This window comes from Agelaius phoeniceus, unplaced genomic scaffold, assembly GCF_051311805.1.
Source record: "Agelaius phoeniceus isolate bAgePho1 unplaced genomic scaffold, bAgePho1.hap1 Scaffold_115, whole genome shotgun sequence".
NCBI classification, from domain to species: Eukaryota; Metazoa; Chordata; class Aves; order Passeriformes; family Icteridae; genus Agelaius; species Agelaius phoeniceus.
In genome coordinates, this window is record NW_027509878.1 from 1,545,150 (window position 1) to 1,615,406 (window position 70,257).

General features: G+C 51.0%; 2 protein-coding genes across 2 annotated transcripts; one reads left to right on the forward strand and one right to left on the reverse strand.

Moving 5' to 3' along the window:
- The first annotated feature begins 3,150 nt into the window (after positions 1 to 3,150).
- Positions 3,151 to 4,107, forward strand: LOC143693056 (olfactory receptor 14J1-like). Its single transcript, XM_077173105.1, has one exon. It carries the CDS (start codon positions 3,175 to 3,177, stop codon positions 4,105 to 4,107), a length of 933 nt encoding a protein of 310 aa, XP_077029220.1. The 5' UTR covers positions 3,151 to 3,174.
- A 13,953-nt stretch (positions 4,108 to 18,060) lies between these two features.
- Positions 18,061 to 40,720, reverse strand: LOC143693054 (hydrocephalus-inducing protein homolog). Its single transcript, XM_077173102.1, has 16 exons — positions 40,700 to 40,720; positions 38,544 to 38,663; positions 36,647 to 36,781; positions 35,012 to 35,211; positions 31,834 to 31,952; positions 30,330 to 30,534; positions 29,455 to 29,647; positions 28,285 to 28,384; positions 27,250 to 27,368; positions 25,859 to 26,082; positions 24,269 to 24,336; positions 23,091 to 23,323; positions 21,536 to 21,636; positions 20,226 to 20,289; positions 19,542 to 19,640; positions 18,061 to 18,066 (listed from the first exon to the last, which is right to left on the reverse strand). The coding sequence occupies exons 1-16, from the start codon at positions 40,718 to 40,720 to the stop codon at positions 18,061 to 18,063; spliced, it is 2,007 nt and encodes a 668-aa protein (XP_077029217.1).
- Positions 40,721 to 70,257: the final 29,537 nt, after the last annotated feature.

A 70,257-nucleotide genomic window follows, 5' to 3' on the forward strand; every position in this document is an offset into this window, starting at 1 on the left:
GATTTTTTTGTTCTGTTCCCACTGCCCTTGCCCACATCAACAGATGCTCATATGACTCATACAAGAGAGAGAGAAAAATTTTGACTCAGTTGTTTGAACAAAATGACTTATAGAAAAAGAAAGGTGAGTTTGTTATAGAAGAGTAATCCTAGGGTTGACTCTCACAATTAAGGGGTGAATATTAAATATATGTTAAGAGAAGTTTTGTAGATGTACAGTTATCCTTCCCCTCCCCCTTGCATTGCTATCACAGGATGGCCTCAGTAGTTGGGGCATTTGGGAGGGTTGGCTTGTTCCTATGGCAGCACCTGACCTCCAATCAAGGGGTGAGACAGTGATCTCCAGCACTGGACAGAGAAGAAGGAGTTGATTGACAAGACTTTGGGAGGGGCTGGAGGTGTAAAAGACAGAACATCCATTTTGTAGATGAGCACACAGTGACTGAATTCTTTGCTCCTGGCACTGTATCCTTTTCTTGATTCAGTCTTCTGCTGTATTTTGATATGGTCTTAATAAGGCATTACAATATTTTTGAAAGTGAAAATCTTTTCTCACATGGGGAATGTAGGGCAAGGTTGTCCACACGGGGTCAGCTCCAAGGTACAACTTCACTGACCTGGCCAGACCTCCTTAGGAGAGACCCTGGATCAATATCAATCACAGAATGCTGCAATCACCTTTTGTATAATAGGAAGAGCAATAAAAGACACCCTTTGAGATAGGAATACATATTACTTAGAAGCTCTTTGAAATATTTCTCTATAACAGTAAAAGGAAATCTTCCTGCTGAACTGCTCCAGACCAGAGGAAATCAAGGAAGAGCCATGGTTTGTCAGGACTTGCTTGATCCTAATGAGCCCTGTGGTGCATTTGAAGCTGAGTCTGGAACCTCAGGGCCTTAGAGGGGATTGCAAAAAAACTTTCCAGGAGTCAAAGTCAAAAGAAAACTCCAAAGTGTCTCAAGGCATGAATGGGTCCCACTGAAGTCCATCTCTAACACAGGCTCCTCATGGATTCCTTGGAGGAGGGAACTGGAGGCAGAAATTGGACAAAACACCTCTCAGAGATTCAGAGTGGAAAGGAACATCCAAAGTACCTTAAAAACCTTGAGTATCTCAAGGCATTAATGAGCCCCACTGAGTGTCAATACAAAGCTCTCAACAGACTCATTAAAGCAGATAATTGGGGCCATGATTGCACAAACTTCTCACAGAGTCTGTATCAAAAGGGAAACACCAAGTACCTTAAAATAATTGAGTACCTTGAAGCATTAATGACCCCACTGAATCTCCTTACTGACAAAGCCTCCCCAGGGACTAATTACAGCAGATAATTGGAGGCTGTGACTGCACAATCTTTCTCATAGCATCTGTATCAAAGGGAAACACCAAGTAGCTTAAAAAACTGAAACACCTTGAAGTATTAATGAGCCCACTGAGTGTTGTTACTGACAAAGCCTCTCCAGGGACTAATTACAGCAGATAATTGGAGGCCATGACTGCACAAACCTCTCAGAGACTCCAAGGCAAAAGCCAAAGCCAAAGTCCTTTGAAAAAGCTGCAGTCCCTGCAGGGAGCATGAAGGAGCCCCCAGGGCCATTGCTGAGCAAGGCTCCCCAGGGACTCCTTGCAGCAGATCCTTGAGGCCACTGGGATGTGGGCTAGGGGGGGATGCTGAGGGCAGCACAAGGGGCTGACAGTGCCCAGCCTGGCTGGGGCTGGGCCAGGAGGCCCCAGGGCCTCAGGACAAGGTGTCTCCTCCCAGCCCTTGCTGGCACAGACCCTGCTGTGCCCCAGGGCACCAAGACTTGGCTTCTCTTTGTCCCCACCTGTCATCACTGCCTGCAGTTCTCTGCTCTGCCTGGGGCCTGGGGACACTTGCTCAGTCGTGTCCCTCTCTGAGACCCATTAAAAGTCCAAGAAACTTTGAAGTTGGATTCTTCCTTGGAGTTCTGGGAGGTTTCTTCAGCTCCCTCTCGGGGACTGATGTCCAGGGCCTGAGCACAAAGCCCCAGAGGCTGATTAAAGTCCTTGTGCTGTGTCTGTGCTGCTGAGCTGGGCTGGGCTCCTGGCCCAGAGGCAGCTCCTGGTCACCAAGAAGAGCTTCAAAAGCACATTTCTCTTGATGAGCAGCTCTTGTGCCAGCCCAGCAGGGCTGGGGCACTGCCTGCAGCCAGCCCGGGCACAGCCCAGAGGCACAGAGAGCTTCAATCAGTCAGGGCTGGGAAGGGGCTGAGAAGTGCCTGGGGCACAATCACTGCCAGCCCTTGGCACAGGAACCTCTGGCTGCAGGACAATGCAGCTGCAGCTCCTGGAGCCATCTCCTGCAGCTGGAACATGCCAATGCCTGCAGAGCCTGTGAGTGCATTCTCTGCTTGTCTCTTGTGCAGAGCAGCCAGGGGTGCCCAGGGCTGTCCTGCAGAGCAGGGTCCTGCAGCCCAGGGCGCTGTGCTGGGGCAGGGACTCTGCTGCCTGCCAGGGACAGCTCTCAGCCAGCCCTGGCAGCTGCTGCCAGCACTGGGGGACAAGATCTGGGTGGCAGGAGACAGCTGGTGAGGCTTGGGAGTGTTCTCCTTGTGTGGGGAGGATGCAGCATTGTTCAGGACTGCTCCCAGCATGGCATTGAACTGCAGAACATTTCCAAGTAGGTAATACAGGGAGCACAGCAAGGGAGGACCTGAATAAAAGGGAAAATCCTGCTTTATTAATCTACTTCTCTAGGTTGCATGAAAAGGAAATTGCCCATAGATATTCATCCCTCAGTTCAGGTAGAATTTTTTTTTTTTTTCTGAGGTCTTACAAAACCAGGCAGTAAATGAAATCAGCCCTTAGGGGCAGCATCAGTGTTGCTTTTCCAACAGCTCCTCAAGGTTTTTACCATGTTGCCATCAGAGCCTGCAGAGCCAGAGCTGCCCCTGGGCAGTGCCTGAGCTGGGAGGGCTCTGCAGGGCAGAGCTGAGCCCCCAGGGCTGGGCTGGGCTCTGGCAGCACTGGCAGGGCCCAGCCCTGGGCACAGGGAAGCAGCTGCTGGCAGGGACAGCTCCAGGCAGCAGAGCCCTGGGCAGGCAGTGGGGGGAAAGTGCCCCCAGGCTATGCTGGGATATTTCAAGTCCTCTCCAAACCCAACTATTCCATGATTACTTTTCTTACAGATCCCCATGCCAAGGCACAGCAAATGTCCAACAGCAGCTCCATCGGGCACTTCCTCCTGCTGGCATTGGCAGACACGCGGCAGCTGCAGCTCCTGCACTTCTGCCTCTTGCTGGGCATCTCCCTGGCTGCCCTCCTGGGCAACGGCCTCATCATCAGCGCCGTAGCCTGCGGCCACCACCTGCACACGCCCATGTTCTTCTTCCTGCTCAACCTGGCCCTCGCTGACCTGGGCTCCATCTGCACCACTGTCCCCAAAGCCATGCACAATTCCCTCTGGGACACCAGCAACATCTCCTACACTGGATGTGCTGCACAGCTCTTTTTCTTTGTGTTCTTCCTGTCAGCAGAGCTTTCCCTCCTGACCATCATGTGCTACGACCGCTACGTGTCCATCTGCAAACCCCTGCACTACGGGACCCTCCTGGGCAGCAGAGCTTGTGCCCACATGGCAGCAGCTGCCTGGGCCAGTGCCTTTCTCTATTCACTGCTGCACACGGCCAATACATTTTCCCTGCCCCTGTGCCATGGCAATGCCCTGGGCCAGTTCTTCTGTGAAATCCCACAGATCCTCAAGCTCTCCTGCTCCAAATCCCACCTCAGGGAACGGGGACTTCTTGCTGTTAGTGTGTCTTTGGTATTTGGTTGCTTTGTGTTCATTGTTTTCTCCTATGTGCAGATCTTCAGGGCTGTGCTGAGGATCCCCTCTGAGCAGGGACGGCACAAAGCCTTTTCCACCTGCCTCCCTCACCTGGCTGTCGTCTCTCTGTTCCTCAGCACTGGCACATTTAGCTACCTGAAGCCCCCCTCCATGTCCTCCCCATCCCTGGATCTGGCCCTGTCAGTTCTGTACTCGGTGGTGCCTCCAGCCCTTAACCCCCTCATCTACAGCCTGAGGAACCAGGAGCTCAAGGCTGCAGTGTGGAGGCTGATGACTGGATGGTTTCGGAAACATTAAACTGCTGGCCAATTTCTGCAAATCACTTGCAATAAAAGCTATCTGATACTCCTCGTTGGTTTCATTTTGAGGTTCTTTGTCTTTTTTATTTTAGGTTTTTAATCTTGTCCACAAATAAATGTCATTCCTTGTGCCATTTCTCATTTTTTTTCTCACCACCTTCCCTGTGCCCACAGACTGTGTCTATGAGGGGCTGCGCTCTCGGTGGCTTTAAAGGAACTAAAGGATGTCCCAGCAGAGTTTTCTGCAGAGATGCCCTTGTGTTGCCTTCTCTGGAGCTGCAGCAGCAATGTCTGTGTGCAGAGCTGGGGCAGATCAGTGCTGGCCCAGCAGCTGTGCCCAGCAGCAGCAGCAGCAGCACTTGGTGTTGCCAGTGCTGCTGCCGTGGCCCTGCCCCGCTGCCCTGGTGGCCCTGGTGTTGCTGCAGGGCCTGAGTGCTCTCGGGGCCGGGCACAGCCCTGGGGGTGGCAGTGCCGGGGCTGCAGCAGGGACAGGCCATGGGCACTGCTGGGGCAGCGCTGAGGCCTCAGGCCAGGCCCTGGGGGCTCCAGGCTCCTTGCCCAGGCTCTCTCAAGAACACGGCCAGGCCAATGCTCAGCACAGAAACCCCCGTCAGCAGCCCCAGGCTGGCCGTGGGCAGGCTGGGGGCAAACAGCATGGCTGGGGCTCTGCAAGGGCCCTGGGGCAGACGGGAAGGAGCAGCAGAGCAGGGGCTGATCCATGCCCAGTGCGCTGCACAGCCCAGGGCAGCGTCCCAGAGCGTCCTCATGCAGCTGCCAACAACATCCCCCCTCTGCAGCCCTGGCCTCTCCCCCAGCTCACACAGGTGCCCCATCCTTGCAGGCACAGACACGGCAGCACTGCCTCAGCAGCCCCTGTTTGCATTGCACACAGCAGGGGCAGCACCCCCATGCTGTTGCTGTGGGGACATGAACCTGAGGGAGCACAAATGCCATCAGCCCCTGGGGCCAGCAAGGCCTGTGGGACACCAGGGAAACCACTCAGCTTTGTCCTGGCCTCTGCACTCAGCCAGAAAGTTTGTTCCCATCAGCTGGGTGTTTCCTGTCCCTCTGCAGATGCTGTTGTTCAGAGCCAGGGCTGCCTGGCAGCCACCCCCAAACTGCCCTGAGCATTTCCTCTGCTTCACCTTTGCTTTCTTTACTCTTCTGGTACAAATTTCTTCTTCTTGCCCAGCCCTGTTCCCTCCCCTGCAAACAGCCCATCCCTGTTTGCCCTTTCCTCTCTGGCCCCACTCCCCATTGCAGTTCCTGACTTGGCACCACGGGAACGTCCCTTGGCCTTCTTGGCCACCTGGGCACACTGCTGCCTCATGTCCAGCCTGCTGTCCATCAGTCCCTGCAGGGCCCTTTCTGCATGGCTGCTCTCCAGCCACTCTGTCCCCAGCCTGTAGTGCTGCAGGGGTTGTTGTGGCCAAAGTGCAGGACCCGGCACTTGGACTTGTTAAACCTCACCTTGTTGGATTTGGGCCCTGGATCCAGCCTGTCCAGGGCCCTGTGCAGAGCCCTCCTACCCTCCAGCAGATCAACACTCTCAGTAACTTTGTGTGACCATGATTCCTTGAGGTCCCTGAGTGTCACAATGGTCTCCATGATTCCATGAGGCCTCCCAGTGTCACCATTACTTTGTGTCTGTGTCCCAGTTACTTTGGTTCCATGGGACCCCTTGGTGTCACAAAGTCCCTTGGGCCCTTGGGCCCTGCAGTGTCACAGTGGATCCTTGCTTCCATGAGGTCTGGCAGTGCAGCAATGCTCTCCTTGGTTCCACAGTGTCACAATGGCCTCTTGGTCCCAAGGGCCACCACAGTATCAAATATGATTCCTTCATTCCAGGAATCCCTGAGGAGCAGCCCTGGCGCCTTGGTTCCATGGGGCCCTGCAGTGTCACAATGGTCCCATCATGACACCAGGTCCTGCTCTGTCACAATGCTCTGCATGGTTCCACAGGGCCCTGCAGTGTCACAGTGGCCTCTTGGTTCCAGGAGGCCTCAGAGTGCCACAATGAATTCCTTGGTGCTGCAGTGTCACAATGGAGCCCTGGTGACACAAGATCCTGCAGTGTCCCCAGGGACCCTTGGTTCCATGGGACACCACAGTGTCACAATTGTTCCCTCAGTTCCCAGAGTCCTTGCAATGTAACAAAGGCCCCTTGATTCCATTGTCCCCAAGCTCTCCCAAGGGTCTCCTTGGTTCCACTGTGCCACAATGGCCCCTTGGTTCCATAAGGCCCTGCAGGGTCACAGTGGCCTCTGTGGTTCCAGGAGGATCCAGACTGTCACCATGGACTCCTTGCTTCCATTCAGCCCCACAGTGTCACCCTGGCCCCTTGGCTCTGTGCTGCCATGTTGCACACAGTGTCACCATGGTCCTCTTAGTGCCACCAGGCCCTGCAGTGTCACAATGGCCCCTTGCTTCCCCAGGCCCTGCAGTGTCACAATCATCAGAGAATCAACCAGGCTGGAAATGACCTTGGAGAGCATCAAGTCCAACCTGGCACCCAACACCACCTTGTCACCCAGACCATGGCACTCAGTGCCACATCCAGTCTTTCCTTAAACACTTCCAGGGATGGTGACTCAGCCACCTCCCTGGACAGCCCATTCCAATGCCCAATCACCCTTTGTGTGGATAATATTTCCTAATGTCCAGCCTAAACTTTACCTGGTGAAGCAAAAGGCTGTGTCCTCTTGTCCTGTCACTGTTCCCTGGGAAAAGAGCCTGACCCCCACCTGGCTGCACCCTCCTGTCAGGGAGTTGTAGAGAGTGATGAGGTCTCCCCTGAGCCTCCTCTTCTCCAGGATAAACAACCCCAGCTCCCTCAGACACTGCTCCTCACAAGACTTTCTTCCAGTCCTCTGAATAGCCTTGTTGCCCATCTCTGGACACGCTCCAGCTCCTCCATGTCCTTCCTAAATTGGGGGCCCAGAACTGGACACAGCACTTGAGGTGCTGCCCAACCAGTGCTGAGCACAGGGGAAGAATCACTGCCCTGCTCGTGCTGGCCACACCATTCCTGATCCATAGGAGTGCCAGGGGCTGGATGAGGGAAATGGTGGGGAGGGGGTGGGGAAAAATTCTGATTGGTTGTCAGCCATGAAGGGTCTTGATTTTCATATCTGTTCAAACTGCTTTAAAAGCTGCTGGGGATCAATATCAATTAGACATTGCTGAGGTCAATCTATAAACAGGAAAATAAAACTTAACAGAACAAAACTGTACTCTTGGCATTGTTTTATACTATTGTATATTCACTTTGAGTACACTTCTGTCATCTGTCTAATTAACCACATTAAGAACTGAAAACTTGAAATATTCCCCAGGGCCTTTTCTTGTTCAGGTATTCTGAACAAATGTTTATGAGCTCTTCTCACTGAATTCCTGAACTGAAGAGCTCAAGACAGAAGAGGCCTCTGGAGTAATAAAATTCATCAGCAACTCCAAGTGGTTGAGGATCCATCCCCATCAGAGCAGCAATGAACAGCAATGGGCACAGCTTTGTGGCTGCTGTCCCAGCTTTGGCATGGGCCCTGGGCCTGGAGCAGGAGCAGCTCTTGAGGGCCCCAAGGCCGGGGCTCTGGTGCTGCCCTGGGCAGATGGGATGGCAGCAGGGGCTGCAGAGCTCTCAGCACCTCAGGCCGAGGGGAGCGGGGCAGCCAGGGAGCCTCCTTTGGCCTTGGCCCAGCACCTTCCCCCATGGCTGGGGCTGAGTCCTGTGGCAGCTGCAGCTGCTGCTGTGCCCTTGGCAGGGGCTGAGGCCGTGGGGCCAGTGCCCAGAGCAGCCTGGCCTGAGCAGAGCTGTGGGGCCAGAGCCGGCCGGGCTGGGCTGGGCTCAGAGAGGCCCTTGGTGCTGCCCAGAGCTCAGGGCAGCTGGCAGAGCTTGCAGGGAGCTGGGCTGGCCTCCAAGAGCCTGGCCCAGAAACCATCAGTGTCCATCTCAGCCTGGCTGAGCGTGCAGGGGCAGGACTCAGGCCAGGCCTTGTGGGGCAGGGCCAGCGCCTGTGCAAGGCATTGCAAACATGCAAGTGGCCCAGAGAGGAGGCGGCTCTGTGCCCTTGGTGGCATGGACAGAGCAGGGAGGGGGCCCAGGACATTTGTCAGCGCCAGCCTCTGTGCCCATGTGTTGGCAGCCCTGGCTGCTGAGCCCAGCTTTGGCCTGGGCTGAGTTTGGCTGTGGCCCAGCTCCATCCTCCTGCGGGGCTCAGGGCCTGTTCCCGGCCATGGCCAGCCCTGGCTGCCTCTCTGCTGGCCCAGAGGCCGGCAGAGCCCGGGGCAGGGCTGTCTGTGCAGCCCCACAGGTGCCAGGGGCTCTGCAGGAGCTGGCAGAGGCTGCCCAGCAGGGAGGCCATGGGGCACAGAGCCCCAAGGCTGCTGTGGGCACCACGGCACAGGGGCCATTCCCAGCCGCAATGCTCCTGGCCTGGGCTGGGCCTGCATAGGGGCTGGGCCACCATGGCTGGGCCAGCACAGGGCCACAAAGGGGCCACGCAGCCGCTGCCGGGGCTGACAGCAAGGCCAGGCACACACAAGCAATTGCTGAGCATGGCCTGCGCTGGCCAGGCCTGACTGTGCCAAAGGCAGAGCTCAGCTGCCCTTGGCAGCTGCAGCAACACTCCAGAGCCCAAAGAGCCTCCATGGCTGGGCTGGAGACCAAGGCTGCAGCAGGGAAATGCAGGGCTGCTGCGGGATGGGGAGGCCATTGAATTCCAGCACACACCTCAGCTCTCTGATGATCCCAGCACCATGCTGGGCCCTGTTTCAGCCTGGAGCAGAGCAGATGTTGATGGCACAGGAGCCCTGCGGGGCTTTCAGGGCCCTGCAGCTTGCAAGGTGCTCTGCTCTCCCTCAGGTGCTCTGGGAGAGATCCAACCCCAGCTCAGGGCACCTCAGGGCACAAGAGGCACTGCCTCGATGATGTCTGCCTCGAAATTGGCACAGGTGTTAATATCTGTTGGTTTCATAATACACAAGCAAATCTTTATTATCTGGGTCATTAGAGTACTTTCAAGAAATGGCAATATTTTTCCACCAGTGTCCTGGTTTGAAAAGGACGCGAGTTTTTTGGGATGCTGTTGTCAAACCAATAGGTGCTCAGATTTGAATATTGGCACCTGGTGTGGCCACTGAGGACATGGATGCGCCTCTGAGAACACAGGGGGTTAAAAGCAGGGAACTCCCAGGGGGAAGCTCTCTTGGGTTCTGTCTGTGAAAGAGGTCAGAGCTGCCCTGCCCGGCTGCGGGCTGGCAGGGGAGGGGAAGCCATGCGGCCGGGTGAGGTAGGCCGGGCCTTGGACAGTGAGGGGAGGTGAAGGCCCCTGCAGGATGGAAGGGTGGAGGAACACTAGAGAGTCATCGGGCAGCCAGGCCCCCAGAGAGAAAGAGAGAAAGAGAGAGAGAAAGGGAGTGAGCCTGTGCCTGTGCTTGTGCCAGCTTGAAATTCAGTATCACATGCAGGCAGCACAGCCAGCCATAAAGGAGAAGGGGGGTGCAGCGAGAAGGTGCCTGGCAGGGCAGCCATGGGAGTTCTGGACAGGCAGAGCCTGAGATTTTTAACCCTTTTCTTGGATGATGGAAACCTTACTGATCCTCCTGGAGTTGAGTGAGAAGAGAGATAGAGATGAGAGAAGAGGAAATGGGCCACGAGAGAAGTTGAGAAGAATCTTGGTTGAGAGGAGGTGATGGAATGGCCTTTGGCTGGACTTTCCTTGTATAGCCATGGACAGAACCATTTTTTTCCTGTGACACAGAGACTGCATATAGGGGGAAGCAATGGCTTGGAGCCAAGAGAGTGCAGTGATGTTATGTGAAGGAGTGCGTGAACAGAGACAACGGGTGAGGAGGGTGGTGGTGCTCTCCATCTTCAGGGAAGAAGAAGAAGATCTCTGTTCTTGAGACCCCTGGGCCCCAGGGGCTGAATTTGGGAGGGACAGGTGTCCCGAAAGTGAGAGACTGTGCTTTTTTTGGAACTGGGCAAAGCATCCTTAAAAGGGGAGCCCTAGAAGCAGCTCTGGTCCATGTGCAGTGGTGAGAGCACTGGGCATGAAAGGAAGATGTCACGATGGCAAATGATCTCCAGGCAGTGCCACGTGTGACATGGAAACACAAAAGGTCTCAACTGTGTTTCCAGGGGAAGCCTATGGCACAAGAGGGACTCCTCTCTTCTTGATGAACTGAGAACTGATTATCTAAAGGGTGGTGATGGACTGAGATTTGGTGATCTGAGGGGTGGTAACTGAATTGAGAGTCCAAGATTTTGTCTTACTGTGATGTATTGGGAATTTGGTGGGGGGAGGAGGAATGTTTGGAAGGTTTTCATCCTGAGTTCTGTGTGTTTCTTTTATATATTGTAAGTTAATAAAGTTGGGTTTTTTTTTCCCTTTTATTCCTCAGCTGGAGCCTGCTTTGCCCTATTCCTGGTCACATCTCACAGCAGACACCAGGGAGAATGTATTTTCATGGGGGCACTGGCATTGCGCCAGCGTCAAACCGTGACACCTTTGTAGCAGATGATTGGCCCATCTATAACTCAGAGCTCCTCCGCACCAAAGGTAAGAGACCCAACCTGGCAGATACTTGGGACAGGTGGACAAAAATGCTGCCCAATGCTCTCGAGGAACCCCAAGAATTGGACCTGTTGGGGTCCTCCAAGGCCACATACTGTGTCAAATTTTACTTTAGATGCCTGAAAAACAATTGGCCAGAAATTGACCGGACCAAAAACACATACCAAAAAGACAAATCAGCAATTAACAAAGCCTGTAACTATCCCTATGGATAACTATCAACTGTATTGAAAAGCGGTAAATGCAACGCCTTATTGCCTATCAAATTTTAACATGGTCTGATTTCTTTAACAAGAATGCTAACAAATGTGCCATATAAAATGATGCCAGATACAGTCACAAAAAGCTGTTGGGTTGTTCAGCAATATGCTGAATTGCATGTTATTATATTTATTTTCCAGTAACCTGGCGCTTCAAAAAGTCTTACTGAATTTCTGTTTCCATGGAATTTGCAGTTACCGTGGGTTTTTCTCATAACTGATTTACTCATAATTCTAACATGCTTGTTACAACTTGAATCCCTCCAGTGCACCATCATGCTGTTATTTCACTTATGGCTTATTCACCTTTAAGTAGTTTTTTTGTGTTAATAACCTTGGACAAAATTACATCATGCCATTATCTGTAACTTTTAAGGATGTTCATTTTAATTCTGTTAAATTAAAGCCCAATATTGTAATGCTCAGTTACATTCTGTTAAATTAAATAAGGCAAAGGTTTTTTTTGTTAAATTTTGTAGATTTAATTTCTGTTAAGTTTCAGTATTACTAAATTTGAACAATGTTCTATTCCAGTTTTTATGGGTCCAGTTATGTTTGGTATTAATAGTAATTAACTTTGAGTTCTCTCGAGTGCGCTTTTTGTTCTACTAAGGTGATAATGAATTTAATTTGAAATCCTTTTAGGGCTGAGTTTAGGTTCCTCTTGCTAAGCTCTAGCACTGTCCAAATAAATTTCTATCAGGTTTGAGTGTTATTTAATCTGAGGTATCATAAATGTTACTAGTGAGCTGTTCAGTGTTTTCCTTTGATGCATTTATTCTGTCATAAATACATCAATCTTTGTATTACTGTTTTTATAGCCAGCTTTTCATATGCTTTACCATCTTTTGGTGTAATTATCTGCAAGACACGTGTCATTTCAGGATCCTCCTTTTGTTCTCTAGCTGCTTATGTATCTCTCAGACCAGACTACCCCTCTGGCTGGGCTCCGCACTCTGGCTCTATGGTTTGACCCAGTGCTGCCTCATCATTTTTAAGTATTTTTCAGAGTTCCAAGAAATGATATCTCAGCTTTGTGAGAAGCCTCCTCTAAACTGATGGTATTGTGACATCTACTCTAATCAGATACAGCCCCAATTATTATTACAGAACCACTCCAACATTCTGCTGGGTTTAAAGCATCTCTGTGCTGAGGAAATTTTGGAGGAGACAGCTCTTGCATGGTTCATTAGTCTGTCACCCCCAGACCTTTACTCCTAAGTGCTATTCTCAAGAGCCTTGTTTTAAATGACGTTTAGGGAATTCTCTCCCACTTAGAGCTTGGGTGGTGGCCAGGCCTTTGCTCCTCCTGGATGGGAATTGCCAACAGACCCAGATGTTTTCTGCATCAAAACTAGATTTGAGTTGCTTTGACTTGGCAATTTGACTCTCTAGATATCACAGTTGAACTCTTTTTAAAGGCAGCTTGGGAATTATTATCTGGACATAATTCTCCAAGTCCCCCCTGAATTGAGGTTTGTCAGCTGTTTGCAGACTCTGGGATGATGGTACATTATTGCAGAGATTGCTATTTACCTAATTCCACCTATGTTGTTAGCTTTGTCTGCTATTTGAAATATTCCTGATTGTTGGATCCATATTATTCCTAATTGCTCTAAGTTTCTTGTCCACTGCATGTATTATTTTGCTATGATGTTTCTTCATACTCATAACAAAATACATGCATCTCATTCTTAAAAAACAATAAAGAAAGGGAATGAATGCTGTAAGAACGTTCAAATACTGCAATATGTACATGAGAAATTTGGACGACTAATCATTTTGAATAATGCAATATTTACATGAGAAATTTGGAAAAAAGTCCATCACATCTAAATCCCAGTTGAGTGTACCACAGTGCAGCCTGATTGATTCATTAACTTCAGGAGAAGATGTGCCTGTGTTTCATCAGCAGCAGTTCAAAGCAGTCACCTGTTCATTCCATCAGATACTGATCAGCTCTGAAAAAATGAGGCCCAGTGCAGAGAGAAATAACCTCATCACCTTGCAGCCTTTGCTTAAAAGGTTTCCTTGCAGCCCTTGTGGCCAGGGCAGGAACAGGAGGAGGACTGCCCAGACATGGCTGTGTCTGGAAACTGACAGAGGCAATTTGCCAACAAAAGCCTCCTGGCATCCTCATGGTACAGAGCTCCTACGAACCTTCTCCAGTTATTCCCTGTTCCAGCACCCAGGAGGAGATTCAGTGATGTCAAAGATCAGCATTTCCAGCTCATAGACTTTCTCATACTTCTCAACTCATTGGAAACAATGGTCATTTCTTTCCATTTCCCTAAGAGACATTGGACATTATTCTTTTGTTTTCTTATGCTGCAAAACCCTGTGTCAATGACTTGATAGAATTTGGTAAGTTTTGTTGATTGTAATTGGTCTTTTATCTATCTTATCCCATATCTAACAGATAACCAGTGATAACCTTGATGAGATAATGCCCTCACAAGAGTGAGCTGTTTCAACATCAGAACATAGGAGCTTTTTTTAAATGAACGAAAAGGGGGAGATGTCATAGACAGGTAGAATAATGATAAAAGAAAGGCCCTATGAAATCAGGCCTTGTTCTGCCATGTTAACAGCTGGCCTGTCATCACTTCTGAGTGCAGCTAAGCAGTTACAAGTTCCCATGTGAAGCCATTGTGAGAATGAGACTTTGTGAGCAATCTGTTCTGAGGGTGAAAAACAAATGCACCTGCAACAACAAGGGATTTGTCCCATGAGAATCAGTGAAGAGAACAGGTAAACAATACAATAGAGAGATTTGATGCACAAGTAAAATCTATTTTATTAACCAATAATAGAATAACTGATAAGAAATCTCTGAACTAACTAAAGTTGCACACCAGGTTTTTCAAACTGTGTAAAATGAGTTGCATGAATAAAGAATAAAGAGTTCTCCAGCTCAGCTGGGTCCTCTGGGATTTCAGTTCCCCCCTTCTTTGAGGCTTTGGGTTCCTCCTTCTTTGGAGCTTTGGGTTCCTTCTTCTTTGGGGCTTTGGGTTCCTTCTTCTCTGAGGTTTTGGCTGCCTTCTTCTGTGGGATTTTGCTTTCCTTCCTCTCTGGGGCTTTGGTGTCCTTCTTCTCTGATGCTTTGGTTTCCTTCTTCTCTGGGATTTTGGTTTCCTTCCTCTCTGATGCTTTGCTTTCCTTCTTCTCTGATGTTTTGCTTTCCTTCTTCTCTGGGATTTTGGTTTCCTTCTTCTCTGAGATTTTGGTTTCCTTCCTCTCTGATGCTTTGGTTTCCTTCTTCTCTGGGGCCTTGGTTTCTTTCTTCTCTGGGATTTTGGTTTCCTTCTTCTCTGGGATTTTGGTTTCTTTCTTCTCTGGGATTTTGGTTTCTTTCTTCTCTGGGATTTTGGTTTCCTTCTTCTCTGGGATTTTGGTTTTCTTCCTCTCTGTGGATTTGGTTTCCTTTTTTGGGATTTTGGTTTCCTTCTTCTCTGGGGTCTTGGCTTTCCCCTTCTCTGGTTTTGGAGGTTGCTTTCCCACAGAGACACCCTTCTTTTCCTTCTTCTGCCTCTCTTCCTCCTTCCGCCTCTCTTCCTCCTCTAAGGCTTTTGCCTCCTCCTCAAGCTTTTTAGCTGACTGCTTCAGCTCCCTTCTGCAGACAAAACAGAAACCATGGCTGAGAGTCCCTACCAGAAACTTGGGCTCCCTAGTCCTGGCTGGCCCTGCACTTCATTCCTTGACCCTGAGGCCATTTCCGTGAATTCTCCTCAACCCACAGAGGCTGGGAACATCCCAAGGGAGGCCATTGGTGGAAGGGGACCTCCAGGCCCAGCCAAACCTCAGCTTTGCCATCATAAGCTCTTGACTGTGCAAGCTCCCTCTGAAGGCACAGCCAGACCCCTCCAGCCCCTGCCCAAGGCTGATCCAGCAGCTCTCTGTGCTGCTGCCTGAAAATGCCCTTTGTCTCTTGGCTTCCCAGTTTAGAGCAGAGCACAGATTGCTGACATCTGCTTATCTCTCCTACAATTCTTACTCAGCTCATTCAGCCCCCTTCCTCCTGGGCATAGCTGAAGCATGATTTTAAAGAGTTCAGATTTCAGCTGAGGCTTAGAAGCAATTCCCATTGATCAGGATGTAAGTTAGACAGGCAGACCATAGGTTAATGATTATGAGATGCTTAAGCCGGAGCTGAATGTTCTATTGTTTACCATGAGGAGCTTCTTTCTAGAAGGAAGTGGAGGAAGTGAACTGTTATAAGAACATCTTGAAACCAGGAGAACAATGCTTAGGACCTGGGCTTGATGTCAATCAGTCACTAAGCAGGGGACCTTGGATCGTGCCAGAGGGTCACAGAGACCTGATGAAGACATTCCTGACTTCATCCCTTAAGACCACAGACCCAATTCGAGACCCAATTCAAGGGAGGAATTGCACAGGTGTGAAGGACCAATGAGCTCATTTGAATACAGAGCGGGGATGGGAGGTGCTGGGCTTGTGCAGATGTATTCTATGTAAGATCTTGGGCAATAAAGAGAGGGCAAAGAACCTTGGACAGCGCGGTCACGCCTTTTAGGGACGGCTCTGGTGCCTCCCGCCGGTGTTAATAAACACACCACTGTCTAACTTTAATTAGTTAGAGAGTCTGTGTCCGTGGCCTTCGGTTTTAATGACTCCTAGCCTGCTCCTTCATGAGAACAATCCTATCAGTCAGAAAGCAAAGGCTGCAGGAACTCCTCTCCTGCAAGGCAGGCTCTTGTCAGCCAGATTTACTGCTGGAGCCCAGCTGGGACCAAGCAAACCAGTGCTGGCTGCCATGGAAACCATTGGAAGCAGCCTCGTCCCTCTCCTCCCCATGAAACCAACTTCAGCCTGGCCTGAAGAAGCCTCCACTCCCAGCTCCAGCCTGGGCCTGTGTGTCCTGAGCTGGGCTGCCTTGCTGGAGCTGAGCTTCTCCTGTGCTTGCCCACGGCTGCAGCTGCAGGGGAGCCTAAAGGACATGAGCTTTTCTGGCTGCTGTCCCACCATAAGGAGAACCCTGGCAGATCAGCATTGCAAGGGCTTCATCTGGGGCAGCAGCAGGACCCAAAGCAAGGTTTGCTCTGTGCCCCACGCCTGCCCATACCACAATCCCACTGTTTTGGTGAAGAAGGGAGATGATGAAGAAGATGCCACTCAACACCATGCACTTCAAGCCACCTCTAGAGGCAGTGCCAAGGCAAGCCCAGAGCCCAGCTCCCTGCAGGCAGCAGCTAAGCCAGGAGGGCTCAGCACTCAAATAGAGAAGAAGATGTTGTGTCTCAACAGGAGAAGGTCCTTCCTCTCTTGGCAGCCAGGGAGCTCAGAGTGGCCCTCCCTGTGTTGCTGCTGGCCCTTGCTATGCAGCACCTCTGAGCTCAGAGTCCTTGGAGCAGGGAAGCCCTGCAGGGACAATAACCCATGGCAGAGCAGGAGCCCATGGAAGGCTGACTCACCTCTCCCTCAGAGGGGCCTGAGAGCCACAGTTGATCTCCCGGGGGCTCAGGGAGGAGCTGACACGTGAGGCCTCCCCGGGCACCAGCCCCTCGTAGCTGGGGCCTCCCTCCACGTGGCACAGCTCCGGGACACTGCAGGTGCTGCTGAGGAGGCCAGAGAAGGTGGAGGAGACCTGCTGGCTCTCACCTGGCTGCAGCACACCTGACATTGGCAGGATACTGAAAGCCTGGGTGGAAGACAGGAGAGATTGAGGTGCTGAGCATGGAAATGGATGCAGAAGAGCATCTTGGAGCAAAGTGCAGCTGTAGCCAGAGGGGCCTATTCCCCAAACACTGCCAGAATCACCCTCACCTCATCCTGCATCCATGCCACTGACCAGTGCAGGGACCATGGGGAAAATCTTCTCCCATCCTCACGGGTCAATGCATTAATTAGTACATTACATGAAAGTGACCTGGGATGTCTCCTGGCAGTAGAAATTCTCTCTGATGCACAACTTGCCTTTAAAAAGTTTCAAAACTTCCTGCTTTTAGAAAAGGAGGAGGCTCAGAGTGAGAGCTCTTGGAGCTGAGGGAAGGAGCCCAGCCCAGCTCATCTGACTCCTGAGGCTCTTCCCCTCTCTCTCTGATTTAAATGCTGCTTTCTCAAGGTGCTACAGCAAAAGCGCCTGCAAAAACTTCCTGTGGAGCACCTGAGGAGTTCCAGGGGGAGCAGTGCCCTCCATAGGTGCTGCACAGCGTCCTTGGGCAGCCCTACAACGTGTCCTGCATGGCCTCTCCAACTACCAGTTCCTTCAGCAGCACTTTGTGATGGGCCTGCAGGGATGGGAGGCCCCTCTGTGGCCAATGCTGAGGCCCACCAGTGGCACTGGGAGCTCCAGCCCTGCTTGCCACACTGACAATGTGCAAGTGAGACAGATTCCCTCCTACCTTCTCTGCTTCGAGGGAAGGCTGCGGTTCGTCCACGGAGCTGCTGATTCCCTCAAACCCTACTTGGAGGCGGGGGAATTCAGGAAGTTGATCTGATTGCACCTGAAGAAGAAGCCATTTTCTGTGCTGGGAGGAAGAGACAGCCACTTTGCAAAGTCTCCCTTTGTGAGACAGCTCCAGGGCCAGCAGTGCAACAGCAGCTCTGGGTGAAAGCAGAGCCCTGCAAACAGGGAGTCTGGCTGCCCTGGGAAGAGGCTCCATGGAGATCAGGATCATCCCAGCTTGCTCTGGGAAGGAAGCTGGAGGTCTTACCATGATGATGCAGATAAAAGCCTCATCTTACTTTGGGAAGAAAACCAGGCAAAAACAAAATCCCACACTTAACACAGGCCTGTAGGATCTGAGTCAGCTTCTCCAAGGAAAACTCTCCTATTTCTCCCTCCCACACAGCCCATGTCCAGCCACTGGCCCTGCTGCCCAGCCCACTGTCAGCACAGCACAGCAGGGCAGCAAAAAGGGAGCTCAGCACGAGCAGGACTTGGTGCTGGCAGGCTGGGGAGGCAGCACAAGCAGTAGGGGTACAAGAAAATCTACCTCTGCTCCTGGAGATTGGGCAAAACCCCACGATTCTTTCAGGGCTGTGGCTGCCTCCTCCACATTTCTAATCTTGAAGTGTCTCCTTAGAGATGCTGAGGATACCAAACTGGGTCTCTTCCCCTTTGGTGGCTGGGGTTGGAATTTAGATGGGTAAGGCTCACATCTGGAAAAGAACACAACTATGAACAGGGACCTGCAGTGGGAGGGAGGGACACCTGCACCAGCAGCTCCTGGCCAGGATGCAGCCCCTGGGTGGGTGCTGGCACGTTGACCTGAGAAATGGTTTGATCCAGCCCTTCCCAATCCAGGCTGGAGCAGGTCTGTTCTAAAGGCAGCCCAGGGATGACACTGAGCTGCTGCAGCAGCTGCAACTGCTTGCATTGAGCAACTGCAGAGGACAGGCATGAACACCTGGTGGGGATGCAGAAAGCACAGTGGGAGAGGGAAAGACAGAGAAGGCAGCAAAAAGGTGAGATCTGAGGCACCGAGGGGCAGACCCAGCCAGTGCCCAGCCAGCAGAGCCCCCCCAGTGCCCAAGGCCAGAAACTCTGCAGCTCCACCAGGGATTTATCAGGAATGTTCCCCTGACACTGCTGGGGGGTTGGTTGACATTTCCCAACACTCCCAGGCGACTCAGGTCGCATTCCCCATCCATCCATCCATCCATACATACACAGGCTGTGGTGCTGGGATCCTGCCAAGCTCTGCCAGCCTTGGGCTTGGGGAGATTTCTGCCAGCTGTCCTGAGCTCCGTAGTTGTGCTCTCTGTTCCAGGAAGCAAGCAAGAAAGATTTAAAAAAAAACAAAACACAAAACAAACCATAACAGGGAAACCTAAAAACCCTTCAACAGCTCAACCTTGCTCAAGTTATTTCTTTAGGGACAGCTACCACTCTCCAGCTGAAATGCTGGGCTTTTGGGGAAAAAGAAAATTACATGTTCACCTCCAAATCAAAAAGGATTAAGGTAAGAGAACCTTTCAAACTAAAAATTATTGGCCCAAAGCTTTTACCTTTGCAAGAAATCTCTAGTTAAGACCAGGCTGACAGTTAAACAACTGGTCCTTCTGGTGGGGAGAAACCCTCCTCTCTAAGGGAAGCAGCCTGATAGTTGAAAGCAACTGTTTGGTCAAACTTCAGGCTCCCTGGCACACCTGCATTGCCTGTCCTTGCTGTTCACTGATTTACAGGCAGTGCCACAATGGCCCAGGTTCCGGTGTCTGGTGCCATCCAGGGAATTTGGCATTGCCATTTCCATACGTTTTAATATAAGTTTCAATCCTTGCAACCCCCTTCAAATGCCAGCTTTCCTTTCTTTTACAGAAAGCTCAAGGTTCCCAGAAGTCTTCTGACGTCCTCTTTTGTGCTCAGAGAGATGACATTTTCAAACAGATGTTTCCAAAGTTAACAGCATTTGAAAGAAGAATGAACTCAAATGCCCCTGGATTCCAGTTTAGCCGAGCTCCATTCTGTGTCAGACCCTGAGATTGCCACCTCTAAGGCAGGAGCTGTTTGTGCCCCCCATCCCTGCTGTCCTTCTCCCCAGCAGCCTGGGCCTGTTTTCCCCGGCAGAATCCCTGTCCCTGTGCACCCTGCCAGGAGCAGCTGCACACAGGCTCACATCTCCCCTTGCCCTCACCAGTGGGTTTCTCTCATCCCCGAACACGCCGATGACAACGTTGGTGCGATGAGTGCCCAGGGCCTGCACTTCCACCACAACTGGGATCTCTGCTGTGCTCTGGGGCTGCACAATCCCACAGGGCTTGGGGCTGGAGTAGAGCACAGCAGAGTCCTCCTTGCGTTTCTGGAAGGGACAGAATGAAATGCAACTTCAGAGGCACCTCTGAAGAAACTTTAGACTCCTTAACATCCACCGCAACAGCAACTTACACACACGTTTCAAACTCCCCAGCACAAAGGTAAAAGGCACACACAAGATGCAAGAATTGTAGGCTTAGCACTCCCAGGGGAACCTGCAAGGAGGCTGCCAGCACAGGCATTGGTGTCTGTGGATGCAGCAGCTTTTCACAACCCTCTCAGATCTCCCACATGAAAACACCCTGAAGAGCAGAACATCAACTGTTTCCTCAGGAGCTTCAACTGCCTCCTAAAGTTTACAGTCGGGTAGGATCCTGCTCTCAGCAGATCTATAAGACTGAAGAGAAACCAGCAAGGTCTTATCCAAACCCTTTTTTCCCCTGATAATCTCCTCAGTAATATTTGACAGAAGGAGGTGGATGTGATGCCAAACCTGGGGAATGAGCCCGTAGCAGCCAGGAAGGTGGCTGGGATTCCTAATGATGATCTTCCTCTCATATGGCACCTTCAGGTGGCACTCATCGTACAGCACGACTGGGGAGGACACTTGGAGCTCAGGAACGAGACATCTGGGCAGAGAGATGACCCCAGGGCAATCAGAGATCCTGAGAGAATGGAGAACGTTTCCCCCCAAAGATTGTGCAATGGAGCAGAACACATTGGTCACTGTCAAATGCACACATTGAACAGCCCTACAGGGATAAATTGCCTTCTACCTCTTCCCACTCCAACACGTCTTGTCAAGGAGGGGCAAACCCTGAGAGGCAGCACCCAGAGGCTGCCAAGTGCCCCAGGCAGAGCCCTTTGAGCCACAGCTGCCTCAGCCCCTCCTTTACCCAAGAAGGCTTGACAGGACTCCTGGAACAGTCCCAGTGAGCCACGAGCTCTGGGGGAGCCTTCCCAAGAAGGATCAGTGCTCCCTAAGGCTCAAGGAACAAACAACCCTAGTGTCTCATAAAAATGACTCCCTTCTCTCCCATGGTGCTGTTGCCCTGCCTGACAACTCAGCTGCTGGCCCCAGCCTTGGAGGGCACGAGACAGCAGCTGCCCCACAGAGGGGCTGATCAGCCACCCCCTCCCAGGCCCTGCAGCTCCCTGGCTCCTTCACTGCACAGCTCCAGGCACTGACTGGCCCCAGCTCCATTTGCTTGACAAAATGGCAGCCCAGGCACTGCCTGCATGGCTCTGCCTGGGAGAGGGAACAGCACCAGGGAGCTGCATCCCTCTGGCATCACACTGACACCCACAGCAGCACAGCAGGGTGGAATTCTGCTGCAGCAACAACGACTTTTGGTTTAAGTCTGAGAACATGAAAGCTCAAAATGGGAAGCACAGGGAAGGAGAAAAACTGGAGCTGACCTGCCACATCAAGGCTGCTTTCCCCTCATAAGACCTTGCCCTCCCCACTCTTGCTGGGAGCCACTTTCCCCTGTCATGTGCCCTCATGAACAGAGCCAGACCCTGACTCTCAGCAGGCTGCCTGGTGTGTCCCAAACCAATGCAGGGTGGTCACAACCAGCACAACTCCATCTCTTGCAGGAAGAAGGAGAGGAGGCCCTCGGGAAATTTGTTCCACCTCAAGCACCAAAACCCAGGCCAATCAATGATACCATTCCTGGTCCCTTTAGAAAAGGGCCAGGACTGTGCTGGGCTGTGAGCAGGGGGGCTTTTCACCACAGGCTGCTGTCCAAGCACTGCTGTTCTCATGTCCAGCTGGCACAACATGAGGCCATTAAGCAGCTCTTCTCCTTGGCAGCTGCAGCCAGCAAAGCCTGTGCAAGGCAGTGCCTGGGGGAGGCCAGGAAGGGCTGGTACCTGGCTGTGATGACCACTGATGCCACTCCCTCACCAAAACCCTCCAGGTCCACCAGCAATCTCCTGTAGAATTCCATCACCGTGTTGGAACACAGGGTCACCTGGTAGAAAAAAGAACAGTAAATTCTTCCTTACAAAAGCTCATTACCCACATGTGACATCCTCCAGTTCTTGAGGAAGGATTTGGCTTTAATTCTTCTGCTGGTCCATGTGTAGAGCACAGTCTCAGAGTAACAAAAGCCTTCTGGCAATAGCAGATTTGTTAAACACACCTTGCTATCACAGCATCGGTCAGCTTCATTAAAACATTAGACTAAAGCTCTACACACCACTGTATTCAAATTAAGGGGCCAATTTCTCATCTGACTACAATGACATAAATGCAGAGGAAATCTGACTTGAACACAATGAGTTCAGCTTTACAGCAGAAGGCTGAGGGCAAAGTGTGGCCCAGCAGGTGCTGGGCAGTTCATGGCTGCCATGGTACCCAGAGCCCGGGCTGGCTCTTAGAACTCCGGCACCACGCCAGGAGTGGGGAGCTGCCCCAGGGTGGGCATTTACCAGAGGCAGAGCCCTCAGAGCCACTTGCTGTACAGCGCAAGAGACAAGCCACCACAGGGACCAGGCAGAGGAGAAAGGAGGAGGCTCTCTGTCTTGAAGTTCCACAAGGAAGGGTTTATTCCAAATAAAGGAATCAGAGGCACAAGAGCCCTGGACACTCCTGTGCAAGGGCTTTTGTAAAAATACAAATCAGGGGGTGGATACAAACAGCAAATCAATAGGGAATCCTCAGGGGAGGAGTGAGGGGATTACATCAAGTGTCTGGGACCACTGGGGGTAGGAGGGTAAAGAGGATGGGTCACATGGCCAATGGGGTCTCCAAGAATAGGGGAATTCCAAAGGGGTATTGCAATCAGGGATTGGCCCGAGGTTCAAGTGGCAAAGAAGGTTTGGGAACAAAAGGGGCTGGGTTGCCTAGACAGGCAGGGAAAAGAGCTGGAACAAGGGGCAGGGAACGGCATGAGGGACAGCATTGAGGGAGGGTAAAACACAGGCGTGAGCCAACTCAGGGAGAACATGGGTGTACAACAGAACAAGGAATCGATAAAATCAATTTGAACCGCAACACATGGCTGCAGAGGTTTTTGTCTCCACTGGAGATCCCTGCAGTGAACACAAATTTTTCTGCTCCTCAGGAGAGGGAAAATGAGACCAAGAAGAAAAGTTAACTGCTTTATACAATGACATCTCTCTGACAGCCACCTTCTGCCTTCATCCTTGCTCTGCCCACTTGCAATCAAAGAAATCGCTCTCAAAAGCAAAAGAATGGCTTCAGGACTTGACCATATGGTCTTGATCTCAGTGTAGGATTTTGGAAACAAACCAGTGCTCCTTGAGGAACATCCCGGCTAAGCCAGCTAGCAGAGGCCTCCCAGCAGTGCAGATCTCTCACTGCCACGATGCTCAAAGCTGGCACCAGAGCTAAAGCCCTCCCACACTCCAGTGAAGCTTCAGCCCTGGTGCTGAAGCATCTACGGCTGGATTCTTCCCATACCTCAATGTCCTGGTGTCCCTGGGGGAGGATGGTTCCTTGGCTGGGATTCATGGTGAACTCCCTTGGCTCCACATAGAAATGAATTCCCTTCCTCCAGGATGGGTCACCTTCTTTGCGGATTTGATCAAGGCTGTCCACAGCCGGCTGCGTGCCATCGTCCGACATGCGGAGCTTGAATGTCACGGGCACCATGGAGCAGTTGGTGAGGCGACATCTCTGGGTATAGGGAAAGCCTAGGAAAGGACACAAATATCCATTCAGGCACCCATTATGGCATGATCCTGGTGGGAATATCCTGCCAGGATAAAAGTGAGATTGGAGTTGAGCTCTTTATTTTCTGAACTACAGCTCACCGAGAAGCTGCATGAGGAATTAATCATCACTGAGTTCCCTTTGACACTGATTCCAGACTGCAGCCTTGAAAATGCCCACTCCTAGCCCTGCTGAACACTGCAAGCTTCTCTCTTTGGGAGGGGAAGGAGCTCCCTCCCCTGCCCCAAACCAGCACCAGTTATCTCTCAGTGATGAGTGTGCACCCAGACCCAGCATTAATTCTGAGAATTCAAGCTGTCAAATTCCCTGGTAAGTCTGCCAACATTCCCACTGTTTTCACGATACATAAACAGTGAGTTGTCATTGAGAAGAAGCAACAGCAAAAGGAAATGAGGATGGAATCAGGAACTAGAATGTGATGCACCTTAATGCAGTTTCTCTCTGCAGGACCCTTAAAGCATCTCTTGGTTTGGGCCAAACAGACTGAGCACGTGACAGCTCAGAGTCCACTCAACTGGGGGCAAACCCCAGCCTTGGTTTGAGATTAGCAATTAGGAACCATGTCCCACCTCACCCAACAAACAGGGACATCACAGCCATGCTGCTCACTGTGATTGTGCCTGCAAGGGGATCCCCACTTTGGCTCTGAGATTTGCTTTCCATCCTGCAAAGCCAGAGATACCGCCACACATGGTGGGGATCTGTCTTTTAAAGCAGGACAGAGACTAGAAAATACTGCCTTTCTATTCCTTGCTTCTATTTGATCTCACAATGGCAAAATGCCCCCTGAGGCAGCAGCAGTTCACAGCCTGAAGAGGCTGCTGGGGCAGACCAGGAGTGAGGGATGCTTTTCTGTTGGAAGGCACAGATCCCTGACGCTGTGTCCCAGCCCAGGCAACACTCACCAAAGGAGATGTCCCCGAAGTCGAGCTCAGGGAGGTCGAAGTGTAAATTCGGTCCAGTGACGCTGCCCCTGGAGGCCGAGGACAGAGCAGGAAAGGGCTCGGTTAAAGGCATTGCAAAGGTCCGGCTGTCGTGGCTCGGGGCACAAAACCTGGGCTCAGGGCACCCTGGGTTTCCAACCAACACAGCACCGTGTGCTCAGCACAGGGCCCTGTGCACAGGAGGCAGCTCAAGCCAAGTGGCCAGCAGCCAACAGCCACTGATGGGCAGGCAGGAGAAGCCCCTGGGATGCTGGGGGTCCCATGAAGGACCCTGAACACACACCCAGACATGGCTCCGTGCCTCAGTTTCCCCAGCTGCAATGGGATGGACATCAAGGTGTCCCCAAAAAACTTCTGTAACCAGCCTTTCCAGCCACAGGTGCCCTGCTTTGCTCCTTCTTAGCTGGAACTGCTGTTCCCGTGGAGGAGCTTTCTCAGGAGAGTTTGACCCACACAGTCATTACAGACACAGTTCTGAGACATGAATCCAGGGGAGCCCCAAACATCCTCTGAAAAGAGCAGCAACAGTTCTACCCAGGGGACAGGTGAATCCTAGAGGAAAGGACTGGTGAAATGTTCCCTCTTGATTTCCAAACTAAAAAAGCAGCACTTTTCCTCCAAAAACAAAGCCAGCATAATTGTTTCTCCACTATGGGCAGACCTACTCACCACTTTTCTCTTGCCAAATAATAACTTCCTTGTTCCTTTTTATCCATCTCCCTTATCTTATTGGTACAATCAAGTGCAGATTGCTTTCATTTCTTTACTGCCTTGAGCCAGTGCCCCCCAACAGCAGGAGCCCAGCTCCAAAGCTGCAGAGCAGCCAGCATCAGCTCTCCTGCTTCCACTCCATTATCCCAGCAGCACATGGCTCAGGCTGGCAGGGACAAGGCCTCACGCTGCTGTGGTGCTGAGGACTGAGCTCTGCCTCCCCTCTGATCAGCCCTTCTCCCTTTGGCTGGGCCAGGATTGTCTCCTGCCATGGCACCAGCCCATGGGATGGTACCCCTGTCCTTGGCACAGTTCCTGCTGCACAGTTCCTGACTCCCACATCAGCCCTTTGCTGGCTGTGCAAAGGAGGCACCAGAGCACTCTGTGCACAGGAGCTGGGAGCACAGCTTGTCCCCCACAGCATGGCCATGAGAGGGGAGCTGAGGCTGCTGCTGCCCATCTGGCATGGATTATTAATGGAAGTTTTTAAAAACACTGCTGCTGGGGCAGAATCCCCCAGGCTGGCCCATCTGCAAAGCCCTGGGGGCCTTGCTGGGTGTTCAGGTGGGACATCCCAGAGCAGCTGCTGCCCAGAGCTGCTCCATCCCACTGCCTGCCATGGCCCAAGGCAGAGGGAGATCCCTGCAGGGAGGAGTCATTGCAGCTCCTGGGTACCACACAGGGCAGGAGGCATCCTGACACTAAGGCAATGCCAGGATCACAGCAGAGATTAAGACCTCAGGCATCACCTTTTTTCTCTGCTCAACCCCAAAATGAGGTAGGTGGGGGATGTCCCAGAGACAGCTACAGATGTGCCCACCAAGCTCCCAGAGTCCTTACCTGATGGTCAGGATCACAGGTGTAGGAGATCCAGCCACACTGAACTGCAATTTTTCCTCAAAGCTCCCCAGCACGGTGGTATGGAAGGAGATCTGAACAGTCTGGGTCCCACCTGGTGCAATCATGCCCTGCTCAGGCTCAACCATGAAGCAGAAGTCCACATTTGTGGTTGAAGGGATATAGGTGAAGGGAGCATCAAGAGCTCCTTTGTTAATCAGTTCCACCTGCAGAAGCAAGAAAGCAAAATGGAAATACAGGTGGAACCTTCCCTTCTTGTGAGTTATTGTCTAATGATGCAATGAACACCCAGCAAAGGCAGAAGATGCTTTGTGCTGCTGAATGGCAGAAGTCAAAAGATACAACAGGACAAGTTCTGCCTTTGGGTTTTCATGCAGAGCAGTGGCAACTCCACAGACCTGCAGTCACCCTGGGCTTATCCCATGGACACAGAGCAGTGCACCTCTGCTCAGCATCACCAAGCTCATGGGGAGCTGGCCCTGAGAGCCCTGAGTGGGGTGATTGCAGCTGCGGAGTGAATCACCCCAGAGCTGCTGCTGCCCCAGTGAGCACAGCTCCAACAGCACCATCTACTCATTCACCTTTCCCATACCATGGAAACAATTCATTGAGAATGAGGCATCAGCATCAAAATGTACAGACAGCACCATCCTTTGGTAAGAAAACTCAGCGTGTCTTTCCCTTCCCCAGCCGCGCTTTTGAAAGTGTCTGGCATGATGTAGTGCCTCATTTTCTACCTCTTTGAGTTGCTCCCTCATGAATTTTTTGCAAACTTGACACTGTTGGGGGGGAGGCAAATAGGTAGAAAAATCCTTTGCTTTATTCCCAGGAACACTTTTCTCCTTCCAGAGCCAGAGATGCACCAAGGCTGAAGTGTGGTGAGGGACTGGTCAGCAAGGGAGAGAACTCCCAAGCCCTTTGCAATGGCCAGCACTGAGCCAGGAGGCTGGATGGATTTCCTGTGACTTCAGCAATAAGCAGGGACACTTGACTGGAAGCTGTTTGCAGTGGGCTGAAGCTCAAAGGCAGCCAGTTTGTTGCAGCTGCTTCTGCAGAGCCCAGTCCAAAGGTGCCTTGTGTCTGGCACTGCCACAAAAGCCTCTGAACATGCAGCTTTTTGACCCAGTGTTGGTTTCATGTGGCAAGGGGTTGTTTTGCAGGAAGCCTCCCAGCTGATCCCTAAGGAAGGCTGCCCAAAAGCAGGGACTGGGGCTTCAGGAACAACAGACACACGTTTCTGACCCCCCAGGTTGGAGCAGTACATCAAATATTCCCTGCTCACAGCTGCCCAGGTTGGCAGCAATTCCACAGCTCCACCAGGCTTGCTGCTGCCTCGGGAGCCATCAGGATCCATCCCAAGCCCTGCTGCTCACCTCATAGACATAGGGGGTGGAGACAAAAACATTCCCAAGGTTCAGCGTAGGAGAGCTGAGTTCAACCAGGGGTCCTTGGCCTTCCCCTCTGAGGCACAGGGGCAGCCTGATCTCACGGCCTGGGGAGAGATGTCCATTGCAGTACAATCATTCCCTCTGTCACACTGGATTTTCCAGGCTGCCTCAGTGCTAGTCCCTGACTCTGAGCTGGATGTACTCATGCTTGGAGCTACCTGGTCTAGGGGGAGGTGTCCCTGCCCATGGCAGGGGCCTTGGCACTAGATGATCTTTAAGGTCCACCCCACCCTCATCATACTGTGATTCTGTGGTTTCCTTCCCGTGCACCTAGAGGAGCTTTGAAATCCATTCAGTGCAGGCACAAAAGCTCATGATGAGTTTGGCAATTACCAAACTACCCGGGCCAGGAGCACAGGCCTTTGTTGCCCAAGTGCTCCCCTTCTGACACTCAGCACTGTGTTCTGTTTCCACAGAGTGAGAGCTGCAAGGGGACAACTCCCACACAGGCAGAGAAGCAGCTGCTGGCCAAGGGTGCTCCTTCTACAAACACCCTGTGCTCAGTGGGGCTCAGCCACCTCTGCTCTGCTGCTGTCTGGGCACTGGGAGGTGATCCAGGGCCAGGGAGCACATTTCTAACTCAGCTCCTTCCACCTGATGATGGATCCATGGCAAATGGACCCATCCTGGAGGCCAGGGGCCTGCAGGGGCTTAGTGCTTGTTCACTAAAGCTGTTCTGCTCTGGAGCTCTCTGGCCTTTGAGGAAATGCTGGCAAAGCCGTGGCATGAAAACCTCTCCCTGCACTGCCTGGGCTGTTCTGGGATCAGTAAGGCAGAGCCAGCATTCTGAGCCCTGGCCTTGCACAGGAGACTCCCTGGAGGCTGCAGGGCCAGGGGGGATGTGCCAGCACTGCCCTGCTGACCAGGGACTCTTCCCAGCACTTCCATGGGAGCCCAGTGGGCTCAGGCTTGCACCATGGCTTCACTGAGGGGGACAGGAGCAGGGCAAAGGAGCTGCACCTGAGACATGGCAGTAAGCCACACTTTGATACTCCAGTGCTTCCAGGGCTTTGAAGGTCACCGTGATTTCAGCCGAACAATTCGGCCCAATTTCTCCCTCCTACAACAGAAAGAGACAGCAAAGCATTGCTCTTCAAACTCCACATTTCTTCTTTCCAACCACAGGCCTGTAAGCCTTGATTGAGCATCAATGATGAGTGAACAACACAAGCAGCCAAGGAAAGCCTCCAAACCCAGCTCAACACAGCGCTGGAAGCTCTCAATGCTCAGCTGATCAGCTGCCACTCTCCACAATATTCCTGCTGCTCTGACACAAGCTCTTGGTCCCATCATGCTGCTGTCAGCTCCATGGGATGTAAGTGCCACTGTGCACTGGTGGCTCTTGGCCTTAGATGGGCCATAGGAGTAACCAAGAAGAGACAACTACAGATATTAGTTAAGCTGTTTTGAAAGAAAGCAGAGGTTGGGATTATTCTGGGCTTTACTGCAAGATGAGAAGGGATTTTGCTCCGTGCAGACACCGGGCATTCATCATCTCTCCCAATGCCAGTACTCAGAATCAGGGCTCTGGCTGATGGGAGCATGTGGCAGTTTGCTTGCATCACCAGAAATGGAAAAGGTTTTGTGTCCCTGTGTGCAGGAGAACTCCAAAGGCCCATTTCAACCTTGCACCCTTGTGTCCAGGCTCACACAAGGATGACACTGGAAGGGACACTCAGCAATAGTGCAAGGCATGGTTACAGGAGGGGATTGGCATTTCTGTCATTAACCTTGGGCTGAATTTGGCCTCCTTTTGCCAGGGAACCATTGCAAGCTTCAGGTCAGTGTGTGAGCTGGCAGTGCTCCAACAGCCTCTGCTGAGCCCCACGTGTGGGGGGAGCCCCTGCCTACAGGAACTGCTCCCTGTGACACTGCAAGGACATGCACACAGGGCCTTGAGCTCCAGCCTGGCAGCAGAGCTGGGCTGTGTCAGGCTCCCAGCCCTGCCTTGAGCCTGCAGGGCACAAATGCTTTGAGCAGGGAGCTCTGCAGCCGCTCCAGAAACTCCACGTCCTCCCTGCCAGCACATGGGGCCAGCTGAGGATCTGCCCAGTGACTGCAGCCGGGGGAAGGGTGCTTGGGAGGAGGAAGAGGAAGAGGAAGAAAATGAGGTTCTCGGGTGTCACTTACCAATGGCTCAATGAAAAAATTTTCACTGGCGAACAGCAGGGGGTCATCTTGCACCTTTGCCTTCTTCTCCTGGACCCTGCTTCTCAGGAGGGCAGTGTGATCTTCAGAAAAGCCCTGCACCTTCTCTACTTCTTTCTCCTCCGTGAAGTTTTCCAGCCACTCCTCACCCGATGGGTGCAGCAAACGACACTGCCTGCAGCCCCAGGGAGAGACAAGGCCAGCTGATCATTTAATAAGCCACAGATTTGCAGAGAGAAGTGGGAGTGCAGGAGAGCAAAGCACTTGGGGAGGAGCAGCAGCAGCTCCCCAGCAAAGGCTGAGCCAAGCCAGGAGGGTCCCACATGGATCAGAGGATAACTTGTTGTTCACTGGCACAGCAGGGAGTTTCACCCCACACTTGCAAGCTCAGGAGAGGTTTCCAAAGCCAACATCCCTCCAGAGAAACCTCCTGGCTCAAAGCCTCTGCCAAAACTGAGGGAGAATCCACCGACCACCTCAGCTGGCTTTTCCTCCCACTGAGCTGCTTGGGGGATGCACATAAAGGTCACAGAGCACCCACTGCAGCACTTCCCTGGGAAGGGGAGATGTTGCCAGGTCATGTAGGAAGAAGATTAGAGAGACAGGAGCCCAATTAGAACCTGAGGAAATCAGTCATTGCAACCAACCTTTCCTTCCCAAAATGCCATTCCTGGTTGGAGTATAAATGGAACTGGAATGCTGAGTGCTGAGCTCCTGAAGCCCAGGGACACACACCCCAGTGCCAGGCATGGTTTACTTGGCCTAAACCATTCAAAAGCACCAACACCCCCCTGAGGCCATAGGTTAGTTTCAGTCTTGGGCCATATCTCTCACTGAAATGCATCTTCCAAACCAACCTCCTCTTCTCTTTATTCTCTTCTTCCTCAGAAGGCAAAGCCTTCCACTGGAAGTGGGCTGTGATGTTACTCCTGTTTTCGATGAACACGGTTGTCTGGTATGCCATGGTGATGAAGGTCTTGCCAGCCTCCACGGAATTTGTGCTCAACGCAACATCAACATCTACAGCTTCTCCATGGAGCTTTGTGTGGATACTCTCTTCACCTGGAACAAAGCAAAGGGGAGTCTTTGCTCAGCTCACTGGCTGATGGAAGCACAAGGAACAGAACAAATCCCAGGGCACAAAAGAAGGTGTCACAGTTTTTATCTGAATGAGCAGTTCTGTGGATCAGTCCATTTGTCACATCCTGACATCTCTGTGTGTAGAGTGGTGAGGATGTCCTGGGCAGCTCCTTAAACCCCTTGTTTCTGAGTGTGTTTGTAGAGCTTTGGCCCCAAGGTGACAGGATGGACAGTGGGATTGGTCAGTGTGCTCTGGTGACCCACTCAGATCACTGGGATTTCTGCATCCAAGTCCTTCAGGTGACAGGGTGAGGAGCCCTGTTCAGCCCTGCCTGGCCCAGGGTCTCCCTGGGCATCCCACGAGACTCCCATCTCTCCTGATCCCTTGGATCCCTTGTTGCTGACCAGCAAATATGCCTGGGGGCAGGTGGGCAGCAAAAGGAGGCCCAGAGGAACAAGTGAAGGGACAGCGCACAGCAGGAGGGGACACAGGTGAGGAAACACAACCAGCCTGGCTCTGCAATATGACAAACCACTCTCAAATGAACACCATGACAATCATCATCATCATCTCCCTGTCCAAACCCACAGCCACATCAGTCTTGAAATATTTTCTATTGTTCTGATCTCAAAAACCAAGCTGGCGCATTGCACATTAAATAAAAAAGGGACAATAGAAAGATTAATAAGTACAGAGCAGCTTCTACATTAAGACTGAATGGGATTCCTCAGTCTAGAAATCAAATGGGAGATAGATGTGAGAGGTTTGTAACAACATGAACAGCCTGGGAAATGGGCACAGGGAAAAATTGGTCTTGATTTGTCACCAAACAGGAACTTGAGGGCCTGAAAATGTTATTAGACAGAAACTACATCTATGTGTAAGGGCCACATAGAAAAAGGATGTGTGACAAGCCAGTGGAGAAGCAGCATATGGGACAGAGGTGTGCAAGAAATCCATTGCATTGGAGAGAGTCTGATGGAGACCTCACATCCAGCACGGCCCAGGAATCAAATAAAACTTCACCCAGGCATAGCCACATGGTAGTGGAGAATCAGGGATCCTCCTTCCTCCACTCAGCAACTCCCAGCAAAACAGGAATCAAAAATCTTCACCCTTTAGACGGGATCCACTTTCTCAAGCCCCTGAACACCAAGGAGTTTTCAGTTTTCTTTGGGCTAAAGCTGAACAGGGAGGTACCTCTGGAGGGAATGCAGGGGGAGGGACAACAGGGAGCCATGTGGAGAACTGTCCTGTGCCCTGCAAGGGCCAGCACTCACCTGTGTTGCAGCACAGGGACCCAAAATGTTCCCCGTTGGTCAGCGCATGAAATGTCACTGTCACCTGCATGGTGTCCCCAGCAGCCAGAGTTCCTGCGGTCGGCACCACGGAGAAAGGACTGCAACACAAAGAGAGGGATCAGGGCTGGGGGGACACCTGGCCAGGAGATTCCTGCTGCACTGCAGCTCCCTTGGGCAAGCAGGGAGCAAACCAAGCACAGGCAGCAGAGGACAGAACAGACAGGCTCAGAAACAGCCACTGAGCCACTGCTGAGGAGATCCAGCCCTCACAAGATCCTGGGGGTAAAATGACCTCAGCTCCCCCATACTCTGCATCCAGCTCTCTGCAATGAGGCTCAAGGGTCCCACTGCCAGCAATCCCATCAGAGAATGGTTTGTGAAGAGCACAGAGAGGCTTCAGAGCTATCTGCATGCAGAACTTGACACTGACTGCCTCAGGAATTTCTCTTTTCCTGCTGCCTATAAACCTCATCTCAGGAGATGCAGATGTTAGGGCACTACCTGTCCTGGGATATTACAGCCTAGGAATCAGACAGGGAGAAGGAACTTTTCCTTGAAGACCAAGGAATAGTAACAGTTGAATTTGCAGTGGGATTCTTTGGTTTATTTTGCCTTGAAAATATCCTGATTTAGCCTAAAAAGGGCACATTTAATCAACATTTCAATGAAAGCTGCTCTAAGAAAAGGAGCAGTCAAAACTCTGAAAGAGTGCAAATGCAGATTAGAGCAATAGAGTGACATGGAAACCCAAAAGGAGGATGCTATTTACAGTCTGAAGGATCCCATGCAAGCTCAATGAAGCACCATGAGCAGGAGCACATCAAGGAAGCAGAACAGGAGGTTTCTGTGTGTTTACCAGCAATGCAGTCTGGGACTGTGGCTTGTTATCCAGGCTGGTAACTGTTGCTTGGCCCAGCAGAGAAACTCTGTGTGAGGTGTTGGAAATGTTAATGCAAATGTGTTGGTGCACTTTGGATTTAACAGGAGCCATCAGGATTGGTCACCAGGTAAAGAGCTCTTGCCTGACAAGCACAAGACTCTGTGCTTTGATGCTCAGGGACAGCTCAGGGGAAATGTGCTTTGTGCTCTTCTCCAGCCCCACTGAGGAAACAAAAGTTCCTGGCCTGGGTGCTTTGCTGCTGGTCAATCTGTCATTTCAAAGTCTGTTCTGGGGAGTTTGGTGATGATTCCATCACACACAGAAATAAAGAGAACATCTGGCAAGCTGAGCTTGATTGATGTCACTTGCTTCAGGTTCAGCTCATTCAGGACCTCTTGCTGCAATGATGGGCTGAGCTGTTCCCATTCCCACTGGTGAGACCATCACTGCCTGATGGAGAAGCCTTGGGCCAGCAATGTTTATGTGCTGGACGTGAGACTTTGGAGGGAGGGGAGGAAAGACAAGGCCTCAGCAGCCCCAGAGCCAGATCAGTGCACGTGCTCCTGCATCTGCCCCGGGGCTGATGCCAGCACTGCTGCAGGTCCCTGCTGGGGCTCGGGGGGATCAGTGCCTGCTGGGGGCAAGGCACGGGATTTTCTTCTTATTCTTTTGCCAGAAATTCCACCAGAACAGAGAAGCTGCCATTTAAGGGAATCCCTGGCCACACTTCAGCACTACCTTCCATTCCATTCCATTCCATTCCATTCCATTCCATTCCATTCCATTCCATTCCATTCCATTCCATTCCATTCCATTCCATTCCCTTCCCACTGCTGCCCCATGTTACATGTTCCTGCCCTCAGATGGCAGGATGGGAATAACACTCCTCGGGGTGACTTCAGGGGTGACTTCTTTCTCTCTTGCCTGAGAAAGAAGGTATCTTCCTCTTTTCAAATTATCAGGAGAAGAGGATCCAGCCAAGTCCAGGACTCAGTTTCAGGACTGAAAAACTCAGTGCAAATCAGCCCCTGCATCTCCTACATCCCTGGGCTGTACCCACTAGACTCCTCTGTTCCTGCTGTAGCAGTCATCTGCATTTCAGCCAACATCACTAAGCTGTTCCCTGAGCCCACAGATAGAAGAGCTGTGAAGGAGACATCCCTGACACTGTAAGAACCAAATGAAAACCACTGCCAAGAGATGGGGCTGGCAGGCTAAATTTTGGCCTTTTATCTGTTAATTGTGAGCTGTTCCTTAAGACAGTTCTCACCCTGTTAGAGCTGCCCTTTCAATGAATCACCATTGCACCCAACAGGCAGAAAAGAGAAGCTATGGAGGGGGTTTTAATAGGTTGTTTTCTTCTGCTTTTTAACTAGGTCCATTGGTTTGTTTGTTTTCTTGTATGGCATCTAAAGACAGGTCCAGATCTCCCAATGGCACCTTGCAATCCCCAGACACTGGTCTTGCTTTGAGCAGTGTGTCTGCTCAGATGATTTCCAGCAGAAATTATTCTGTACTTTTATCTTCTAAATCAGCCCAAGTGCTTTTCACATATTTCCTAAATATCTCCTATTTCCTATACACCTGTGCATATACCTATGGGCATGTGGTACATTGAGAGGCATTAGAGGAGCTCGACCTTCATGAAAGCTCCCAGTGAAGAGTTCATGATCTTTTGGAAAACATTTAACACAAACCAAAAAGAAAAAACAGCAGAAACACAGGAACTTCAGAGTATTCAAAAAGAAATCTCAATGAAAGGGGGCACAGCCTTATTCAGAGATTTAAATCATCTGTTTGAAATCTTAAACTGGCTTTCAAAGGTTCATCATGGAACAGAAAAGGCAGCTGATGCTCTGAGGTGACAAGGGAAATCAGAGCAGCTTTAGTAACAGGAACTGCACCAGCTGCCCACAGCACAGCTCATGTTGGGCATCTGATGCAGGGACCACTGGAGAGCCACGTGCCTGGGGCCTCCCAGAGAATGGGTCTGTTTGGCTGGCAGTGGTGAGGAAGCATTTCAGAAGCTGCTTGTGCTCAGCAAGCCAGCTACCAACGTGTTCCAGCACCCTCCAGGAAATCTGGGACAGAGAAAGCTCAAAGGCTGCATCCTGCTAAGAACACTGAAAGCAAGAGCAGATGCCATCCATCCTGCTCACTTCCAGCCAGGGCTGCAGGGCAGCAGCTCTGATGCTCTGGTTCCTTTGCTGCTCTTTCCCAACTCTGCTCTCACCCAAAGGTGATATCCTTTGCACAGGGACAGATGAGCTGCCTCACCTCTGGGTGCTCAGCTGGTAATGAGCTGTCCGGTTACCGACATTGCGAACCAGCAGAGTCTTCTGGGTGCTGTGCTTGACCGGACACTCGGAGAAGTCCACCTGGGCAGGGAAGTCCAGGATGGCTCGGGCACCGATGGCCCGAATTGGCACAACGATCTTCTCCTTTGCCATGATACAGGTGAGCTCATGGGAATAATCCTGCAGGAAAAGAAACTGGCTCAGCACAGGGCATTTAGTGCCATCCCCGTGGCAGAAGAAAAACCATTTCCTGTAACTCATCCATGGCATCAATTTGCCGGGCATCAATTTATCTATTCCACCCTAAAATGAACACTGAGTTTTTCTAATATGTCACATTTTAAAGGCACCAGTGCCCTTTGCAAAAGCTATCCCAGTGGCATTAAGCTCTTGTGTCACTTGGGTCATACGGAGAACTGCCCTAGGCCACCATCATTTTCACTCACAGATTTTAATGATATTAAATAATTCCTAAGCTCCTTCTAAGGAACATGGAGCTAGGGAACACAGCACATTCCTCTTTAGGTTTCTATATTCCCACTGTCTGAGAATAGGACAAAGTGTTCAACTGACTCTAAGCAGCAAGAGGAAGATGAGAAAACAGCTGCACCCAAAGAGATCCTGCACCTCTGGCCTGGTGCAGAAACATCAGTTGGCTCAGAACTCCCCTCTAACTTTGCCTCTCCAACCAAGGCAGGAGAAGAACAGTGCTAAGAGGTTGCAGGATGCTGTTGGAAAGAGCCTCTCTTTGTTTGCCTGCAAGGCTTCCTCCCTTCCATGCCATGTCCTAAACCCTTCTGTATGAACAAGTCTCCAGATGCCAGCAGTGAGATCAGACTTGCCAGGGCCTCAGCACTGCCGTTCAAACCTCCATGCAGAAGCACCTTTGGCACGGAATGGGTGCCAGCTGACAGAGCAAGCACAGTGACAGGCATGAAGACAGAGCCCCAGCAGTGCCACTGCCACAGGCTCTGGGCCCACAGCTCTGCCTGCAGCTTGTACCTGCCCTACACGAGCTCCTTCAGGCAGGTGTCCAAGTCCCCTGCAGCTCAGCAACCTCCTGCTGACCAAGGGCACCCAGAGCCCAGTGTGCCTGTGCCAGGCTGGGCTCACGGGCACAGCACATCCTCTGCCCTGCCCCTGCAGCTGTGCCCTGGTCACCTGTGCTCTGGGACAGCACAGCTGCAAGGCTGCAGAACAGAGGGGGTGAAAAAGCACCGTCTTTGCTCCAGCCCAGGGGCAGGCAGGGAAGCTGTTGGCAGTCAGGAAGGAGGAAAGCTCCCTGACCTCTTTGTCCCTCGAGTGTTTTCCATAATAATGAAACCCCTTCCACTGGACCTAGAGATGGCTGAACATCTGTCAACATCTCTTTGTCATTTTCATCCTGTTCCTGTGCATCTTCCCTTGGGAATGCTCAGGGATGTGCAGGGAGGGGAAGCAGAGCCTGTCAGGCCTGGCTGCAGTGCCTGCCAGCAGTGCCAAGGTGTGACTGGCTGCTGCAGGCTGCCTGCCCAGGGCCTGGAGCCCAGCTCACAGCATGCAATGGGCTGGAGCAGAGTGCAGGGAAAACAATGGCTGTGGAGATCATTGTGTGCTTTGGCTCCTCCAGCCTCACCTTGTTCTCGTCGGGGCTGAAGCGGATGCGCACAGGGGCGGAGGCGCCTGGTGGCACGATGTGGTACACATCACTGGGGCAGGCCAGCTGGAAGTAAGGTGAGCTCTCCATGCAGACCTTCACCATCTGAGCAATCTGCAGCAAAGACATCACATGATGATTTTGCCACTTGTGGAAACGAGAGGAGACCTGTCCATGCCCTGCTGACATCCCTCCCTGGCCCCTTTTCCAAAGCACTTTCAGCTGTGCAGGCACAGGCACATCATTCACAAGGCTGAGCTTGAATCCCTCCTGTCTGGCTCCAGCATTGTGGCCAGGGCCAGTAGGGCAGTGCCTGGTGGGAAGGAAGGGCCAAGCAGGTCAGCACCAGCAGGATGGAGACAGAGCACCTGAACCAAGGCATCTGCATATTCAACAAGGCCAAAAAACCTGCTGGCTTCTGCCTGCACACAGCCATGAAGTTGTCATGTTCCAGGAGCGAATGTGCTACCTGAAAGCAAAGCATCAAATTGTCCTGGGGGAAGGAAAAAATTCCCTTCTAGCAGATGAGGTTTGGGTAGGGACGTTGTGGAGATAGAGTCATGCAGGCAGAGCAGCAAGAGAGGAGACCAAACCACTGTGGCCTTCCTGGGAATAAAAGTAAACCTGAAAAGCAAAAGAAGGAACACAGCAAGACAATCCCTAAAACAAGGAGATGGCAAAGAGAATTTAAACGGGCAGTAAAGCAGCAAGGAGGAATCATAAAACCATGAGAGCATTCAGCTTGCCAAAAGTGATGGAAACACAGACAGGCTGTGCCTATTGACTCTGGGCTTCAAAGGCATTTTCTGCCTGGAGAAACATGACCAGCACTGAGTGACAGTGTGGTTCCAGTATGCAAAGCCAATCTTGGCTCTCCAGGGCTTCTTGCTGCCTGTGCAGGCAAGCTGGGCTGCTGGGCATTCCTGCCTGCAGCCAGCAGGCCAGGTGCTGCCCTCTGGGATTCACAGACACAGCACACATGCATTTTCCAGCACACAGATATCATCAACCCCTGAGCACCAAAATGCTCTCAGAAAGTCTAAACCAGATGATTTGGACTCCCTCCTGTCTCTTCCCACCAGCCCACTCTTGGCACAAGGCTCATTTGAGAAATGTTTCCCTGACGGAAATTCCAATGGTCTCTGTTTTCCTCTTTACACTGGAAGACAACTGGTAACATTTTTCAACTTTTTCCCTCTCAACTCTCTTGGGAAACTGCAAAACAATCACAAGTGAAGGTGAAAACCTCCAGGAGCGTTGGATGTGCTGTGGTTCTTCAAAGGGAAAGCAGAGCACCGTGTTGCTTTTGGAAAAGCTGAGCAGAGCTGAATGAAACTTAGCAGGAGCCTGAAGTGGCACCTAAAGGCCTCCCACTGCTTCTGCTCCATCACTCTGATTGCAGGGCTCTTTCAGAACACATTTCCTGCAGTGCCAATGCCATGACTGAGAAGTGATTCCAGCATAAAGTGGAGAAGACTCAGCCCCTGAGCTGACTGTGAGCTGCACAAAGGGAGCCAAACAGTCTGAGAGAGGCAGAGATTCCTACCAGGAGCCAAGATTAACCAAGGAAACCCAGGATGTGGTATAGCTCAAGGCAAAGCATGAGAGCAGGTAAGAACTGTACAGGTTCAACATTCCTACCAATCCAGAGCTTTCAAGAGCAGGAAACTCCTTTGGCATAGATACCATCAAGGCATGGCCAAAATCAGGGGACAGTTCCCAGCACAGGAAGATTTCCACAACTTGCAGAACAAAGGTGCTGAGACATTTTCTTCTGGATGTGCTGCAGCAGATAACTTGCTTTGCTGTACACTGGGGGAATGACAGCACTCTCCTCTTCCAGCACAGTGTTAAAGCTCCAGGTGCCAGCACTTACCTTGTCCTTATTCATGATAGACAGCACCATTTCAGAGACCTCATGAGCAACGACGTTCTGAAATACCAGCTCTCGTGGGGAAACCCCAATCACGCTCCGTTTCGGGGGAGCTGGTGACAGCTGGAGAGGCGAGAGAGCAGGGAGAGGTTCAGCTGCTGGGAGGAAAGTTCATGAAGGATCCCTTACACTGATCCCCAGTGAAGCACAGACTCTGGGTGAGCATGTGTGCCCAGGACACACTGGGCAAACTCTGGCTCACCCACCTCTGCTCTGAGCTGATCAAGAACTGCTTGATCAGCTTAGAGCAGGCTCAAGCCAAGTTGCTCTTTTGATTTCTCCAGCTTTCCTTCTCCAGAATGCCAGGCAGCACGTTCCTTAAGCACAGCCCTGTGCCCACTGGAGCACTGACTGAGCACTCATGGAGTAAGTAAGACCCACAAATTGACATCAGATTCAATTTGGGGATGTCCTTTACTCTGAGACAGGGAAACTGAGGCCCACACAACTGCAAATACCTGTTTTGAACTAGAACTTAAGCATCAGTAAGAAGAGAACAGTACTAGAGGAGGTGTGAGAGATGAGGTGGTATTTGGCTGAAGCCAAAAGGTTTTTAAGTGAAAGAATGGAATTTGTTGGTACTATGTGTTGTTTGTAGTTTGGATTTGTTCAGCTTGGTGTGTTGGGTGTTGCTGTGAGTTGGCAGCACCAACTGGCTGAAGACCTGACCAAAAGGAAGGAGGATGAGAGGAGAGGGGACAGAAAAGTTGGTGCTCAGAGAGAATGGAAGTTCTTGAGTACCCCTCCGGGGAAAAGGGGCCAGGGACTGTCCCAGCTGGGTACAAAGGGGATACAAAGATTGCTTTTTTCTTGGAGGGTGTGTTTGCTCCTTTTCGGGGGCAGGGAGACACACGCCTCTCTGTGTGGTTGCTAATAAACAGTTTTCTTTTGCTTGGATGATTTTGTCCCCTTTCATTGCATTTAAAAGTTACTGCCTTTCTAACAGAGGTAAAGGCAAAAATAAAGTCAGGAAGTCAGGTAAAGGCAAAAATAAAGTCAGGAAAAAGACAAGTGAATGAGGATAGAAGACAAGTGAATGACAATGCTGAATGAGGATAAGCTTCAATTATTTTCTCAGCGACTTGGGTAAGAGTAGAGTTGGTATCTCCTTTTTCCATTAGCTTTAAATGGGTGCTTTCTTGTATTTATTGCCATCTTATTTAATACCATTGCAGAGGCATGTCTGGAAAGACACAACAACAGCAAATGCTTCTGGACCAGAGACATTGCTTTAAGAAGGCTCTGCCCTGCTTTGTCTGCCTTCTCCAGTCACACTGTTGTTACACCAGAGACACAAGCAGGTCTTGTGTGTGACTCCATGAGGAGACACAGTCTGCTGAAGGGAGTGGCTGCAGCACACTGTGCCTTAGTTGTGCCTTTCCCTGAGGTGTTCCCAAGGCCCCTCTCCAGGGCAATCCTTAACCTGGATTGTGTTCCGTGTCGCTTGCTGCCAATTTCCTGCTCAACAGCCCACCTCGGTCACCTACCCCTTTGCACTGTGCTTTCTACTGAGCCAGTCCTGCCAGAAAAGCAGCTTTAAACACAACTCTAAGTAGGCACTGATCCAGATAAAGCACATCCATTCCCTTCTGCCCAGGGCCAGTCCCCTGTACATCTGGCAGCCTGCAAAATCTAACACCCCGTCAGGGTCCCAACACATTGTTCCAGCCCAAAGCAGTAATGCAATTTGTTTTGCTCAATCTGAAGGAATTCCTGCAGGTCCTCGGCCTCAAAGGCCAACGCTGCCACTGTGGAGGGAATGCTGTGACCCCAAGCATTTGATGGTGACCACACCAAAGCAAGAGGTGGCTCCTTCAGCAGGAGAATGGCAAATGGCAATTTTGTGCCTTTGCGTCCTCAGCCTTCCCCCCCTGGTTTTAGCAATGGCAGCTACACTCCAGCACAGCCCAGCAGCTTCAGCAGAGGTCATTTGTGTTGGCTTAGTGCAGATCAGGACTCCTAGTCCACCACTCCCAGCAGTTTGCAATGGCAACAGGACCTGGACACTGAGGTCTTTTGCTGGAGGCGAGCCTGTCACAAGCACTCACCCTCTTCAAACTTCATGTTAAACAGAAAGGAAAAGAGCGGGAAAAGGCTACCTTTGGACGAGTCTCACTCATGTCGACACATGGGCCAATTCTGGGCAGAAAACTCCCCCCAGTGCTGGCCTCCTGCTTTGAGTTGACAAACTTCTCCCTCTGGAACTTAGAGGGAAGCAGCTGAAATGCAAAAACAAAAAAACAACAAAAAACCAACCAAAAAAAAAAAAAACCAAACAGCAAGAATGTCAGAGATGTGCTTGCTCAGAAAGGCTTTCCTTGAACAAGTGGCACTGATGAATAATTTGTGATCACAGCCACTAGGACAGTTCTGGAAACCCTGGAAGTTGCCTGCTGAAATACTTAGCACCAATAAATTAATAATACAGAGTGCAATAGACATACTCCAGCCACATGGCTCTGTCCCATGAGTCTCTCTGTGATTTGATGGGACATGTTTGGGGATTTCTGCTCTTTGGGCATTTGTTTCCTCTTACATTTCACTGGATTGAGGCAGTGACCTTTCCAGAGAGTGGGGAGGAGCTCTCAGAACTGCCTGAACTCCACCCCTGCACAACACTCAAAACTCCCAGGCAGGAGATAGCACTGCTGGCTGAGTCCAAGGGAAGCAAGCAAGAGAAGCTGTAGCAAGAGTGAGGTGCACAGGAATGTGTCCAAGTTTTAGCTCTCTCTGTTACTTAGCATTGGTTTTCTCTGTCTGGGCTGACAGAGCCCTCGAGAGAAGAAAACAGAGGGATGTCCTTGGCAGAGCCTCAGCAGTGGGGCATCTTCAGTCAAGTGAGCTGCAGACAGCAAGGGACCTTTGTGGCCCTGGCTCCAGTGCTGCCTGCAGGGCTGCATCTGTGCCCAGCCAGGAGCTGGGAGAGAACAGCTGCTTTGGAAGCTCTTCCAGCTGGGACCAGCCGTGGCTCTCAAGGCTTGGGGCAGAGTTTGAGCTTTCCCCCTCACATGCCCAGGTGCCCAAGGGCAGCTTGGTCAGAGCAGCACAGGTGAGTGCCCAGCCTGACAGAAGGAATTGCTGTGGCAAAGGGGAAGGAAAGAAGCCCATGCTGAGGGCTTCAGCTGTACATTGGTTTCACTTGGCTCTGCTGGCACAGCCAGGCAAGGCGCTGGGCTGTCCCTGACACATCCCACAGTGTTCCCTACTGCACCAGGACAGCCCCAGCAACAGGAGCATGGCACAGAGGGCTGGGGAGGGGCTCTGCAGCTTCAGAGCACTGCTGGACAACAGGGGCAGGGAGAGCAGGGACACCAGGGCAGTTTCCAGCCTTAACACAGCCCCAGGGGCTACTCACAGTATTAGGCTTAAGTCCTTCCCTAAGCAAAAGTCGAGGTGTTGGTGTCCTTCCTGGGAATCCAGATGCCATTGTGAAGTGATGATGTCACAGATGAGTGACAGTCCCTCAACAGAACTGGAAGGAACAACAATGGAACTCTGAAAATCCAGAACCCAGTTCATGGCAGACTCAAGGGATATACTGGTGCTAAAGATTTTCTATGATTTGAAAGTAGCTATGTGCTTGTTTGGCATAAGCAGCTAGTATTGTTAGGCCTCTAGTTGGACTTTATTTGAACTACATGGTTACCTTGTGCAATTCAAAGATGGATCATACTGAAACCTGGAGCTAAAATGCTCAACATTAAAAATCCTTAGAACAATCAAAGCTGTAGCTTAAATATTATTTAAAAACAGCTTGAGTGGACCTCCTCTTCTTAAGGCTAAACAACCCCTGCTCTCTCAGCTGCTCCTCACAGGACTTGAGAGAGACTGGAGTGTTATGGTTAATGGCTTAAATATTGCTATAAAGGACTTTTTGCCCATTGTGACAAAACTGTATAGAGAAGCTGAGACCCCCAAGCCCACCCTTCCCTGAAAATGCCTCCTGACTGGAACTTGGCACTGTGATTTAAGCTGCTTAAGGGAACTTGAGACAAGATAAAGCTGACACTAGCATCCCATTAGCTCAGGTCTGGGGAGAAGTGAACAAGGCTGAGGGAGAAAAATACATCCCCACTAAAGCCAGACCCAGCAGCTGTGCTGAAAACCAGCTCTGTCTGCCTTCAGGCTGGGGAAGTCATAGCCACAGACTCGTCTGCTGAGGCCAGGTTTGCACTCAAACCTCCCATCAACAGAGGGGGGAGGAGGAAATTCTGGGCGTGTGGCACAACCTCTGCTAAGGGGCAGTGGACACCCATCCTCCCTCAGGCAAACTGGCTCAGCTCTAGAAGCCCCCAGCCCCAGAAGGCCACATCCAGGGGACCTTCCCCTGAGGGGCAGCTGAGGGGGTGTCATAACCCATCAAAGACCTCCAAAGTGCCCCCAGAGCCATTCCTGAGGCCTTGCACCAGACGACTGCAGGGCATGCAAAGTAACACAACAGATCTGAAAAGCCACAACCCAATTCAGGGCAGACTCAAAGGATATCCTAGTGCTAAAGATTTTATATTATTTGAGAGTAGCAAGAGACAGAGCCAAACTTGCCCCACCCCAGGGAGGCACCTGGGCAGTGCCACCTTGCCCAAATCTGCATTAATCCTTTGGAGTCTTCCATTTTGTGAGGCCTCACCACAGAGAAGACCAGAAGAGGATTGAATGGGATGGGATCCATGGAATGGTGATATTTTCTACTAAATCTCTCTCTGTCGCTCTCTTTCTTCCCCCTTTCCCAGCTCCCTCCCTCCCCCCCTCCTTTTGCTATTTCTTTCTCCCTCTCTCTTCCTCACATTTACTGTTCCATAAAATCCAAACTATTGACTTTGGCACATGGTCATGTTTTGCACCTTAATCCAGGGGCATCTCCTTAATAATTTTAATAACTAGATCATAACAACCCCCTGAAACTTGAACAGAACTCATTCACCTATAAGTAGTTTAAATAAATACTATAGGAAAAAATGGATAGACTAGTATATTTAGGAAATGTTGCATTTCTTCGGTGAGACAAAAAGCACCATCAGCAGACCATATATGGTTCATCCCCTCAGCTGTACATGCCACCAAACTGAAGACTGGCATTATCCCATCCTGTATTTCCCTCTGGCATTCTCTTTCAGAGCAGAGATGTGACAAAACCAGAAAGTACAACTTGAGTCAATCTTTACCTTCAAACGAAATTCAGGAGTCCCTCACAAAGACCAATGCTTTGTAAGTTCAGGACTCCCTCACAGAAACCAATGTTCTGTGAATTTAGGAGTCCCTAGCAGAAACCAATGTTTTGCGAGTTTCCGAGTTGCTCACAGAGACCGATTCTCCGCGAAATCACAGGACTCGTAGAGACCAATCTCTGCGAACCATTCGCTTGGCTAATGCCGAGTGCGAATGAGCAGCAGCGCCGGCTGCGGGCGCTGAGGCCACGGCGCCGTCACAGACGCTGAGGGCCCGGGCGCGGTTACCGGGCAACCGCGGCACCGAGCCTGGGGCCGGCCCGGCCCGGGGCCCGGGGCGGTGGCGCTGGGAGGGCTTTGGTCCCGCATCGGTCCTACTTCGTTGCTCCCTCGCTTCCCTCTCGTTCCACCCTCGATCTGCCCGTTTCCCCGCCTGTTTCTCCGCTCGGTCCCTGCCTGTTCCAGCCCCGGTGCTCCCTCGGTCCCCGGACACAGCGGGCTGGGGTCGCTCCCGGGCCCCGAGGCAGCGCTCGATGTCGCCAGAGCCTCGGCCCCACCTCTGGGCTGCTCCTCCACAAAGGGAAAAACCCAGGGTCTCAACAGTTTGTGTTCAGCGATAGTACAAGTGGGAATCAGCCAGCTGCAGGTCCTGGGCACTGACATTAAGCATCTCGTTCTTCTTAGGGACACTCAAGTAGCAGGAGTAATTTTCTGGTGTAATGTTTGGCACCTAATCTGCAGCCAGGAATCAGTGCTCCAGATGACTGAAGTTCTCCCATCCTGTATTTCCCTTTGTCATTCTCTTTCAGAGCAGAGATGTGACAAAACCAGAAAGTACAACTTGAGTCAATCTTTACCTTCAAACGAAATTCAGGATTCCCTCACAAAGACCAATGCTTTGCAACTTCAAGACTCCCTCACAGAAACCAATGTTCTGTGAATTTAGGAGTCCCTCACAAAGACCAATGCTTTGTAAGTTCAGGACTCCCTCACAGAAACCAATGTTCTGTGAATTTAGGAGTCCCTAGCAAAAACCAATGTTGTGCGAGTTTCCGAGTTGCTCACAGAGACCAATTCTCCGCGAAATCGCAGGACTCGTAGAGACCAATCTCTGCGAACCATTCGCTTGGCTAATGCCGAGTGCGAATGAGCAGCAGCGCCGGCTGCAGGCGCTGAGGCCACGGCGCCGTCACAGACGCTGAGGGCCCGGGCGCGGTTACCGGGCAACCGCGGCACCGAGCCTGGGGCCGGCCCGGCCCGGGCCGCGCTGCTTTGCAGAGGACATTGGCACTTTTGCTGCTGACTTGGCTTTAGTGCTTTCTGAAGGGTCTTTCTGTATTTATGAAAGATTAAAATGTGGTGATAAAGGCACCTACGGCACTGCTCTTTGTATAGCACTAGGATGCTATCCTGGCTGGAGCCCCAGCAGGGGCTGAGGGAGCTGGGCAGGGGCTGAGCCTGGAGCAAAGGAGGCTCAGGGGGGCCCTTGTGGCTCTGCACAACTCCCTGCCAGGAGGGGACAGCCGGGGGGTCGGGCTGTGCTCCCAGGGACAGGGACAGGAGCAGAGGGAACGGCCTCAGGCTGCGCTCAGGCTGGGCACCAGCAGGAATTTCCCCATGGAAAGGCTGCTCAGGCCTTGGCAGGGGCTGCCCAGGGAGCTTGGCAGTGCCCATCCCTGCAGGTGTCCCAGGAAGGGCTGGAGGTGGCACTCAGGGCTCTGGGCTGGGGACAAGGTGGGCATCGGGCACAGCTGGGACTCCGTGGTCTCAGGGAGCTTTCCCAACCTTGATGATTTCATGAGTCTGTGATTCTATGAAGGGATGATTCAAACCAGATTTTATCTCCAAATATATCATACACAAATATTCCAAAGGTCAAAATTCACGGGAAAGAAATTTAAGATTATTCTTTAAGATTGAAATAATCATATGTCAATGTTGCATACAACATTGTTACATACAATATTGTAAAGCCGTATAAAAGAAGAGCTTTGTTACCCTTGTAAAATGATGGCTCAGGCCTGCTGCTTCAGCTAAGTACAGCTAACAGCTAGCCTGACAAGTTCCTGTGAGAAAGGAGAAGAAAGAAGAAGAAAGACTTCTACCCACAGCTTCTATCCAGGAGACAAGAATGTAAACCTCGTTAGGGAGGAAAGGTTTTGACTAACATGTACTTTAGCAACTACCAACCAATGAAGCGAATTGCAGTAAATTACTAACCAATTAAAATGAAAGACAATGCCTTTAGAAAACCATCTAAATGTGAGCTGTGAAGAATAAAGATGGGCTGTTGTGCATGAAGATAGCGACATGTAAGGACAGCATTACATGAACTACCCTTGGGTTTAACATCTTCAGTGAAAAGTTAAACTGGACCTGTCTATTAGGAAAGGATTATTGGTTCAAATTTTCTTGTCCTTGAAGAGAATTCAAAAGTCTTTATAGATATATATTACTGCTTCTGTAAATACAAACACCTTCATGTTAACATGTAGAGATACATTCTGATTAACATTATTGACAGACCAATGGAAGAGGAAAACTAATCAGATTTTATAGGCTGACTTCTTCCCTCTAATACCTGGCCTTTCTGGCTGAGATGCCAGACTCATGACCATCCTGCTTAATTCTTTTTCAGTTAAAGATGATGCAGAGTTGTGAGAAAAGCTGTGCCTCCAATGAGGCCTGGCCTTGTACACATCTAGTAAAAAAGATATTTCTGTGTTTGAAGTTTCTCAAAAGGCAGATCTTTGCCGTGGAAATGCAACTCTCAGTCAGTGACTGTGTTGGCAGAAGATGAAATAAAATGCAGCTTGTGCCTTTTCTGTGTTTATCTTTTTGTGGGCGGGTTTTAGAGTTTGTTTTGTGTTGCTGCCTTTGCCCTGCTCTTTTCCCCGCGGGTGTTTTGGGGGAGCAGAGGTGCAGCGGCCCCGGGGGCGCTGTGGCGGCCGAGCCAGGCGAGCCCAGAGCGGGCCGCATTCACGGCCGCAGGGCCCTGCTGGGATCCATGGATAATGAGAGGATTGGCCCGCGCAATGAAGGGATGACTATTGTGTGAATATTAAGAGAAGCTTTATTGATGTGTAGTTATGTCATTGCACTTTAAATGTCCTCTCTTCTCCCCATAGTTTCCCTTTATTGTAGGGCTTTCCCTCTGCCCTGTGGGCGGCACAGGCCCCTGCTCTGGCGCAGAGCTGCTTGATTCCTTCTGTCTGATAGGAGGCAGGAGCCTTACCTACTGTGTTTGTGCGCCTTGAAAACGTGTTGCTATAGGGTTTTTTTAAGTTTATTTCGTTTTCTGACTAAATTCTGATTGTTTTATATAGTTTTACAGTTACTGGAGAGATTGAAAAGCGGTAAATGCAACGCCTTATTACCTATCAAATTTTAACATGGTCTGATATTTTTAACAAGAATGCTAACAAATTTGCCATATAAAATGATGCCAGATACAGTCACAAAAAGCTGTTGGGTTGTTCAGCAATATGCTAAATTGCACGTTATTATATTTATTTTTCAGTAACCCTGCACTTTAAAAAGTCGTACTGAATTTCTGTTTCCATGGAATTTGCAGTTCCCATGAGTTTTTCTCATAACTGATTTACTTAGAATTCTAATATGCTTTTTACAACTTTAATCCCTCCAGTACACCATCATGCTGTTATTTCATTTATGGCTTATTCACCTTTCAGTTGTCTAACAGATAATAACCAGTGAAAACCTTCATGAGATAATACCCTCACAAGAGTGAGCTGTTTCAACATCAGAACATAGGAGCCTTTTTTAAATGAATGAAAAGGGGGAGATGTCATAGACAGGTAGAATAATGATAAAAGAAAGGCCTTATGAAATCAGGCCTTGTTCTGCAATATTAACAGCTGGCCTGTCATCTCTTCTAAGTGCAGAGAAGCAGTTACAAGTTCCCATGTGAAGCTATTTTGAGAATGAGAGTTTGTTAACAATCTATTCTGAGGGTGAAAAACAAATGTACCTGCAACAACAAGGATTTGTCCCATGAGAATCAGTGCAGAGAACAAGTAAACCATACAATAGAGAGATTTGATGCACAAGTAAAATATATTTTATTAACCAATAGCGTAATTAGAAAGAAATCTATTAACTAATTAAAGTTGCATACAAGGTCTGAAACTGTATAAACTGAGTTGAGTGAATAAAGAATAATCTTTCCCTGCCTGAAAAAACTGAGTCCCAAGAAGGGGTAACCTCCCCATCAGCACAGATGATACCCAGTCATTGTGGAACATCATCATCTGACTGTCCCCTCTGTAACTTTGCTTTGCATCTCCAGCTGAGATGACTAAAGATTGCTTTGGTCTCTACATTTTTGTTCAGGTTTCTTCTTCACCTTCTCCTGAGGCTTATTGGTCTTCTGACCTTGGTTTCCAGCTGCATGCTGGAACTTGTTTCCCTTCTGGATCACAGGTATCTGCACAGTACCCTGAACTCTGTTCCAGTAGGAGAAATTCTGCTGCAATGACTCATAGATCTGAAACCTCTGGATCAAGTTCTCCATCTCAGCTGCGTCCTCTGGGATTTCAGTTTCTCCCTTCTTTGGGGCTTTGGTTCTCCCCTTCTTTTGGGCTTTGGTTCCCCCCTTCTCTGGGGCTTTGGTTTCATCCTTCTTTGAGGTTTTGGGTTCCCCCTTCTCTGGGGCTTTTGCTTCCCCCTTCTTTGGAGCTTTGGTTTCCTTCTCTGGGATTTTGGTTGCCTTTCTCTCTGGGGATTTAGTTTCCTTTTCTGGAGGTTTGTTTTTCTTCTCTGGGGGTTCGGTTGCCTTCTTTAGGATTTTCGTCTCCTTCTTCTCTGGGGGTTTGGTTTCCTTCTTTTCTGGAGGTTTGTTTTTCTTCTCTGGGATCATGGTTTCCTTCCTCTCTGGAGCCTTGGTTTCCTTCCCCTCTGGAGCCTTGGTTTCCTTCTTCTCTGGGGGTTTGGTTTTCCCCTTCTCTGGTTTTGGAGGTTGCTTCCCCACAGAGACACCCTTCTTGTCCTTCTTCCGCTTCTCTTCCTCCTTCCGCCTTTCTTCCTCCTTCCGCCTCTCTTCCTCCTCTAAGGCTTTTGCCTCTTCCTCACGCTTTTGAGCCAGCTGCTTCAGTTCCCTTCAGCAAACAAAACAGAAAAAATCGCTGAGAGTCCCCACCAGAAACTTGGGCTCAGCAGTCCTGGCCGGCCCTGCACTTCATTCCTTGACCCTGAGGCCAGGCAGAACCACGAGACCATTTCCGTGAATTTTTCTCAACCCACAGAGGTTGGGAACATCCCAATGATGCCATTGGTGCAAGGGGACCTCCAGGACCAGCCAAACCTGAACCTTGCCATCATAAGGTCTTGGCTGTGCAAGCTCCCTCTTAAGGCACAGCCAGACACCTCCAGCCCACTGCCAAAGGCTGATCCAGCAGCTCTCTGTGCTGATGCCTGAAAATGCTCTTTGTCTCTTGATTTCCCAGTTTAAAGCAGATCACAGATTGCTGACATCTGCTTATCTCTCCTACCAATCTCACTCAGCTCATTCAGCACCCCTCAGGGCACAGCCTGCTCCTTAATGAGAATAATCCTATCAGTCAGAAAGCAAAGGCTGCAGGAACTCCTCTCCTGCAAGACAGGCTCTTGTCAGCCAGATTTCCTGCAGGAACCCAGCTGTGAGCAAGCAAACCGGTGCTCTCTGCCATGAAAGCCATCTGAAACAGCCTCATCTGTCTCCTCCCCATGAAACCAACTTCAGCCTGGGCTGAAGGAAGTGCTGATACACAGACTTGCTTTAACCAGCCTCCACTCTCAGCTCCACACTTTGCCTGTGTGTCCTGAGCTGGGCTGCCTTGCTGGAGCTGAGCTTCTCCTGGGCTGGCCTACTGCTGCAGCTGAAGGGGAGCCTAAAGGACGTGAGCTTCTGTGGGTGGTGTCCCACCATAAGGAGAAGCCTGGCAGATCAGCATTGCAAGGACTTGCAATGCTGTGGCAGGAGCAGGACCCAAACCAAGCTTTGCTCTGTGCCCCACACCTGCCCATACCGCAATCCCACTGTTTTGGTGAAGGGAGATGATCAAGAAGGTGCAGCTCAACACCATGGACCTAAAGACACCTCTAGAGGCAGTGCCAAGGCAAGCCCAGAGCCCAGCTCCCTGCAGGCAGCAGCTAAGCCAGGAGGGCTCAGCACTCCAATAGAGAAGAAGATCTTCTGTCTCAACAGAAGAAGGTCCTTCCTCTCTTGGGAGCCAGGGAGCTCAGAATGGCCATCCCTGTGCTGCTTCTGGCCTTTGCTATCCAGCACCTCTGAGCTCAGAGTCCTTGGAGCAGGGAAGCCCTCCAGGGACAATAACCCATGGAACAGCAGGAACCCATGGAAGCCTTACTCACTTTTTCCTCCCTATGAGCTTCCTTTCCAGTGCTATTTTATCCACTTCTGCTTTCCTCTGCAGAGCTTTCTCTCGCTGCAGTTCTTTAGCACAAAGAGGAGAAACCATGAGTGACTGCAAGCTGACCTGGGTGCTCTGGGTCAGCTGCAAGGATTCACAGCTTTTCCTGACCCAGCCTATCATCCCAGGAGATATTGGGGAGCTTGTATCCCCCCCCAGAATTCAGACAATCCCCCAAGCTATGGCCGGGCAGTAAAGTCCCCATGCCCTCGGATCCCAGGAAAGGAGACTCGGTGAAAGCAAGATGAGATTGTTCTTTTGTTGCTAGGAAGGTGCAAATATAAAAGAGCCAGTGATATTAGATCTGGTCCTATTGGCTGAGAAACTCCTCCAGCCCTAGTCTTTGTGGCTAAGGGACACAAGGAAATATCCTGATTATTTCCCCAGTCTATGGCAGGCAGATAGGAGCTTGCTTTGGCTACACTCAGGGTTGGTAGAGGATGCCACAGCCCTTCAGCCAAGAGCTCCTCCACCAAGCTGGGGAACAGGCAGCTGCTAAAAGAATGGGCTTTCCCTGGAGAGCAAGGTGACAGAGAGAGTTCAGGGTGTATGGGCTGGACCACAGGCAAAACAGACACCACCAAACCCTCACTGTTTTTCTGACCTGCTGCTGCCTTGCCCATGGCCTTGGCCTTGGACTCAGACTCAGCCCTGGCCTTGGCTTCTGCCATGGGCTTGAGCTCTGCCTGTTGAGCCTTTGGCCTCCTGTGTGCTTCGTGGTCCTGCAGCACCTCTGGAGGCAGTGTCTCACCCATGGCACGTGGAGGCATAACAAAGCTCTTTTGGTACTCAGACCCCACTGCCATCCGCAGGATCTGTATGTGGAGGGAAGAGAAACCATACGCAAGATTCCTTTTCTTGCCTTTCATCACACAGACTCAATCAACCCATTTTCTGTCTCCTCCCTTCCTCCCAATAACACCAACTATTTAGTTTAGGTCCTCCCACAGCATGTCAGCAGAGCTGGCTTTGCCCTGGGGATTGCCTCCATCTCCCTGGCACAAGCCTGGGAATGCTGGAGTGCTGTGAAGCTTGGGCAGCGTGTCCATGGGGACTAGACCTGCCTTCTCACCTTCTCCTCCTCAAGGTACTGCTCATCAAAATCCAGTGAGTGAGACTCACAGGGCACCTGCACAGCACCAGGCAGCTCTGGCAGCACACAGAGCTGTGGTAACAACCATGTGAGGGCCAGCAATAAATGAACCAGGGCACACAGGCCCTCTGCCCTCTGAGGGGTCACCAACAGCCAGGAGAAACAGAGACAGCACTGAGGCATTCCAGGAGAAAAGGCACCTGCATGCAAGTATTGGCAAGCAACATAGATGCAACAAGGGAGTCACCCAGGGCAACACAGACAGGGCCAGCAGCTGGAAATATCTGTGGGCTTTTGACTGGAAAAGAGTGAAGTGGGGATTATTCTGAGACAGTCTCTCCAACGGTAGTGACTGGAAGCCCGACTTCTTCCCTTGATTATTGTGTGGATTAAGCAAGAGCTTTAGACAAGAGCATCTCCTTGGAGGTCAGGCTTTAGGTGTGGATCAGCAGAGAGATGTCTCAGGGACACACCCCTCAGAGCACCCCCACTGGGAGCCTGCCTGCCCCAGAGGCAGTGTTAGGTACCCTGAAAAAGAGGCATTCCCAGCATTGTGGAGAGGGTTGGAGATGGCCATTTTAGAGCAGCTTGGATGCCAGATGTGTCCCTCAAAGGTTGGGCTTCCAAGCCCCAGAGGCAACAAAGGGGCTGGGAAGGGAGCCCTGGAGCGAGGTGGGCAGGAACCTGCTGGCCGTGGTGCCAAGGCAAGGAGCTGTGCCAGGGATGTGTGTGGTACCTGTAAGCCACAGTTGATCTCCTGGGGCCTCACGGAGTAGCGGACACGTGAGATCTCCCCGGTCACCAGCACCTCGTAGGTGGGGCCTCCCTCCACGTGGCACAGCGCCGTGACATCGGAGATGGTGTTGAGGTGGCCAGAGTAGGTGAAGGAGACCTGCTGGCTCTCTCCTGGCTGCAGCACACCTGACATTGGCAGGATACTGAAAGCCTGGATGGAAGACAGGAGAGATTGAGCTGTTGAGCATGGCAATGGATGCAGAAGAGCATCTTGGAGCAAAGTGCAGCTGTACCTGGAGGGGCCTATTCCCCAAACACTGCCAGAATCACCCTCATCTCATCCTGCATCCATGCCACTGACCAGTGCAGGGACCATGGGGAAAATCTTCTCCCACACTCACAGATCAATGCATTAATTAGTACATTACGTGAAAGTGAACTGGGATGTCTCCTGGCAGTAGAAATTCTCTCTGATGCACAACTTGCCTTTAAAAAGCATTTCTTACTGCTTTTAGAAAAGGAGGAGGCTCAGAGTGAGAGCTCTCGGAGCTGAGCGAAGGACTCCAGCCCAGCTCATCTGACTCCTGAGGCTCTTCCCCTCTCTCTGATTTAAATGCTGCTTTCTCAAGGTGCTACAGCAAAAGCTCCTGCAAAAGTTTCCTATGGACCACCTGAGGAGTTCCAGGGGGAGCAGTGCCCTCCATAGGTGCTGCAAAGTGTCCTTGGGCAGCCCTACAACGTGTCCTGCATGGCCTCTCCAACTACCAGTTGCTTCAGCAGCACTTTGTGATGGGCCTGCAGGGATGGGAGGCCCCTCTGTGGCCAATGCTGAGGCCCACCAGTGGCACTGGGAGCTCCAGCCCTGCTTGCCACACTGACAATGTGCAAGTGAGACAGATTCCCTCCTACCTTCTCTGCTTCGAGGGAAGGCTGCGGTTCGTCCACGGAGCTGCTGATTCCCTCAAACCCTACTTGGAGGCGGGGGAATTCAGGAAGTTGATCTGATTGCACCTGAAAAAGAAGCCATTTTCTATGCTGGGAGGAAGAGACAGCCACTTTACAAAGTCTCCGTTTGTAAGACAGCTCCAGGGCCAGCAGTGCAATAGCAGCTCTGGGTGAAAGCAGAGCCCTGCAAACAGGGAGTCTGGCTGCCTTGGGAAGAGGCTCCATGGAGATCAGGACTCATCCCAGCTTGCTCTGGGAGGGAAGCTGGAGGCCTTACCATGATGATGCAGATAAAAGCCTCATCTTTCATTGTGAAGGCAAAAAATCCCACACTCAGCACAGGTCTGTAGGACCTGAGTGAGCTTCTCCAAGGAAAACTCTCCTATTTCTCCCTCCCACACAGCCCATGTCCAGCCACTGGCCCTGCTGCCCAGCCCACTGTCAGGGCACAGGACAGCAGGGCAGCAAAAAGGGAGGTCAGCACGAGCATGACTTGGTGGTGGCAGGCTGGGGAGGCAACACAAGCAGCAGATGTACAAGAAAATCTACCTTGTCTCTTAAAGACTGGGTAAAATCATCCACTTCTTTCAGCATTCTGGCTGCCTGCTCCTGTCTCATCTTGAAGTGTCTCCATCGAGATGCTGGGGACTCCAAACTGGTATTCTTCCCTTTTGGTGGTTGGGGTTTGAATTTAGGTGGGCAAAGCTCATCTCTGGAAAATAAGAGAACTATTGTGAAAAATGCCAATCACTTGTTTTCAAAATTTTAAAAGTTTAATAGTAATAAAATGGTTATAAAAATAGTAATACAATTAGAGTAAAAATAATTTGGACAATTTGAATTAGGACAACAAATGGGACAACAAATACAAAGAGTTACGGACGTCCGGGTACCTTTTTCTGGGCAGCACGAGCCCGAAAAAGGACCCCCACTAACAAAGGATTAACCCTTAAGAACAATAGCCCCTTGCATATTCATACACTTCATACAGGATGCATCAATTCCATTCAAACACAGGATTCTGTCTGGTCTTCATCTACTTCTTCCTTCTAATCCTAACAGTGCCTTCGAGGCGGGAAGAAGTTCATTTCTTCTGATAAGAGAGCAATAAATTCTTTTCTCTGAAAGATTTAGCTGTCCTGTGGCTGCTATCTGGTTCGAGTGCCTCATTCCTTTCTAAAAAAAAACCCCACTGACATAGTTCTTCTTGTAACTACAAAAGTTACCTTTTAATTACAAGACTACAAGGACTAGGAGCCCTTCATCAAGGTGGACATGGTCTCAGGCCACAGAGGTCTGAGAAAGCAGCTTTCACCCCAGCTTTCCTTCCCAGGGGAAACCACTGTGGGGGCTGTGCAGCACCAAAGTGGTGGAAAACCTATTCCCTGAGCATCCAGCCTGAGCACAGCTGCTCAGTGCCATTTGTCAGATGCCAGGCAAACAGCTTTGCTCTTGGCCAAGTACAAACAGGACACAGCAAGAAGAGCTTCAAGGGGAGGGCAAAGGTGCACATACCTAAACCTGGTCACCTCGCTGTCGGAACGGAATGACCAGCGGTACTGGACGGGCAGTGGGCTGCAGTTGGTCATCTCCAGGGAACGCACTTTTTTAGTGCCAGCCATGATGCAGCCAAACTCCACGGAGCTGGGCTGCATTTGGAGATTTGGGAAGTGAACTTCTCCCTGAAGGGTGATATGCTCCACAAAAGGATGGCCCCTGACCATGTCTATCTTCAGAACCTTCTCTTTTTTCCAGCTCTTCAAATCCAGTTCATAAGCTGGGTCAAACACCATGTAGAGATGACAGGTCTCCCCTACATCCACTCTCACAGGCTGCAAGGAGATGAGCAGTAATTAATCACCTGTGGGATGATGTCCCAAGGTCTGACAGCATGAAACAGTAAATGCTCCAAGTGACCCCAGCACGGGCTTCTCACTTCATGGTTCATCTCTCTCCAGCAGGGCTCTGGCTGCAGGCACCACAGTCCAGTCCAGGATCCCTCAGGCTCCCGTTTCTGTGCTCAGCCCCAGTACAAGGGGGTGGCTGCTGGAGAGCTGGCATGGCTTTCCAGGAGACACCTTCCCTGCATGGCTTGCCCAGACCCAGCTGCCTGCTCCCCTCTCCCTGTGCCTTAAAGCCAGGATGGATCTTCTCAATTCAGATAAGATTTTGATTCCTTCAGCAGCTTTGCTGATGCAGCTCAGGCCAGCCCACTGCTGATGCTACAGAATAAACTTCTTGACTCAAGGAGCTCCCAACAGAAAGGCACCACCACATCCCTCCTCTTCAGACCCCACTGGAGGAGGCCAGGGCTGCTCACCTGGCCACCTGGGAGGGGCTGCTGCTCCTTATCACAGACCAGGAATGGCTGCTCCAAGTGCAGCATGAGGTCCAGTGGCAGCAGGCAGGTGTTTTTTAAAGACAAAGGCTGGTACTGCAGTGTCAGGACATCGCTGGGTTTCTATGGAAACAGGAGACAAGGAAAAACAGCCTCAACTAGAAACAGACCTCCTTCTGCTTCTGCTGCAGCTCACATTTTTCAGCCTCACGAGTGCATACATTTCTATTTACTCTTTCTAGTTGTTTCTACCCTTCCAGGAGGTATTTCTTGACAGCAGATGCTTTTCATGTTTAGAAACCACAGCATCCTCTGGAGGACAGGGAAAACTCCCAAGTACAGATGAGGGAATAGGCCCCTGAGAGGAGGTGGCTGCTTGACCAAGATCTAAAGCAGAAAGTGAATCCAGGCCATTTGTCTCCACTTTTGTCTCTCTATTGGGCAGAACAGCACTAGAGGATCTTCACTCACATACAGTCATTTCTCACAACCTTCCTGGCTCTAGCAGCCTCAAAAAGCACTTTGTCTGCACCACGGGTCCTGCAGCCCCTGCTACAGGGACAAGGTGTCTGTGGTCTCAAAGCTCTGATCAGCCTGGGCTCTTCCTTCCTGTCTGAGCATTGTGCTGGGCTTCCTGCATGGTTTAGAGAAACCAGAGACTTTGGGAAACGACTTCTGCATGTACTGATACCAAACAGGTGCTGTGCCATAGTATGCAATAAATCAGTTTGTGCGTGTGGCATCGAGCAGAACCCAGGCAGAATCAGGGAGAGCTGAAAAGCTTCTCAATTACATCTGAACTGCCTGTTCCAGGGATTCTGTACTTCACTGGAAGCCTGGGAACCAGAGGAGAGGCCTGAAACTACAGAAACCAAATCATTAACCATCTTCTCTTTTTCAGACAACTTGCAGGAGGCAGAAAGATGATGCTGGAGTTGGGATCCAGAGACTAAAGGGCACCTGCTCTGCCTCAGTGTTATCATCACTGCAGTTGCAGGATGCCTGGGGGTCCTTTGAAGCAGAGGAGGCTTAGGGAAATGCACAGAGCTGATCCATATAGCTGTACCATCAAGCATCCATGCCAACAGCACAGAAGGCAAAGAGACACAGGAGATGTTGGGTTTTTCCTTGTCAGCCTGAGGAATTCACAGGAATCTCCAGTTTTCCCAGCTTCCCTGCAGCATCAGTGTAGAGACATCACCGTGCCTTGGAGGGTCCTCAAAAGCCTCCCTTTACAGTGAGCACAGAAACTGGCATTTCTCTGGGGTGGCCACCATCTCCTTGGCACTGCAGCTGGAACTGCACTTTTACTTTGGGGAAGTCAAATACCAGTCTCATCTCTAAAAGCATCTTCACTCACTTTACAAAGTGCCTCAGGAAGGGTAAAGAGGGGCTTTAACACAAGCACACACCCCCCTCAGCCATGCTGTTAAAATGCCAGCATGCAATCCAGACTTACCTTCTCCACATAGAAAGAGAATTGTCTGGCTGATACTTCTATAGAGGGGTGAATGAACTGACAGGTAATGATTGTTTCTATTATCCTCTCCATCCTGGGGGATGTCCCAATGATGGCTTCACAGAACACATAATCCTGCACCTCCTGCAAGCAAGAGTCACTTGTCACCAGTGCGTAGTGGCAGGGCACCCTGCAAATGCCCTGCACTGGCTCTGCACCCACCACGGGCCCTATTCCTGCCACAGTTACAGTCCCTGCCCCCTTTTCTTCCTGTGCTCAATTGTCTGTAACACTGCACCCCAAAAGCACAAAAGGCACTTGTGAGAAACCCCCTCCCTTGACATGGCTTTTGTTTTACTCCGTGCTCACCCCAGATAAACCACTCGGCACTTGTTTAGTTCACTTTCTTTTTGGACTCCTAGTCTAAGTGTAACTTATTTCTCTGCCCTTCTTTGCTGACTCAGCATGCAACACTGCTTGCCCCAAAAGAGCAATATTTCCATCCACCCCTGCTTTGGGATCAGCACTGGGTTTTGCTAGCTGTGGAATCACAAGAAAGTCTCAGCTGCTCTGATGGTGGCCAGCAAGGAAAGCAACTGGTGCTGCCACAGAAACGAGTAGCCTTAAATCAGTTTTGTGAAGGCCCCTGCTCATTTCCCCAGGCAAATGTCAAGGGCCTGTGGAACAAGCCCAGAGGAGGGGATCTCACCTGTGGGATGCGGGAGAAGCCTCGCAGCACCATGTCCTCAGACTGGCCTGGCTGCAGGTCCATTGACAGTGGCTCCAGCCCAAAGACGGGGCTGGCACGTTTGGGGCGCTGGGAATCATCCTTGGCCCTGGGGCTACTGAGGGTTGAGACACTCTGGCCCCCCTCCTCAGGTGGGCTGTAGCATTCCGCACTCCAGAAGAGCTGATGGTAACGGCGGCCCTTGTTTGTTACTTTGAACTGATGGATACAGGGCACGAGGCTGGAATAGAAGGCAGGATGGAAAAGAGTATGAGAGTAGCTATTTCCCTGGTCATCAGATTGCTCCCAGTGAGCAACCTGAGGTGTTAATTGCTTAGAGACTGTCTTCATTTCCAGCTCTTAATGTGGACCAGAAGTGGTGTCTGATAAGGTGCCCTTTTGATGTCATTATTGCAAAGAGAAATATGTTTATAATGGTAATGTAACATTTTCCAGGTGAGGCTAACAGGACGTGGTGTTTTCCCCCAAAAGGTTTGTTCTGGGGTGATTCATACTGGTGCTGCATTTTGTATTAATCTGTGCCCAAAGCTGAAACTGAATCTTTGAGATGCTGCCCTTGGGGACCTTGTGTGTGGGGGTAGGATTGCAGGCATTCCTAAAAGCCGGCTCAGAGGCAGTTTCTGGATGATCCCAGCAAGCTGGTAAAAATCATCTGCCTGCTCCAGGAGAGGAAACCAGGGGAGCAGAGCCTCTCTCGTTCGTATCAGCCTTGGCTCTGCACTGGTAGCCATTTGTAGAAATTTCATTTTGCAATTAGAAACTGTTTGGAAGTGAACTTTGCAAACTCTGCTGGCAACTCTGCCTCTGGAACTGCTCTGTGGGCTCCTGCCTTCCTGGTGGGGGTTGTCACCCTCCTGTCTCTTTGTTCCCAGGGCCCCTGCTTGCCTGGCAGGTGCCATTGGGAAAGGGCAAGGGCAAGAGAAAGGATCTTCCCTTGGTGCCTCAGCCACATGGAGGGACTGCCTCATCTGGGCACCATTTCAGGAACCTTTAGTTCTGGGGCAGCCTGTGAGATCATTACTCCATCAAGTGAGGACATCAATGTATTAGAATTAGAGACAGTTTGTGGCAATTTAGCAACTGTTTTCCCTTTCAGTGGCTTTTGAAGGTGTCTAACAACTCTCAAGTGCCCATCACATGTTTGTAAAGGAATCTCTGCCTTTAGGGAAGGAGTCAGGGCTTTGAACTCTGAAGAAGATCTTGCCTGAAGGACTACAGAAAAACTGCTCCTTGTTGAGACAGGAGGAGAGGTGGGAGTGGAGAGATCTCCTACCTGAATTGGTATCCCAAGTTGAGCTCTGGGGCAAATGGTTTGTCTGTGACAATTGTGGTGCCAATGCCAAAAGCCTGGAGAAAGACACTGCTCCAAAGGCTGTTCCCAATGAACAGCTGGACAGTGTCATCAAAACCCACAGTGTCATCCAGGGTTGCTGTGACAGTCACAGGAACCTCACCCCTAGCAGGGATCGCTCCTTCACTGGGTTCAATAACAAAGCAGTTGGATTTGGAAGCCTGTAAGACAAGCATAATATGCATTTAGGATGGAAACCACACACCCTGGTGTCTTGTGGGATATAAGAAAAGGAAAGACTAAAGAGGGCAGGATAAAAATCCTGAAGGCCTAATCTCCCTAAAGTTAAGCTACAGTACTGGGCAACAGCAGAGCTCATACAACCTGTATTTTCCCCTCCTTTAAGGGACTCACCCAATTCACCCTGTTTTGCCCAACCCAAGGGATGCTTATCCTCAGGAGAGTGTTCCTTCCCCAGTCTTTCTCTGCACTGTGGGCCAAGGAAAGCTGCTTTCTCTCTCCTGGCCTCTCACGAAGGCTCAAGGCCAGAGGAAGGCAGGACTGCTCAAATCCCACTGCAGAAACCACATGGCTGGAGGACACTGCTGAGAGCCTGAAGAATATCTCTGCAAAACCAGGTAAGCAAAACCCCAATACCAAACTAATCTTTCCCAAGGGGCCATCAGTGCTTCTCAACATCCCCTAAAGGACTGAAGCCCTCACTCCCCACCAATCATCAGCTGTAGAGAGGTGCCCCAGTGCCCTCTGCCTAAAGAAAAGTCACCTCCAAATGCTTATAGCAGAGCAGGAAAGCAGGAAGCAGAAAGAAAACTGGACAACATGTGCTCTGTGGGCATGGCCCACTCTTCCCAAGAACTCTTGTCATCTGCTTTCTCATGGACTTCACAGACTGGCCAAGAGAGCTGGAGGCTGCCCAAAGGAGGGAGGAAAGGCCTTGCACCAGCACAGCTGTGCAGACACTGCTCTGCAGGTCTGGCCCTGGCAGGAGCACATGAAACCCAACCTTTACACACCATGAGCACCCAGCCAAGGGGCATTGCTCCCTGCAGAGGCTGAAAGCAGAACTCCATTGTGGAGTCAGGGAAAGCTGCCCTGGAAAAAACTCTCGCTTTAGAATAACATTTATCTCCCAAAGAGCTGGAAAAGCAGCAAGAGGAAAAGTCACACCCCTCCTCCTTGGCCCAGGAGGCTGTGGCTGGACTCTCCCACATGGCCTGATGCTTTATCCACAGACACAGCCAAGTCCATGGTATCAGGTTTTAACCAGCTCCACAAGTTCAACACAGCCAGCGTGAAGTAGAAGAAACCTCAAGGCCCTCACAGATCTCCCCCTCCAGCAGCCATCCCAGCCAGCCCCAGGCCCAGCCTACAAGCCCTTCCTGGCTGCACCAGCCCTGCTCCCCCTGCCAGGGGAGCAGCCCCAGCTCCTTCTGCCCTATGCAGCCCCCACATATTAAACAGCCTTTCTCTGCAGCTGCTCCCCAAAGATGCTCTTCAATAGCACAGAGATCACAGGCTGGGGGGTGCACAACCCCCACCCTTGTCTTTGTGTGCACTGCCCAGCTGGCTTGACCCCCAGGAGGTGTGAAAATTGCCTCCCCACCAGCAGTCTGAGGACACACCTCACACCCTGCTCTCTACTATTAACAGCAGTTTGGCACAAAGCAAATGTAGATGGGACAGGGAAACCACAGTGAAATCCATGCTCTGGGGAGCAAAGGACCACAGGTTTCTCTTGATCTCGGAGCTCCAAAATGGGACACACACAGCTAAAGACAAAAGATAAAATTAAGGGAGAACTTGTCAACGCAACCCAGATTAATTGCTGCTCCAACATCTCTGCACCTGACCTCACTGAGGGGTGCCCCAGCTAAAACCACTCCAGAGCCAGGTTCCTCTTGCCTCGCTCAGAGGGAATATTGGAGTATCTTGCCTCCTCTCCCACAGGGCAAGATGGAAATCTTGCTTTTAAAAGCCAAGTCATGGCTGCTACTGACCAGTCCATTTCCCTGGAAAACAGCCCCACAGATACTTACCATTTCCATGCTGAAGTCTACAGGGACAAGACCTTTGTTGAAGAGGGTAAAGCTTTGTGAAGCAGGCTGTAGAGCTGGGATGCTGCCAAACTCTAACACACTTGGACTTGGGTAGATTTCTGCCAGCCGTCCAGAGCTCCGTAATTCTACTCCCTGTTCCAGGAAGCAGGCAAGAAAGATTAAAAACCACTCAAAACAAACCACAACAGGGAAACCTAAAAAAGCTTCAACAGCTCAACCCTGCTCAAGTTATTGCTTTAGGGACAGCTACCACACTCCAGCTGAAATGCTGGGCTTTTGGGAAAAAAGGAAAAGAAAATTACATGTTCACCTCCAAATTTAAAAGGATTAAGGTAAGAGAACCTTTCCAACTACAAATTATTGGCCCAAAGCTTTTACCTTTGCAAGAAATCTCTAGTTAAGACCAGGCTGACAGTTAAACAACTGGTTATTCTGGCAGGGAGAAACCCTCCTTTTTAAGGGAAGCAGCCTGATAGTTGAAAGCAACTGTTTTGTCAAACTTCAAGCTCCCTGGCACAGCCTGCATTGCCTGTCCTTGCTGTTCACTGATTTACAGGCAGTGCCACAATGGCCCAGGTTCAGATGTTTGGTGCCATCCAGGGAATTTGGCATTGCCATTTCATTATGTTTTAATCTAAGTTTAAATCCTTGCAACCAGTCTTCAAATGCCAGCTTTCCTTTCTTTTACAGAAAGCTCAAGGTTCCCAGAAGTCTTCTGACATCTTCTTTTGTGCTCAGAGGGATGACATTTGAAAGCAGATGTTTCCAAAGTTAACAGCATTTGAAAGCTTAATTAACTAAAACTCCCCTCAATTCCAGCTTAGATGAACTCCCTTCTGCGTCAGACACTGAGATCACCACCTATGAGGCATGGGCTGCTTGTGCCACCCATCCCTGCTGTCCTTCTCCCCAGCAGCCTGTGCCTGTTTTCCCTGGAAGAATCCCTGTCCCTGTGCACCCTGCCAGGAGCAGTTGCACACAGGCTCACATCTCCCCTTGCACTCACCCGTGGGTTTCTCTCATCCCCGAACACGCCGACGAGAGCCTTGGTGCGATGCTCGCCCAGCGTCTGCACTTCGATGATAACTGGGATCTCTGCAGTGCCGTAAGGCTGCACAATCCCACAGGGCTTGGGGCTGGAGTAGAGCACGGGAGAGTCGTCCTTGCGTTTCTGGAAGGGACAGAATGAAATGCAACTTCAGAGGCACCTCTGAAGAAACTTTAGACTCCTTAACATCCACTGCAACAGCAACTTACACACACGTTTAAAACTCCCCAGGACAAAGGTAAAGGCACAAACAAGCTGCAAGAATTGTAGGCTTAGCACTCCCAGGGGATCCTGCAAGGAGGCTGCCAGCACAGGCACTGGTGTCTGTGGATGCAGCAGCTTTTCACAACCCTCTAAGACCTCCCACAAGAAAACACCCTGAAGACTAGACTAGAACATCAACTGTTTCCTCAGGAGGTTAAACTGCATCCTAAGGTTTACATTCAGGTAGGATCCTTTTCTCAGCAGATCTTTAAGACTGAATAGAAACCAGCAAGGTCTTATCCAAACCCTTTTTTCCACTAATAGTCTCCCCAATAATATTTGACAGGAGGAGGTGGACGTGATGCCAAACCTGGGGAATGAGCCCATAGCAGCCAGGAAGGTTGCTGAGGTTCCTGATGACGAGCTTCCTCTCGTACGGCACTTTCAGGTGGCACTCGTGGTACAGAAGGATTTGGGGGTACACATGCAGCTTTGGAACAAGACATCTGGGCAAAGAGATGACCCCAAGGGAATCAGAGATACTGAGAGAATGGAGAACATTTACCCCCAAAGATTGTGAAATGGAGCAGAACACGTTGGTCACTGTCAAATGCACAGTGAACAGCCCTAACCAATGCAGGGTGGTCACAACCAGCACAACTCCATCTCTTGCAGGAAGAAGGAGAGGAGGCCCTTGGGAAATTTGTTCCACCTCAAGCACCAAAACCCAGGCCAATCAATGATACCATTCCTGGTCCCTTTAGAAAAGGGCCCAGGACCATGCTGGGCTGTGAGCAGGGGTGCTTTTCACCACAGGCTGCTGTCCAAGCACTGCTGTTCTCATGTCCAGCTGGCACAACATGAGGCCATTAAGCAGCTCTTCTCCTTGGCAGCTGCAGCCAGCAAAGCCTGCGCAAGGCGGTGCCTGGGGGAGGCCAGGAAGGGCTGGTACCTGGCTGTGATGACCACTGATGCCACTCCCTCACCAAAACCCTCCAGGTCCACCAGCAATCTCCTGTAGAATTCCATCACGGTGTTGGAACACAGGGTCACCTGGTAGAAAAAAGAACAGTAAATTCTTCCTTACAAAAGCTCATTACCCACATGTGACATCCTCCAGTTCTTGAGGAAGGATTTGCCTTTAATTCTTCTGCTGGTCCATGTGTAGAGCACAGTCTCAGAGTAACAAAAGCCTTCTGGCAATAGCAGATTTGTTAAACACACCTTGCTATCACAGCATCGGTCAGCTTCATTAAAACATTAGACTAAAGCTCTACACACCACTGTATTCAAATTAAGGGGCCAATTTCTCATCTGACTACAATGACATAAATGCAGAGGAAATCTGACTTGAACACAATGAGTTCAGCTTTACAGCAGAAGGCTGAGGGCAAAGTGTGGCCCAGCAGGTGCTGGGCAGTTCATGGCTGCCATGGTACCCAGAGCCCGGGCTGGCTCTTAGAACTCCGGCACCACGCCAGGAGTGGGGAGCTGCCCCAGGGTGGGCATTTACCAGAGGCAGAGCCCTCAGAGCCACTTGCTGTACAGCGCAAGAGACAAGCCACCACAGGGACCAGGCAGAGGAGAAAGGAGGAGGCTCTCTGTCTTGAAGTTCCACAAGGAAGGGTTTATTCCAAATAAAGGAATCAGAGGCACAAGAGCCCTGGACACTCCTGTGCAAGGGCTTTTGTAAAAATACAAATCAGAGGGTGGATACAAACAGCAAATCAATAGGGAATCCTCAGGGGAGGAGTGAGGGGATTACATCAAGTGTCTGGGACCACTGGGGGTAGGAGGGTAAAGAGGATGGGTCACATGGCCAATGGGGTCTCCAAGAATAGGGGAATTCCAAAGGGGTATTGCAATCAGGGATTGGCCCGAGGTTAAAGTGGCAAAGAAGGTTTGGGAACAAAAGGGGCTGGGTTGCCTAGACAGGCAGGGAAAAGAGCTGGAACAAGGGGCAGGGAACGGCATGAGGGACAGCATTGAGGGAGGGTAAAACACAGGCGTGAGCCAACTCAGGGAGAACATGGGTGTACAACAGAACAAGGAATCGATAAAATCAATTTGAACCGCAACACATGGCTGCAGAGGTTTTTGTCTCCACTGGAGATCCCTGCAGTGAACACAAATTTTTCTGCTCCTCAGGAGAGGGAAAATGAGACCAAGAAGAAAAGCTAACTGCTTTATACAATGACATCTCTCTGACAGCCACCTTCTGCCTTCATCCTTGCTCTGCCCACTTGCAATCAAAGAAATCGCTCTCAAAAGCAAAAGAATGGCTTCAGGACTTGACCATATGGGATTGATCTCAGTGTAGGATTTTGGAAACAAACCAGTGCTCCTTGAGGAACATCCCGGCTAAGCCAGCTAGCAGAGGCCTCCCAGCAGTGCAGATCTCTCACTGCCACGATGCTCAAAGCTGGCACCAGAGCTAAAGCCCTCCCACACTCCAGTGAAGCTTCAGCCCTGGTGCTGAAGCATCTACGGCTGGATTCTTCCCATACCTCAATGTCCTGGTGTCCCTGGGGGAGGATGGTTCCTTGGCTGGGATTCATTGTGAACTCCCTTGGCTCCACATAGAAATGAATTCCCTTCCTCCAGGATGGGTCACCTTCTTTGCGGATTTGATCAAGGCTGTCAACAGCCGGCTGCGTGCCATCGTCCGACATGCGGAGCTTGAATGTCACGGGCACCATGGAGCAGTTGGTGAGGCGACATCTCTGGGTATAGGGAAAGCCTAGGAAAGGACACAAATATCCATTCAGGCACCCATTATGGCATGATCCTGGTGGGAATATCCTGCCAGGATAAAAGTGAGATTGGAGTTGAGCTCTTTATTTTCTGAACTACAGCTCACCGAGAAGCTGCATGAGGAATTAATCATCACTGAGTTCCCTTGGACACTGATTCCAGACTGCAGCCTTGAAAATGCCCACTCCTAGCCCTGCTGAACACTGCAAGCTTCTCTCTTTGGGAGGGGAAGGAGCTCCCTCCCCTGCCCCAAACCAGCACCAGTTATCTCTCAGTGATGAGTGTGCACCCAGACCCAGCATTTACTCTGAGAATTCAAGCTGTAAAATTCCCTGGTAAGTCTGCCAACATTCCCACTGTTTTCACGATACAGAAACAGTGAGTTGTCATTGAGAAGAAGCTACAGCAAAAGAAAATGAGGATGGAATCAGGAACTAGAATGTGATGCACCTTAATGCAGTTTCTCTCTGCAGGACCCTTAAAGCATCTCTTGGTTTGGGCCAAACAGACTGAGCACATGACAGCTCAGAGTCCACTCAACTGGGAGCAAACCCCAGCCTTGGTTTGAGATTAGCATTTAGGAACCATGTCCCACCTCACCCAACAAACAGGGACATCACAGCCATGCTGCTCACTGTGATTGTGCCTGCAAGGGGATCCCCACTTTGCCTCTGAGATTTGCTTTCCATCCTGCAAAGCCAGAGATACCGCCACACATGGTGGGGATCTGTCTTTTAAAGCAGGACAGAGACACTAGAAAATACTGCCTTTCTATTCCTTGGTTCTATTTGATCTCACAATGGCAAAATGCCCCCTGAGGCAGCAGCAGTTGACAGCCTGAAGAGGCTGCTGGGGCAGACCAGGAGTGAGGGATGCTTTTCTGTTGGAAGGCACAGATCCCTGACGCTGTGTCCCAGCCCAGGCAACACTCACCAAAGGAGATGTCCCCGAAGTCGAGCTCAGGGAGGTCGAAGTGTAAATTCGGTGCAGTGACGCTGCCCCTGGAGGCCGAGGACAGAGCAGGAAAGGGCTCGGTTAAAGGCATTGCAAAGGTCCGGCTGTCGTGGCTCGGGGCACAAAACCTGGGCTCAGGGCACCCTGGGTTTCCAACCAACACAGCACCGTGTGCTCAGCACAGGGCCCTGTGCACAGGAGGCAGCTCAAGCCAAGTGGCAGCAGCCAACAGCCACTGATGGGCAGGCAGGAGAAGCCCCTGGGATGCTGGGGGTCCCATGAAGGACCCTGAACACACACCCAGACATGGCTCCGTGCCTCAGTTTCCCCAGCTGCAATGGGATGGACATCAAGGTGTCCCCAAAAAACTTCTGTAACCAGCCTTTCCAGCCACAGGTGCCCTGCTTTGCTCCTTCTTAGCTGGAACTGCTGTTCCCGTGGAGGAGCTTTCTCAGGAGAGTTTGACCCACACAGTCATTACAGACACAGTTCTGAGACATGAATCCAGGGGAGCCCCAAACATCCTCTGAAAAGAGCAGCAACAGTTCTACCCAGGGGACAGGTGAATCCTAGAGGAAAGGACTGGTGAAATGTTCCCTCTTGATTTCCAAACTAAAAAAGCAGCACTTTTCCTCCAAAAACAAAGCCAGCATCATTGTTTCTCCACTATGGGCAGACCTACTCACCACTTTTCTCTTGCCAAATAATAACTTCCTTGCTCCTTTTTATCCATCTCCCTTATCTTATTGGTACAATCAAGTGCAGATTGCTTTCATTTCTTTACTGCCTTGAGCCAGTGCCCCCCAACAGCAGGAGCCCAGCTCCAAAGCTGCAGAGCAGCCAGCATCAGCTCTCCTGCTTCCACTCCATTATCCCAGCAGCACATGGCTCAGGCTGGCAGGGACAAGGCCTCACGCTGCTGTGGTGCTGAGGACTGAGCTCTGCCTCCCCTGTGATCAGCCCTTCTCTCTTTGGCTGGGCCAGGATTGTCTCCTGCCATGGCACCAGCCCATGGGATGGTACCCCTGTCCTTGGCACAGTTCCTGCTGCACAGTTCCTGACTCCCACATCAGCCCTTTGCTGGCTGTGCAAAGGAGGCACCAGAGCACTCTGTGCACAGGAGCTGGGAGCACAGCTTGTCCCCCACAGCATGGCCATGAGAGGGGAGCTGAGGCTGCTGCTGCCCATCTGGCATGGATTATTAATGGAAGTTTTTAAAAACACTGCTGCTGGGGCAGAATCCCCCAGGCTGGCCCATCTGCAAAGCCCTGGGGGCCTTGCTGGGTGTTCAGGTGGGACATCCCAGAGCAGCTGCTGCCCAGAGCTGCTCCATCCCACTGCCTGCCATGGCCCAAGGCAGAGGGAGATCCCTGCAGGGAGGAGTCATTGCAGCTCCTGGGTACCACACAGGGCAGGAGGCATCCTGACACTAAGGCAATGCCAGGATCACAGCAGAGATTAAGACCTCAGGCATCACCTTTTTTCTCTGCTCAACCCCAAAATGAGGTAGGTGGGGGATGTCCCAGAGACAGCTACAGATGTGCCCACCAAGCTCCCAGAGTCCTTACCTGATGGTCAGGATCACAGGTGTAGGAGATCCAGCCACACTGAACTGCAATTTTTCCTCAAAGCTCCCCAGCACGGTGGTATGGAAGGAGATCTGAACAGTCTGGGTCCCACCTGGTGCAATCATGCCCTGCTTGGGCTCAACCGTGAAGCAGAAGTCCACATTTGTGGTTGAAGGGATATAGGTGAAGGGAGCATCAAGAGCTCCTTGGTTAATCAGTTCCACCTGCAGAAGCAAGAAAGCAAAATGGAAATACAGGTGGAACCTTCCCTTCTTGTGAGTTATTGTCTAATGATGCAATGAACACCCAGCAAAGGCAGAAGATGCTTTGTGCTGCTGAATGGCAGAAGTCAAAAGATACAACAGGACAAGTTCTGCCTTTGGGTTTTCATGCAGAGCAGTGGCAACTCCACAGACCTGCAGTCACCCTGGGCTTATCCCATGGACACAGAGCAGTGCACCTCTGCTCAGCATCACCAAGCTCATGGGGAGCTGGCCCTGAGAGCCCTGAGTGGGGTGATTGCAGCTGCGGAGTGAATCACCCCAGAGCTGCTGCTGCCCCAGTGAGCACAGCTCCAACAGCACCATCTACTCATTCACCTTTCCCATACCATGGAAACAATTCATTGAGAATGAGGCATCAGCATCAAAATGTACAGACAGCACCATCCTTTGGTAAGAAAACTCAGCGTGTCTTTCCCTTCCCCAGCCGCGCTTTTGAAAGTGTCTGGCATGATGTAGTGCCTCATTTTCTACCTCTTTCAGTTGCTCCCTCATGAATTTTTTGCAAACTTGACACTGTTGGGGGGGAGGCAAATAGGTAGAAAAATCCTTTGCTTTATTCCCAGGAACACTTTTCTCCTTCCAGAGCCAGAGATGCACCAAGGCTGAAGTGTGGTGAGGGACTGGTCAGCAAGGGAGAGAACTCCCAAGCCCTTTGCAATGGCCAGCACTGAGCCAGGAGGCTGGATGGATTTCCTGTGACTTCAGCAATAAGCAGGGACACTTGACTGGAAGCTGTTTGCAGTGGGCTGAAGCTCAAAGGCAGCCAGTTTGTTGCAGCTGCTTCTGCAGAGCCCAGTCCAAAGGTGCCTTGTGTCTGGCACTGCCACAAAAGCCTCTGAACATGCAGCTTTTTGACCCAGTGTTGGTTTCATGTGGCAAGGGGTTGTTTTGCAGGAAGCCTCCCAGCTGATCCCTAAGGAAGGCTGCCCAAAAGCAGGGACTGGGGCTTCAGGAACAACAGACACACGTTTCTGACCCCCCAGGTTTGAGCAGTACATCAAATATTCCCTGCTCACAGCTGCCCAGGTTGGCAGCAATTCCACAGCTCCACCAGGCTTGCTGCTGCCTCAGGAGCCATCAGGATCCATCCCAAGCCCTGCTGCTCACCTCATAGACATAGGGGGTGTAGACAAAAACATTCCCAAGGTTCAGCGTAGGAGAGCTGAGTTCAACCAGGGGTCCTTGGCCTTCCCCTCTGAGGCACAGGGGCAGCCTGATCTCACGGCCTGGGGAGAGATGTCCATTGCAGTACAATCATTCCCTCTGTCACACTGGATTTTCCAGGCTGCCTCAGTGCTAGTCCCTGACTCTGAGCTGGATGTACTCATGCTTGGAGCTACCTGGTCTAGGGGGAGGTGTCCCTGCCCATGGCAGGGGCCTTGGCACTAGATGATCTTTAAGGTCCACCCCACCCTCATCATACTGTGATTCTGTGGTTTCCTTCCCATGCACCTAGAGGAGCTTTGAAATCCATTCAGTGCAGGCACAAAAGCTCATGATGAGTTTGGCAATTACCAAACTACCCGGGCCAGGAGCACAGGCCTTTGTTGCCCAAGTGCTCCCCTTCTGACACTCAGCACTGTGTTCTGTTTCCACAGAGTGAGAGCTGCAAGGGGACAACTCCCACACAGGCAGAGAAGCAGCTGCTGGCCAAGGGTGCTCCTTCTACAAACACCCTGTGCTCAGTGGGGCTCAGCCACCTCTGCTCTGCTGCTGTCTGGGCACTGGGAGGTGATCCAGGGCCAGGGAGCACATTTCTAACTCAGCTCCTTCCACCTGATGATGGATCCATGGCAAATGGACCCATCCTGGAGGCCAGGGGCCTGCAGGGGCTTAGTGCTCGTTCACTAAAGCTGTTCTGCTCTGGAGCTCTCTGGCCTTTGAGGAAATGCTGGCAAAGCCGTGGCATGAAAACCTCTCCCTGCACTGCCTGGGCTGTTCTGGGATCAGTAAGGCAGAGCCAGCATTCTGAGCCCTGGCCTTGCACAGGAGACTCCCTGGAGGCTGCAGGGCCAGGGGGGATGTGCCAGCACTGCCCTGCTGACCAGGGACTCTTGCCAGCACTTCCATGGGAGCCCAGTGGGCTCAGGCTTGCACCATGGCTTCACTGAGGGGGACAGGAGCAGGGCAAAGGAGCTGCACCTGAGACATGGCAGTAAGCCACACTTTGATACTCCAGTGCTTCCAGGGGTTTGAAGGTCACCGTGATTTCAGCCGAACAATTTGGCCCAATTTCTCCCTCCTACAACAGAAAGAGACAGCAAAGCATTGCTCTTCAAACTCCACATTTCTTGTTTCCAACCACAGGCCTGTAAGCCTTGATTGAGCATCAATGATGAGTGAACAACACAAGCAGCCAAGGAAAGCCTCCAAACCCAGCTCAACACAGCGCTGGAAGCTCTCAATGCTCAGCTGATCAGCTGCCACTCTCCACAATATTCCTGCTGCTCTGACACAAGCTCTTGGTCCCATCATGCTGCTGTCAGCTCCATGGGATGTAAGTGCCACTGTGCACTGGTGGCTCTTGGCCTTAGATGGGCCATAGGAGTAACCAAGAAGAGA

What these genes read in the sequence shown, in the direction of transcription:
- LOC143693056 (XM_077173105.1), top strand. Translation starts at nt 3,175, where the DNA reads ATGTCCAACAGCAGCTCCATCGGGCACTTCCTCCTGCTGGCATTGGCA.
- LOC143693054 (XM_077173102.1), bottom strand. Translation starts at nt 40,720, where the DNA reads ATGAGTGAGACTCGTCCAAAG. An exon ending in TACCAGCTGAGCACCCAGAG is followed by an intron (nt 31,953 to 35,011) that starts GTGAGGCAGCTC and finishes TTTGTGTTGCAG; the next exon opens with TCCTTTCTCCGTGGTGCCGA. An exon ending in AGGGACACCAGGACATTGAG is followed by an intron (nt 21,637 to 23,090) that starts GTATGGGAAGAA and finishes TTTTTCTACCAG; the next exon opens with GTGACCCTGTGTTCCAACAC.